Source organism: Erythrolamprus reginae, chromosome 3, assembly GCF_031021105.1.
Source record: "Erythrolamprus reginae isolate rEryReg1 chromosome 3, rEryReg1.hap1, whole genome shotgun sequence".
Taxonomy (NCBI): Eukaryota; Metazoa; Chordata; class Lepidosauria; order Squamata; family Dipsadidae; genus Erythrolamprus; species Erythrolamprus reginae.
In genome coordinates this window covers 9,803,879-9,875,967 of record NC_091952.1, presented here as the reverse complement: position 1 = coordinate 9,875,967, position 72,089 = coordinate 9,803,879, and the positions used below count along the sequence as shown (strand labels likewise).

At 41.8% G+C, this 72,089-nt stretch overlaps 2 protein-coding genes across 4 annotated transcripts; one reads left to right on the top strand and one right to left on the bottom strand.

The window, feature by feature from the left end:
* Nucleotides 1–13,013: 13,013 nt before the first annotated feature.
* Nucleotides 13,014–32,499, bottom strand: YTHDF1 (YTH N6-methyladenosine RNA binding protein F1). Of its 2 annotated transcripts, XM_070744455.1 has the most exons (5): nt 31,709–32,499; nt 29,085–29,109; nt 25,847–25,926; nt 20,058–21,602; nt 13,014–14,652 (listed from the first exon to the last, which is right to left on the bottom strand). In XM_070744455.1, the coding sequence occupies exons 1-5, from the start codon at nt 31,733–31,735 to the stop codon at nt 14,626–14,628; spliced, it is 1,704 nt and encodes a 567-aa protein (XP_070600556.1). In that variant the 5' UTR covers nt 31,736–32,499; the 3' UTR covers nt 13,014–14,625. The 2 variants fall into 2 exon arrangements, with proteins under 2 accessions (XP_070600556.1, XP_070600555.1); XM_070744454.1 differs by lacking the exons at nt 29,085–29,109; nt 31,709–32,499 and having other exon boundaries at nt 25,847–26,020.
* Nucleotides 32,500–36,343: 3,844 nt separating this feature from the next.
* BIRC7 (baculoviral IAP repeat containing 7) lies at nt 36,344–70,763 on the top strand. Of its 2 annotated transcripts, none has more exons than XM_070744452.1 (8): nt 36,344–36,470; nt 40,767–41,587; nt 44,301–44,400; nt 46,197–46,302; nt 55,060–55,105; nt 63,448–63,519; nt 67,919–68,127; nt 70,187–70,763. In XM_070744452.1, the coding sequence occupies exons 2-7, from the start codon at nt 40,948–40,950 to the stop codon at nt 68,116–68,118; spliced, it is 1,164 nt and encodes a 387-aa protein (XP_070600553.1). In that variant the 5' UTR covers nt 36,344–36,470; nt 40,767–40,947; the 3' UTR covers nt 68,119–68,127; nt 70,187–70,763. The 2 variants fall into 2 exon arrangements, with proteins under 2 accessions (XP_070600553.1, XP_070600554.1); XM_070744453.1 differs by having other exon boundaries at nt 36,357–36,470; nt 46,233–46,302.
* Nucleotides 70,764–72,089: the final 1,326 nt, after the last annotated feature.

Sequence of the window (72,089 nt, the reverse complement as noted above, 5' to 3'; positions counted from 1 at the left end):
GATTAGGCAAGTAGCTCCATTTTCTTTCATTGCTATAAAAGGCCAGTTCTAGAGAACTATTAAAATGATTAAAGTGTTTATGGGTTAAAAAAACATACTATTTAATTATTTCCTATTTTAAAAGTAATTAAGGATCATACTACGATACTAGAGAAGGAAGGACAATGTAAAAATTATTAAGTATTCAATAAATAGTGCATAAACGTACTACCCTCACTGTGTTCCCCTCCCCTGTGGGGGTAGCAGCCATTGCTGTCTCAAATTCTCTTCCACAAAAACAGGGCCCATACAAATCCATGCAGGAATTTGATAAATGTTGTTTTTCAGCACTAAGGCTGCATTAAGCACAACGAAGGAGGAGGACGAGGACGAGGATGAGGACGAGGAAGAAGAACCACCACAAATGAAGTACTGATTACTGCAAAATAATTTTGATGTTGCAAAAAGAATTCAAACTAGGAAACTCAATCTGCATAGTCTGGAGGACAGAAGGAAAAGGGGGGACATGATCGAAACATTTAAATATATTAAAGGGTTAAATAAGGTTCAGGAGGGAAGTGTTTTTAATAGGAAAGTGAACACAAGAAGAAGGGGACACAATCTGAAGTTAGTTGGGGGAAAGATCAAAAGCAACATGAGAAAATATTATTTTACTGAAAGAGTAGTAGATCCTTGGAACAAACTTCCAGCAGACGTGGTTGGTAAATCCACAGTAACTGAATTTAAACATGCCTGGGATAAACATATATCCATCCTAAGATAAAATACAGAAAATAGTATAAGGGCAGACTAGATGGACCATGAGGTCTTTTTCTGCCGTCAGATTTCTATGTTTCTATGTTTCTATGAAACCATGCTCCGGTTAGGTTTCCTGTACTAACATCGCCCCCATGTGGTAGAAAGTAATTTCAATTTACAAACTACTTATGCTGGGTTTTTCCCCCCAATACATTTATTTTTTATTAGATTTATAGGCCTTCCTTCTACTCACTGATTCAGGACAGCTTTTCATTTGCATGGATAAGGTGATTTTTCTTTGTGATTCAAAATTTTATTGGCTGATCCAAATAAAATATAAAGTACAAAAATTGTGGAAGAAAAGACTGGGAAAATAAGGGAGGGAACAGGGGAAGGGGAAAGAGTAAAGGGAAAAAATAAAAAGGAAGCAATCGACTCCCTACTCCTGTGGGGGAAGTAGAATAAGGTAATAACATCAAACCTCAACTTTTTATTTTTGTATAAGAAATAGCTATTTCGACATTGAAACTCTGGAGAAGTTGCAGAAAAGAGCAACCAAAATGATCAGGGGTCTAGAAACCAAGACTTACGAAGAGAGACTGAGGGAACTGGGCATGGATAGCCTAGAGAAAAGGAGGGCCAGAGCGGACATGATAGCAGTCTACAGGTATACGAGGGGTTGCCACAGAGAGGAGGGGATCACTTTATTCTCCAGGGCACCGGAGGGCTGGAAGCTGACCAAGGAGAGATTCAACCTGGAAATAAGGAAGAACTTCCTGATGGTCAGAACGATCAACCAGTGGAACAATCTGCCAGCGGACATTGTGAACTCCAATACTTTGGACATTTTAAAGAAGAAATTGGACTGCCATTTGGCTGGGATGCTATAGGGTTCCTGCTTAGGCAGGGGGTTGGACTTGATGACTCGCATGGTCCCTTCCAACTCTAACAATAAATAAATAAATAATGAATAAATAAATAGATAACAACAAACCTATCTAATTGACAAAACCCCAAATCAAGTTTTTTTCCCCCTGTCTCAAGTACAAAATCTCAAAAGTAGCGGATTGCTACCGGTATGGTTGAGGCAGGTATGGGCCACGCCCGCGAATGGGGGGAATGCGCAACCAGCGCAATTCCAGTAAAAATTACTGGGTTTTTTGCTTCTGTGCATGCGGAAATCAGCAATTTTTGTCCACATTTATTTATTTATTTTATTTTATTCGATTTTTATGCCGCCCTTTTCTTTAGACTCAGGGCAGCTTACAACATGTTAGCAATAGCACTTTTTAACAGAGCCAGCCTATTGCCCCCACAATCCGGCTCCTCATTTTACCCACCTCGGAAGGATGGAAGGCTGAGTCAACCTTCAGCTGGTGATGAGATTTGAACCTCTGACCTGTAGATCTAGCAGTCAGCTTCAGTGGCCTGCAGTACAGCACTCTACCTGCTGCGCCCCCCTGCCGGAAGGATGTCTGTGCGAGATTTCAGCTGCTGCACATAGGCAGCAGCCGAATCTTGCTGCAGTGCCTAGAGCAGCAACTAAGGCCAGCAGCACCAACGGCCTCCCAAAGCTCTGGCCACATGGCCTGCTGGGCTCCTACAGGTATGGTCAGGTAAGCAGAACCAGTAGAAAAATTTTGATTTTTTTTCTTTTTTTTCCCTTCTGGGCTCTGGGTATGTTTTTCCTATCGCAGTAAAGTGTATAATTTTAGAAGAGCTGTGCGTGTATGGGTGTGCGTGTGCATACACCTTATATAGTAGATAATGTATATTTTTTGTGCTTGTGTGTAATATATATGTACACATATGGCGTATATACGTAGAATTAAATAGTATATTTTGGATGTTCAGTAATAGTAAATAGATGGGGAAATTGTATCTCTTTGAGGCGAGGAGAGGCCAGGCACCCTCACCCAAACCCTTTATGTGAGTGATGTCAAGTTGGCCACCTTTAAGTTAGTCACATGACCTTTAAGCCACACACCCACCCGGATGCATGATCGTCAAGTCACTCCATCTGGTCACATGGCCTGCAAGCCATACCCACAAAATAAGCCATGCCCACAGTGTGGTAGTTAAAAATTTTGTAGCCCTTCACTGACATTTAAAAAGGGAGCTGTTTCTGTTTTTCTGTTTATAAAAACTTTTGGGTTTTCCTTTAATCTTGTGGTGTGTGTCTTCCTGGACTAATTACCCTGTAATTACGGGTGGTTGAGACACACCGGCAGAACATCTGCACACGCATATTTCACACTTTTCTTTTGGGATTAACAGAGAAAGCTTTGGGGAAGGAAATTTGGAACTCCGTTCTTATATATGTCGACAGCAACAAGACTTTTTTGTATGTATACAAAATGGAAGGACATTTCAATCCCCACCATGGACGAATGGCTACAGACATTGATGGAACTGGCGGAGATGGCTGAATTGACAGTTTTGATCAAAGAAAATAATATGTCGTATTTTTTGGATTATAGATGTTCTGTCCGATGATGAGTCTCCAATAGGTCCAAACACATGGAAGTCACAAGTTTTAAGCATATAATGTCTAATATTTTACTAGCAAAAATGATAACTGTATATAACATCTCAGCAAAAGCAAGAATCAGTCAGTTCACGTATCGGCTATTAATTAAAGTCTCGGGCAGAAAGCCAAGAACTCCCCAAATAGTTTTCTTTGATTCATTCTCTAATTCACAATGACTCACACTGAATTGGCAGGCAGGCTGAAGACACAGTTTTCAGTTTCTTAATGTGTAAATCACAGAAATGATCATGATCCAATCGTCCAGGTCTCATATTGAACGTTGACGTCCTCAACCACTTGTCACGAGACTCCCCCTTATATAGTCAGAAGGCGTGGCTAATTTTTCTAGAGAGCTGTTTGAGCATAGACCACTTCCTGTTCAGCCATTCCTGTCTCCTGACACTCCTATGCACCCTTGCGTCCAGAAGAGACTCTTGCTCTTCTCCTGAGTAACTCATGGGCCCCTCCTCGTCCTTATCCTATTGCCTCCCTGTCCCCTTCTTCTTTTCTCCTCCTCCTGCTTCGCCTCCTCCTCTTACTTGTACTTCTCCTCCACCCTCTCTGTTCCCATCTTCCTTTCTCCTCCTCCTCCTCTTCTTCCTCCTGCTCCTCCACCTACTACTACTTGTTGTACCCTTCCTCTCTCTCTGTTCCCATCTTCTTTTCTTCTCCTCCTTTTTTCCTCCTGCTCCTCCGCCTACTACTCCTTGTATTCATACTCCTCCTTCTCTGTCCGCATTTTCCTTTCTTCTCCTCCTCCTTTTCTTCTTCCACATCCTCCGCCTACTACTTGTACTGCTACCGTGTTTCCCCGATAGTAAGACACCCCCGATTGTAAGACGTATCGGGGGTTTCAGGGGGGTCGGCTAATATAAGCCGTACCCCGAAAGTAAGACATATGTCTTACTTTCGGGGAAACACGGGGGTACAGTAGAACCTCGACATACGTCCCCCCCGCCATCGTCCCCCCCGCCGCCGCCTGCAAGCGCTCTGCCAGGCGGCTCTCCCCACTCTGCGCCTCCTTTATCTCTGGGTCTGCGGAGGGGGGGAGGGTTCCGGCCTTCCGAAGCAGCGCTGGGCGAAAGGGGGCGGGCAGGCAGCAGCAGAAGGCGAGAGGTGTCTCCTTCTCTGGCTCTCCGGCAGATCGAGCGCGCGAAGAGGCACCTCTCACCTTCCGCCGCTGCTGGCCGCCCTCTTTCGCCCAGCGTCGCTTCGGAAGCCACCGAACGCCATCAGGGGGGCACTTGGCGCCCTCCTTCACCCGCCTCCTTTCCGGCAGGCGTCAGCCTTGACACGTGTCCGCCCACCCGGCATCTCCGAAGCTTACCGGTCTCTGGCGGGCGCCTTTCGGCAGGAGAAGCCTTCGCCGGGATGCTTCGCTGCTTGTTCCCCGATGACGGACAACGTCCGGCCGGCTTAGCTGCGACGGGCAACACGGCATCCGCTTGAGACGCCGGCGGGAGCAGCGGGAGCAGCAGGAACAGCAACATTTGGATCAGACGGAGGCGGCGGTGACGTATGGAGGGGGGGCGGTGGGGAACAAGCAGCGAAGCAGCCCGGCAAAGGCTTCTCCTGCCGAAAGGCGCCCGCCAGAGACTGGTAAGCTTCGGAGACGCCGGGTGGGCGAACACGTGTCAAGGCCGACGTGTGCACTGGACGCGGCTGCCACGTCATGGTGGGGCCTGGACGGGGCGGGCAGGCGGGGATGCGGATGTGTCTCCGTGTGTTTGTGTGTGGGGGGGAGGGTGCTTCGGGCTCTTTGTCCCCCCCGGTGGGTAAAAATGAAGACCCAGATTTTTCAAGAAGATTTTTTAAAATAGTACTTTTTACCGGACACGGGTGTTGCGGGTTTGGGTAGGTGGGTTGGCCGGGTGGGTCTTATTTTTTCCAATATAAGACATACCCCGAAAGTAAGACATAGTGGTGCTTTTGGGGGTAAAAAGAAAGTAAGACACTGTCTTACTTTCGGGGAAACACGGTACTCCTCCCACTTTGTCTCCATCTTCCTTCCTTCTGTTCTGCCGGGCTCTCTGATAGGAGCCTCCCGAAAATTCAAGGGTACAAATTTCAGACACATACACGTTTGAAAATTCAAAACAATGTTCTTTATCACAAAATTCAAAATAAACAAAGCACTCTTTTTGTATTGCAAAGAGCACTCTTCCCAAAACAACCGGGTAGTCTGTACAATTTCCCTTAAGCAGTCATTAAGTACTTAGCTACCAACTGTGAAGAAACTTCACATCCCTTCTTCTTCCAATGAAGTGACATACACACATACACACGTTGCTCTGCTTTGGTTTCAAAGGCATGAAAAAGCAACAAAGTCCAGCAACCACAAGATTTCTGACGAACTCCGATCAGATATTCTTCTACAACGGCCAAACCCACATGCTGCTATTTATAGCAGCAGCCCTAATTACTGGAGCCCCACCCAAACACAGGTGGCCTCCCTTATTTCCTGTAATATGTTCTTACTTGGTCTCTTCTACGCATAATTCTGCTCTTGCGTGGATCCAAAATGTCATCATCTGAAACTATAGAAGATAAGGAAGATTGACTGCCTGGGCTGTGTGCCAAGCCCCCCTCTGCTGAGTCACTCCCACCTTCTTCTTCATCCGAGAAAACTAAACTCTGAACTGATTCTGTCGGCAATAACACAGGCCTGTGACATGTTGAAGTTTCCCCTGCATCCACCTCCCCATTCCCTGGGGCAGGAGCTGGGCCAGAGCCAACCACAACACCTTCCTTCCTTCCTCTCTTCCCCTCGTTTCCTTTCCCTTCCTTCCTTCTTTCCTCCCTCCCTCCTCCCTCTCTTCCTTCCTTCCTTCCTTCCCACCTCCTCCTCCTCCTGTCTGTCATCTGGTAGTTGTCATCTTGACATTTTTTTGTCTGGAGACCTTCTTGTCTGTTTCCATCATCCGGATAAGAAGAACAATATTACAGATTCCCAAGACGTCCGTCTTCTCTTGATTAAACTGCTCAGGTGAACTTTGCAAAGTCTTAGCTACAAATGAAAATTAATAGGCATAAAACAAAATTCCGAGAGTTTTTAGTCCTTTCAGGGAATAAAAATCTATATATCGATGGGATGGCGTTGAGCTGAGCTGCTGGTATGCAGGATGAAGAAACGAGCAAGGAACTCATCAAAATGACAGAACGGTGCAAAAGGAAGGGACCTGAAGATTTTTAGAAATGCACGCAGGGACTGAACTGGAATTTATTGGTATAAATTCCATTTTAGTGGAATTTAACATTTTGTTCCCTTAAGGGCCATTTTCAAATTAAGCTTTCTGCCATGGAGGTCAGCAAGGAATATGGTGATAAAGGGGTGGATGGGTGTTTTTATTAACAAAATGACTCCATATTTGGTTCACTTTCTCAGCTTTTTGAGATAATTAAAAACAAAATGGACCAAAGAAAGAAATCCTTTGATAGTACAGGGGGTGGACAAAAAAATGGAAACACCTTGCAGCTCTTCCGTGGAATCCAGATTTGTGAAGCTCCCTCTGAAGTTTTTGTGGAAATTGGGTTCTGTACGTGTCTATGGAGCTCTGCAGTGATTTTAGGAGCTGTGGTCTTGCGATCCGCTCTAACAATTCACTTTAGAGTCCGACGGTCTCTCTCAGACAACTTCGACTTTCGACCAGACCTGTGCTTGGCTAAGGACGTTTTCCCTTCTCTTTCAAAAGCAGTCATGACTTTTGAGACATGACCTCTTGAAATGACAAACATTCAGGCACTTTCTGTTAAACTAGCGCCTGCCATTCGAGCACCAACAATTTGGCCTCTTTGAAAATCTGAGAGGTCTGCCATTCCTAGAAGGTTATAACCAATTTCCTTAAATTTCTGTTAAAAAAAAAGGTAGTTTAAAAAAAAACATATCAAATAACAGAAATTAAAAAAAACATTAAAATATGTCAAGTTTTGCTGGCTCTGTTAAAAAGTGCTATTGCTAACTTGTTGTAAGCCGTCCTGAGTCTAAGGAGAAGGGCGGCATAAAAATTGAATAAATAGATAGATAGATAGATAGATAGATAGATAGATAGATAGATAGATAGATAGATAGATAGATAAGTTTTGATTGATTTGAACATGTTCAAACATTATCATGCCAAAATGTCAAGTGTTTCTATTGTTTTGTCCAACCCCATATTTAAATCAATAAGTCGCAAATTAGCGGTCAGCAATATGGTTGACAAACTAGCTGTATATGTGGAAGGTTAGGGTTAGGGTGAAATGAGGACCCGGATTATGGGGGCAATATGCTGGCTCTGTTTTTAAAAAGTGCTATTGCTAACATGTAAGTCGCCCTGAGTCTAGGGAGAAGGGCGGCATTAAAAAAATAAAATAAAATAAAATAAAATAAAATAAAATAAAATAAAATAAAATAAAATAAAATAAAATAAAATAAAATAAAATAAAATAAAATAAAATAAAATATAAAATATAAAATATAAAATAAAATAAAATAAAATAAATAAAAAATTAAAAAATTAAAAAATAAAATAAATAAAATAAATAAAATAAATAAAATAAATAAAATAAATAAAATAAATAAAATAAATAAAATAAATAAAATAAATAAAATAAATAAAATAAATAAAATAAATAAAATAAATAAAATAAATAAAATAAATAAAATAAATAAAATAAATAAAATAAATAAAATAAATAAAATAAATAAAATAAATAAAATAAATAAAATAAATAAAATAAATAAAATAAATAAAATAAATAAAATAAATAAAATAAATAAAATAAAATAAAATAAAATAAAATAAAATAAAATAAATAAATTTTCGTCTTCCAGAGGGCCTTGGGGAGGCGGGGGGCAGAGGCGGCCTGAATTGGCCTCCTAAGGCTCCAAGAAAGCCTCTGCAGCCTGGAGTGGGTGAAAAGCGGGCCCACCAGAAGCCAGGAAACAGTGGGATGAGGGAGGCTTTCTTGGAGCCTGAGGAGGCCAATTTAGGCTTCCTCTGCCCCCCCCCAGGCCCTCCAGAAGACGAAAATCCTGGTAGCGAAATGGAGCTGCGCACACTGACTGGCAGCCCGGTGCGAGATTCTGGTTCTGCGCATGCACTGAAGCTAAGTCCTGTGTGAGGACGCCCCAGCGAGTGAGATTTTGGTGATTTTCGCCGATATTTTGGTTCCACGCAAGCACGGAAGCAAAAATATCAGTGAAAATCCCTGAAATCTCACGCGTGTTTCCTCACACAAGATTTGGCTTTGAGCACATGCGCAGAAGTTGAATGTGCGCCCGTCGGATGCGTGCACACCTGAGCTGGTCACTGGAAGCGCTCCGGTAGTGCCAGCAAAGAGGAATCCCCACCTGGTTGTATGCATATGTGGGAAGCGGGGCGCATGGGGAGCATTGGATTATGAGTGTGGGTACACACATACACACAATAGCACACATGTGCGCACTTTTGGCGCCTGAGGAAAAAATAGGTTCACCCTCACTGGCATTACCACAGATCCAAACTTGTAAACACTGCCATCTACTGGCTGAATACTACTGTAGTTTTTGCACAGAAATACATTCCAATAATGAATTACAAAAGTCACTTTTGGCAGTGATATTGTAACTTCAAACTTATCCTTGATTTATGTCCAGCCGCTTAGTGACCATTTGAAGTTCCCTGTCAAGCCAGTGCAGACGTTGGGGATAAATCAACGGCTTGCTACACTATCTATAGAAAGCCTGATGTTTATGGGAACTTATTATTATTATTAGATTTGTATTTGTATAAGTATATAAATATACTTATTTATATCCATCCTAAAATAAAATTCAGGAAATAGTACAAGGGCAGACTAGATGGACCATGAGGTCTTTTTCTGCCATCAATCTTCTATGTTTCTATGTAACTTGGGAGGAGTGGTTTTTACAAGGTAACAGATGCAGCCGCAAAGCATTCTTTCGACTGGTTCAAGGACATCCTATGCCCACCCACCTGGGCGGAAGCAGGAGGAGGACTAGCTATGCTGGCACAACCTGAGTGGGCAATGTGGCAAGTTTGTGAGTGGGGGACAAGGGATGTGAATTTTCAACTGGGTGGGAAACTCAGACTTAGGTTTCCCAGTGTGGGTGTCAGGACGGCTCCGGAAATAAATTGGAACTTTAAGGAGTAGTACTTTGACGTGGACTCTGATTTAGTTTGGATGCTACCTGGAACCTTGGCATTCCAATGGACCTCAAAAAGGGGACTTATGACCAGATGCCAAATTGTAAGTCAGTCCCCCCCCATGATTACATGACCATATACATTAGCCACTCGGCAATACACCCCATTTCCAGAGTCTAATGATCATATGACTGTCATTTTTTATACTCTTGTTGAAAACTAGCTGTTATTTTTGGTTTTTGGTGAAACTACATCCAGAACAAAACCTTGGTTTGCTTAACAACCATGGTGTTTGCTTAATTACTTAATTATTGCTTAACTACCATGGATTCACTTAACCGGTGATTTGTTTAATGGCCACCAAAAAAAAAAGTAATAAAAATGCTCACATGACCCACCTGTTTTACGACCATTATGACTTACGACCGTAATGGGCAGTTAGTAACACCTTTGAGGGAGAAGTTTAATTTACTTGGAGTTGTGTTATTTAAGTGTTCCCTTTATTTTTTTGAGCAGTACATATGTGTATTGGAGCTGGTAATCCTTCAATGTAGTCTGCAGTGGTTGCCGATCAATTTCCGGTCACAATTCAAAGTGTTGGCTATGACCTATAAAGCCCTTCATGGCATCGGACCAGAATATCTCCGGGACCGCCTTCTGCTGCATGAATCCCAGCAACCGATTAGGTCCCACAGAGTGGGCCTTCTCCGAGTCCCGTCGACTAAACAGTGTCATTTGGTGGGACCCAGGAGAAGAGCCTTCTTTGTGGCGGCCCCGACCCTCTGGAACCAGCTCTCCTCGGAGATCAGAACTGCCCCCACCCTCCTTGCCTTTCGTAAAGTTCTTAAGACCCATCTTTGCCTTCAGGCATGGGGGAACTGAGACATCTCCCCTGGGCCTATACAGTTATGGTATGTTCGTGCGTATGCTTGCTTTTAATAATGGGATTTTTAGTGTTTTTTAAATTATTAGATTTGTTCTTACATTGTCTTTGTTATTGTTGTGAGCCGCCCCGAGTCTACGGAGAGGGGCGGCATACAAATCTAAATAATAATAATAATAATAATAATAATAATAATAATAATAATAATAAAAGTTCAAAGTGACAATAAAGGTCTAAGAATTTTCCAAAAGCAAATCCTGACCCACTAATATGGGAAAAACATACAAATTTCAAACAAGCTGCCTGAATGATAGGTCAGCTAACCATCAGTTCAGGTCAAAGTTGATGTCAAAGACCAGCATGAAGAAAAACAATTAACAAACTGAAGTAACCACATTTTTTCCCCTTGTCCCCCATTCCTGATAAAACTTGCGCAGCAAAATATGAATGGAGGGGCAAGTTTAGCTGTCTGGTGAACAGAATGATAAGAGGGCCACCCAGAAAGTAATGCTTCACTTTTTTTTTCTCAGCCTACAGTAATGGTGCCAATGCGAAACTTTAGATATACATTATTTGAATTGTCAGGAGTGCATGCGTAAATTTTGCATTTCTTCAGATAGCGTAGTTGTAGCAGTGTTTTGAAATGGCATTTGTAAGTGATGTATGTTACAAGCAGTGGGTCGTCATTGAATTTCTCACTGCGGAGAAAGAAACTGTTGGGAGCTGCGAGAGCAGTCATGGGCTTCCCCAGGTATGCCCATGTTACACCAACACTCCGCAGTCTGCATTGGTTGCCGATCAATTTCCGGTCACAATTCAAAGTGTTGGTTATGACCTATAAAGCCCTTCATGGCACCAGACCAGAATATCTCCGAGACCGCTGTCGCACGAATCCCAGTGACCGATTAGGTCCCACAGAGTGAGCCTTCTCCGGGTCCCATCAACTAAACAATGTCGGTTGGCGGGCCCCAGGGGAAGAGCCTTCTCTGTGGCGGCCCCGACTCTCTGGAACCAGCTCCCCCAAGAGATTAGAACTGCCCCTACCCTCCTTGCCTTTCGTAAACTCCTCAAAACTCACCTTTGTCGTCAGGCATGGGGGAACTGAGATATCTCTCCCGGGCCTATACAATTTATGTATGGTATGTTTGTATGTATGTCTGCTTAATAATGGGGTTTTTAAAAAATATTTTTAAATTGTAAATTATTAGATTTGTCATGCACTGTTTTTATTGTATTGTGAGCCGCCCCGAGTCTACGGAGAGGGGCGGCATACAAATCTAATAAATAATAATAATAATAATACCATATTATACTCAACTTTCTCTCTTATTTACTTATAAGGTAATTTTTAGTTATAACGGAATATAGAGAATCTTCACAGCACTTTTAATATAGATCTGCCATTCACTCACCCCATTTTTATTATGTTTTGTTATTACTATAAATTGTTCATTGTTATTTGTATGTTGTTATGTTTATTGTATATATTCTTGTAAATAAAATTTAAAAATTTATTTAAAAAAAGAAAAAAATTGTTGGGAACATTCACAAACGTTTGTGTAGTTTATGGAGAATCTGCAGTCAACAAAAGTAGACTTAGTCACTGGGCACAGAGGGTGAGACCATTAGAAGACGGTTCAACAGAGCCCCAAGGCTACAGTAATGGTACGAATGCGATTCGATATACATTATTTGAATTGTCAGAAGTGCGTGTATGAATTTTGCGTTTCTTCAGATAGCATAGTTGCAGCAGTGTTTCAAAATGGTGTGTGTTAGTAATGTATGTTACAAGCAGCGTGTCATTGAATTTCTCAATGAGGAGAAAGAAATTGTTGGGAACATTCACAAATGTTTGTGCAGAGTTTATGAAGAATCTGCAATCAACAGAAGTACGGTTAGTCGCTGGGCACAGAGGGTGAGGCCATTAGAAGATGGTTCGGCAGAGCAGAAATGGCTTCATGACCAGAACAAGGAGTGGTACCGACAGGGCATACACGCCCTTGTGTCTCGCTGAAGGAAGGCCACAGAACGGGACGGAGATTACATGGGAAAAATAGGAAGTGTAGAAGAAACATCACTCTTTCTTGTGTGTAAGTTTCATTGTGTTCAATAAATGTTAAGAAAAAAAAAGTGGTGTATTACGTTCTGGGCGACCCTCGTAAATGCCTAAACAGGTGGTACTTTGACTTAAGATCACGATTTGAGCCCAAAATTTCTATTGTTAAAGTTTTACAACTTATCTTGCCAGTTTTTCGAGTGCATCACTGTAGCTGATCAGTTAGTAACCTGTTAAAAGTGAATCTGGCTTCCCCAATGACTTTGCTTGTGATGTGGTCACAAAAGTTGATCATGTGACCCCAGGACGTAGCAACAGTCATAAATGTGAACCAATTCCCAAGCGTCTGAATTTTGACGACACTATATGCAAAGGTCATGAACTGTGAACAAAATATAAATTATAAAAGGAAGTCTGGATTTTGCTGCACAAAAGACAGGTGATTTACCTGACACCCATCATCTTATTCATGTGTGCTTAGAACCGCCCTCTTTTCTTACAGCAGGACACCTAGGAGAGCATAACCAAACCACGTTTTGAGTCCTAGAAGCTGTCTACCCCACGACCAGCCTCTTAGTGAAGGTCTCTGTCATCTCTTTAACCCATTTTAGTGAAGGAGGAAAGTGGTGAAGGCTAAATAAAGGAAGAGGGAGGAAAATGAAAGAACGTCACACTTGCTAAGTAGGTATTATTTATTAAGGCTTGTATTCTCCTAGAGGAAAAAAGTTAATCTGATGCTGTTCCATTACTCCTTACATCAGAAGCAACAGACAAAGCTATATGTTCTAAATACAAGTCTAAATGATACAGCTTAAAACTTTCATTTAAATTGGAGGTCCTCTTGCGTAAATATTGTTTTTCAGAAGATATCTGCTTTCTAATATAAGTAAAAGATCCTCTACAATTAAACACGTGCAGATTCAATGTGCTAGAGCAACAGGCATGAGCACCAAGAATTCATGCTAAATTTTTTGAAAACTCCGGTTGGTGGCCACTTCTTCCGACAGCTTCCTCATTCCACAAAAACATAACAGAAGGTTCATTTCTTAAAACAGTTTTTTTTTACTCATCCAACAGAAAAAATAGGCACACGCACACACAATCAATTTTAAACATCTGAAGCATAATCCGTCGTATGAGTCTGAGATTAAAGCTCACCATTATTAGTATAAAAATCTTAAGTGACTTCCTGAAGGGAGTGAGTGGGGGGAAAAAAGGGGGCGGGAGATTAAAAGAAATGAATTTAATAATATTAAAAAGCAGGGGGGAAATTAAAAGCCACATTTTGCCCAAGCCCCTGCAATGTCAAACACATATTTAAATGATTAAAAGCTACAGATAAAGCAAAAAAAAAAATTATTATGGTAGGAAACTTGTCAGCTTTTTCTTGCAAGGTATGATACAACGCAGATGTTCATTAATGTTCACCAATTATAGACAAAATAATTTAAGACATAAAGTACAATCCATGAGGAATATTTCTCATGCAATATCCACAAAAGAATAACTGCAAGTGATGAAAATGTACAATTGTGTTTGTGTGAAATCCCATTTATACTTCTTGCATGCGAAATTACCCCAGTGAATTACGCCTTTTTGATTTTGTGTTAAGGAAGGCAGACGTATACTTTTAAAATATTTCAAAAATAACGAACGTGACAGATAAAGCTGAACTTCATAGAATAACCCGAGCTTGCTAAATTAAATGCCAATATTTTTGACACAGGTTATTTCTAAAAATATATATATAAAACAAACTGGTATTTTTGTTTCTACTTGCCATAAGAATCAAACTGACTGTGGGAATGGCGAGACAAGGGAGTTCTATGGAACCTAAATATAAAAGCAATGACTTTTCAGATTGGAAACATAATTTGTGCCACAATTATAGGTCTTTGGAAAAGGGCTAATATTTTTCAAAATCTTCAATTGTAGATGAACTTGTTTAACCAACTTTAAAAAATAAAAAAAAACAAGAAACATCTTTATTAATGGATTCTACAGCATTTTACACAGAAAAGATTACAACTTAATGCATATTCAGCTGGGCAAACAAAAACAAACCCAAACCCTCCCACTACAGTGTACTTAAAAGATGCAAGATTTGAATTTCCCCTGCAAAAGAGATATTGGAGCTCAAAGCTTTATAATCTCCTGATGCCAGAATACACAGCACCAAGGCATTTTTTAAAAAAAGATTCAATTTTTCATAATCAAATTTAATATCAGTTCTAGTATATATATATATATGTATATGTATATATATATAGCAAACCATATATGCTTATTCTTATTGTTTATTTTGATTCTGACGTTCCTGCAAAGAGAAAAACAGGAAATTAGAATGTGAAAACCCAATAAAAACTCTTTTACCCGTGTTAATATTTTTTACAAGCTGCATCACCCTAAAACAATGGGGCACCTAATCTTTTAAAATTTCTATTTTGTTGCACGTACACTGTGGCTGCATATGATGTAACAATATTTTCTTATAATAAAACACAAGGAAATTGCTTTCATGCCATGCTATATACTTTAAACATACCACAATATAGCTTTTTCATGATAATTTTAACTCCTAGGGCTAAACTAGGATACCTAAAGGCAGTGTTTTCTGTAAAACTAAGAAATACTCCAAATATAGAGAAGTACATTTCTTTGTAAAATTACAAGTAACACTTTAAAACCAGGCTTAGAGCAGTATATTTTGCAGTTTCTAGGACTCTATGGAATGGAAAGTGACTCTGCTGATGTAAAGTGATGTAATCCATGGTACATATATCTTTGTCTTTGCTGGGGAAATATTCATGGCACACCAGAAAATAGATATGAATGGATTATATAAAGTGAAAACATTTCAAGAGTGTGTATAAGGAACTTTAATCTTCAATGTAGCCTTCTTCACATCAGAAATAGGTATCATAAAGTACATAGTTTCAGCGCAGACCCACAAACCTGTTACTTTAAGGGCAGGGAAAAATGTTACGGTTTGACCCAAGGTGCTTTTTCAAAAGGAAACATGACTCCCCCCCCCCCCCCCCCTTGAAGATGTTTTGTCTTCTCCAAGAAGCTTCTTCAGTTCCCTGCTAAGTTCAACTGAAGAAGTTTCTGGGATGAGAAATGAAAAATTATCAAGGAAAAATAAATAAAAAGTCCAATTGCCTTTTGAAAAAGCATCTTTAGGGCAACGCTGACTTTGATGACTGAAAATCTCCATAGACATTTGTGATTTAGGACTTTTTTCAGTGAAAACTTTCTGAGTCAATTTTAAAAACGGTAGCTCCAATATCCTGAACAAGTGATGGCTTCTGTTCCCCATTCAACATCCTCTCATCATTCTTATAAATTTCATGTTTCAAAGGATTTAGATTAATAAATAGTTTGGCTCCTTAACTCCATTTTTTTAAATGTTTAAAGGCCTTAAAACCTTTGTCAGCAAAAACCCTTTGGCTGATCAACGGGATAAAAACTATGCAGTGATACCTCGTCTTACAAACGCCTCATCATACAAACTTTTCGAGATACAAACCCGGGGTTTAAGATTTTTTCCCCTCTTGTTACAAACTATTTTCACCTTACAAACCCACCACAGCCGCTGGGATGCTCTGCCTCCGGACTTCTGTTGCCAGCGAAGCACCCATTTTTGCACCGCTGGGATTCCCCTGATGCTCCCCTCCATGGGAAACCCCAACTCTGGACTTCCATGTTTTTGTGATGCTGCAGGGGAATCCCAGCAGGGGAGTCCCAGAAGTGCAAAAACGGGCGCTTTGCTGGCAACGAAAGTCCAGAGGTGGGGTTTCCCAGTGAGGGGAGCCTCAGTGAAATCACAGCATTGCAAAAACACAGAAGTCTGGAGGTGGGGTTTCCCAAGGAGGGGAGCCTCAGGGCAATCCCAGCAGCACAAAAATGGGTGCTTCGGCTGGCAAAAGGGGTGAATTTAGGACTTGCACGCATTAATCGCTTTTCCATTGATTTCTATGGGAAACATTGTTTCGTCTTACAAACTTTTCACCTTAAGAACCTTGTCCCGGAACCAATTAAGTTTGTAAGACAAGGTATCACTGTATATCCTAAACGGGGTAAACCATGCAAATTATTTTGAATACTTTAGACCTGCATGTCTTCAAGGATACTCTCTGGCATTTGCAGGTTCTGCATCACTTCTGAAACTGAATAGGACCTTAAAAAGAGGGAAATATAGTACTCGAAACACATGATCTTCCAAGATTGCTCAGGCTCACCACTCCTTAGAAATAAAACTGCTGCAGCCACACACTTCACTGCCTAAAGCATGTTCATGCTTTAAAAAAGACTACACAGAAGCTTTTACATTACAGTAACTCCAAAGCCACAATCCATGGTGGTATTTTAAGGTGAAAGAAGCATAAAATGCTATCCAGAAGGCAAGTTTATTTTGCACCAAGAAACCTGCTTCTTTTCCCCCCTGTAGGTATCAGTTATATGCATTAATTTATGTGTCAGTCTAAATCTAATTGCTCTGTTGTGTTCTGTAAATTGTTTGCAAATATTTGATAGACAGTGGTGTAGCTAAAATATCATTTCTGTAACGTAAATAATGGCATTGAAATACAATAACCTGTCACACTGTTATTGCAATGCAAGGTGAGATCATTTTGTTCTGTGCTTCAGTGTAAACAATTAAAGCTGGTGCAAGCAGACTGAAATTCTACAAGCAAATAAATATTCAGCTGAAGACATTTGTTTCTGTTCCTAAGGGGATCTTGTGAAGTAAAGGTAGCACCTGAAATTTCAGGTAATTCAACTAAGCTTACAAAAAGGACAGAAATACTTCCGCCTGATTTATCTACAGCTCACAAACTAACAAGTCATCTTCAACTGGACTCCTTATGACGTATACTGCCATATTGCTGTCACTTTCTCAGGGTGATGTGAAACTACAGGTAGTCTTTGATTTACAAGAGTTTGCTTGGTGACCATTTGAAGTTACAATAGCACTAAAAAAAAGATTTAAGACTGTTGCAGCATGCCCATGATTACACCAAGATCCTTGGTGGTGCAGTGGTTGGAGTGCAGTACTGCAAGCTACTTCTAGTTCTCACTGGCTGCCAGCAGTTGGCAGATCGAATCTCAGTAGGCTCAACGTTGACTCAGCCTTCCATCCTTCCAAGGTGGGTAAAACGAGGACCCAGATTGTTGGGGGCAATATGCTTACTCTCTGTAAGCCGCTTAGAGAGGGCTGTACAACACTCTGAAGTGGTATATAAGGCTAAACTAGGTCAATTTGACAATGTCATTTGGTGGGACCTAGGGGAAGAGCCTTCTCTGTGGGAGCCCCAGCCTTCTGGAATCAGTTCCCCCAGAGAAGTACTGCCCCCACCCTCCTCACCTTCCGTACGAGTTTAAAGACTCATCTATGCTGCCAGGCTAGGGGCCATTAGACTCTAGCCCCCTGGCCAAGGAATGATATGTATGCTACTGTTGAATGGGTAAGATTGATTTTTAATATAATGGGGATTTTAGATGAGATAAGTAGATTTCATATTAATTGGATTTAGGATTTGTATTGCATTGTTCTTTTTATATGTTGTGAGCCGCCCCAAGTCCTTGGAGAGGGGCGGCATATAAATCCAATAAACAAACAAATGCTACACGATCAAAAATTGGATGCTCGGCCACTAGTTCAAATTTATGACGGTTGCAGGGCCCAGGGTCACGTGACCACTATTTTGCCACTCCCTGACAAGCAAAATCACTAACTTAAGAGCTGCAGTGATTGACTTAACATCTGTGGCAAGAAAGGTGTTAAAATCGGGCAAAATTCACTATCTTGATTAGCAACGTAAATTTTGGGCTCAACTGTGGTCGTAAATCAAGGAGTATCTGTAGTTTGCCTTCCCCTTTTATCTATATTTGCCAGTCAGCAAGCATCCTCAACTTTCTAGTTAATGTCCTATTCAAATAAGAAGCAAAGTCAGCCATACTTGATTAGATGTTGTAATCTACCTGGGCAAGGTGTAAACCAAAGAGCTCTTAAAACCAGTAACTATAAGCCTGACACCAGTGCAGCTGAGATACAATATAGTGCAGTAGAACCAACCATTGTAGCAGCAGCTAATAAAAACAAATTAATACTGTAAGCCTAATAGGCACCTAAATGTAGCTGTTTAATATAAATATACAGACACATTCCCCAGATCTCATTTTTAACAATGAACTCAATGTCACAGTAACTCACACTTCTGACTTTTGTGCTTATTTTACCTTCCATTTTTATTTATGCCAAGTTCCTGAGAAAACCCATGAGTTCTACCATACTGTAGATTTGCAATTATCTTTTTAATAAGGATAAATTCTTACATTGCAGCATTTTGGAGAAACTAAACAGTCTATGCTTCTATTTTGTGCTATGGCTTTGTTGTTAATGCCATTAAGAGACATTGGATGAATCTCATTTATAGGTGAATTCTATAGTCTTTATAGTCTTTTCCTTTTAAAACCCCATGGTCCTTTTGCTTTTTGGTTAAATCTGTCATTGCCACAATGCTTGAGAATGTACTATCATATTGTATTAATAATGTTACAATCAATCAATTTTACATATATGAAAATAGTTCCTGTCGTTGAATACACTAATTTCTTTTCTAAATAGGACTGTTGTACAAAATTTCAAATTCAAAATACTACATGTCAAGGTTGAATCCATTGTTCTGTGTTTGAAACAGGCTTGCTCAATCATTCTGAAAGCATAATGAGCTTGAAACACCTCAAAACAAGGTTGAAAACAGACCACTTTGAACATCAAATAATTCCTTTTAAGACAAAATGTGGCATTCTGGGTTTGTAATGTTTTGCATGCCTGTGCTAAGGAGATACCAACATCCAATTTGTGTAAAAAGGCTTTCATTTCCACATGGATACTTTTTAAACCCTTCCCCTTCAATTAGCAGCCAGAATATCCCATAGAAGGTACAACCCCCCCCCCCCCCCCCGTTAATTGTGGATTTCTTTCATACACGTTTCTTTAAAGCATAAACATATGTTGCTCGTGTGCATGGGTGAGCGATTTATATTTTACTTACAGGTAGTCCTCGACTTATAACCATTCATTTAGTGACTGTTCTAAGTTACAACGGTACTGAAAAACAGGGACTTCTGACCATTTTTCACACTTACGACCGTTACATCCCTAGGATCACATGATCAAAATTCAGTCCCTTGGTGACTGACTCCTATGTTACGATGGTTGTGATCTCCTTTTGTGAAATCATAATCAATGGAAGAGCCAGATTAATTTAACACCCACGTTGCCAATTTAACAACGGCAGTGATTCACTTTAACAACCGCAACAAGAAAGGTCGTAAGATGGGGCAAAACAAATGCCTTACTCAGCCACAGAGGTTTTGGGCTTGGTTGTGGTCGTTAAGTAGAGGACTACCTGCACATTCCAAGTCCTGTACCATCCATTACAGCACTGAAAACTAAGCCGCATTTAACATAGCAGACACATCTCAACTTTTTGGCCTATTAGAATAAAGCAGGTTTTAAAAAAGAAAGCCGTAGGGTTGAAGCCTTGTGGGTTAAATCTGAAGAACGCGTAATATCTATCTTCGAAATAAGTGTGTTTTTTTTCCTTTAAAAACAAACAAACACAGTCCCTTTGCAAACCACTGAACTCCCATTTACCTCCAGGGTGGACTTCTTTCCCCCAACTGAATTAAAATGTTCTAAAGCCAGTTTACCTTTCGTACCACTTCTTCCTCCTCCTGGCGCTTTTCGTAATGGGAAAAGTCATCGAAGATGGAGGTTGTGTGCTTGTACATAGCAATAATTTTAAGCACTTGCTTCGCTTTTTCTAAGGGCACCTCCTGAGTGTCACGGGAGTTTGTCACTGGCTTGTTGTCATTGTTCTCCAGCCTGATGTGTCGAAGCTGGTTGTTGGGAACATCTTTCACAAAGATCCACTTGACGTCAAACTTCCCCTTCCATTTGTCCTGGGACCACACGCCGGCACTGGTGCCGTAGTCCACCGACGACTTCATTTCCGCTACGCCACAAAAATGCCCACTGCCATTGACGCTGAAGAGCAAATAGACCGGGCCTTTACTATTCATAGAGCGGAAGGCGCTGTCCAAACGTTTGTTGCCGTGTTCTGTGCTACACCAAATGGAGTATTTGATGGAACGGTGGATATCGTCCTCAGAGTAACTCTTGATGATGAACACGCGTCCGTTTTTGAGGTTCCACTCGAAATCCTTGGGGTTGTAACTGTGGGCGGCTTTCAGTTTTTCGAGAACAGGGTGGGACTCGCCGCCGCCACCTCCTCCGCCGCCGGGGATGGCGTTCGCCGGGGTGTTCCCGGGCGGGTTGCTTTCATTACCGGTTCCTACGCTTTGGCCAAAAGCTGCATTGCGGTTGCGAGGTGCCACCCATCGGTTCTGAGGGGGCGGCGGCTGAGGGTTCTGGTAGGGCAGCTGGGTCAGCGGGGGTGGCTGGGCGGGTATTGGATGAATGATCTGTGGCTGTGGGATAGACTGAGGAGAAGGGATGGGCTGCTGAGGAGTTGGGATTTTGGGCATGGGACCTTTATTGTCCCAAGTACCTATGTCCATGTTATGTTTGATAGGCGGCGGAGGCAAAGCCCCTCCTATTACAGGCCCGCTTTTGGCTTTCATTTTGGGCTGGGGCTTGGCAGGTTTGCTAGCAATAGCGGCCCAAGAGGTTGGCTTCGATACCGGCAGGTTGAGGTTCGATCCGCCATTGCCAGACAACGCGTTCGTCATCCCGGCACTGTTTACCACCGAGCCTACGGTTTTCACAGCGGAAGTCGTGACGTCCCCGCCGATCTTCAGTCCAACCATCCCTTGTTCAATGCTATTCATCCCGGGCGCTTTATTCAAAGTATCGTTATGAAATCCTGTCTGCCCGTCCACAATGGTACCCCCGAGGGAGCTGGGTGGGTAATTGTAGCTGCTTCCGTAAGCCGAGTTCTGGGTCTGCTGCCCCTGAGAGCCGCTCGTTCCCCATGCTGAGAAAGGGGGGTTTTCGGGGAAAAAATTAAACCGGTGTGGATAAATGTTGTTTCCCAATCCGCCTGGCTGTCCAAACACAGCATCGTGCATGAAGTGGTGATCGCCGTTACTCAGCTGTCCATAGGTTGTAAGGTATGGGATAGGAGGGTCTCCTCCAGTTGACCAGGGTGCTTCACTCAGTGAGTAGGGAAAGCTAATAGAAGGTGGATAATAACTGGACAAGTAGGGATCGGTCATTGATGGATAGCTGTTGCTCTGTTAAACGACAAAGCCACAATTTCAAATTCAGTTGTTTATCACATTATTTAAACTAGAAAAAATATTCAGGAAAGTTCAAATCTACGCTACAATATAAAAGACTGTGAGGTTCTTGGGTTCTTTCTGAGCTTGATAGTTTTCTTCTGGATGTTTCATTACCCAACTAGATAACATCATCAGTGCTAGAAGGAAGTGGAGTTTGCACTGACGATATTATCTAGATTGATAAGGAAATGTCCACAAGAAAACCACCAAGCTGAGACAGCACCAACGACCACACAATTCAATGCTGAATTTCAAATACAGTATTCTCTTTTATTGAAGAAATACTGTAAATGCCTTAAATCTGAAAACATGTCTCTTGCTTCTTAACTCTCAAAATTAAGGCAGGACAATTCTTTCACATGGTTTCTCACTGACGACTTCAAGGATTAATCACAGGACACAAAGCAATTTGAGTAGACATGTTTTGTTCGGAAATCTGCAGTTTGGATAAGTGAGAAGTTATTTTTAAACTTCCTTCACAGTACATTAATATTATGTTAGAGCTAATTTAATCTGACTGCTTTTGAACTGTTCTCAAACAATATAACATCATGCAGTTATATTAAATCTTAGTAAAATCAAATATTTGTAGATTCTTTGACTAAAGCATGTACTGATCTGAAACAAAGGGGATTCCTTTGTGCAAATTAAGAATTTCAAGAAGAAGAAAAAAACCAACCCTGAAGACTAAATGCGGACTCCAGAGTGTTCTCGCCTACCCCAATTAAGGAATATAATAAAACTTCCACATTTGATTCATCAATCTGCCGTGTTACGTATTTCCCATAACGACATAAATTCTGGCCTTTTAAAATCATTGTTATAGTAGAAACATAGAAGTCTGACGGCAGAAAAAGACCTCCTGGTCCATCTAGTCTGCCCTTACACTATTTTCTGTATTTTATCTTAGGATGGATATGTGTTTATCCCAGGCATGTTTAAATTCAGTTACTGTGGATTTATCTACCACGTCTGCTGGAAGTTTGTTCCAAGCATCTACTACTCTTTCAGTAAAATATTTTCTCATGTTGCTTTTGATCTTTCCCCCAACTAACTTCAGATTGTGTCCCCTTGTTCTTGTGTTCACTTTCCTATTAAAAACACTTCCCTCCTGGACTTTATTTAACCCTTTAATATATTTAAATGTTTCGATCATGTCCCCCCTTTTCCTTCTGTCCTCCAGACTATATAGATTGAGTTCATTAAGTCTTTCTTGATACGTTTAGTCTCTGTTTCATGTTTTGTTTGCTCACATAATCACTAATTTTCTTTGCATTCCACATTCTTGATTCAATTTACCAATTTAAAATGCCACTCCTTAACTGTCCATTTTGCTAGCTATTTTTGAAACCGCCCTTCCACTTGAGTGATTCCAGTTCTGCTCACCTCTAGCCTGATCCCAACAGCGTCATTCTTTCTCCTCAATATTTAGAAACATAGAAAAATAGAAGACTGACGGCAGAAAAAGACCTCATGGTCCATCTAGTCTGCCCTTATACTATTTCCTGTATTTTATCTTACAATGGATATATGTTTATCCCAGGCATGTTTAAATTCAGTGACTGTGGATTTACCAACCACGTCTGCTGGAAGTTTGTTCCAAGGATCTACTACTCTTTCAGTCAAATAATATTTTCTCACGTTGCTTTTGATCTTTCCCCCAACTAACTTCAGATTGCGTCCCCTTGTTCTTGTGTTCACTTTCCTATTAAAAACACTTCCCTCCTGAACCTTATTTAACCCTTTAACATATTTAAGTGTTTCGATCATGTCCCCCCTTTTCCTTCTGTCCTCCAGACTATACAGATTGAGTTCATGAAGTCTTTCCTGATACGTTTTGTGCTTAAGACCTTCCACCATTCTTGTAACCCGTCTTTGGACCCGTTCAATTTTGTCAATATCTATATAAGGGGATCACAATCTCCCTCTTCCTGCTTGTTAGACCTCTAGCTATGCAGCCAAGCATCCTACTTGTTTTTCCTACTGCCCGACCACACTGCTCACCCATTTTGAGACTGTCAGAAATCACTACCCCTAAATCCTTCTCTTCTGAAGTTTTTGCTAACACAGAACTGCCAATGCAATACTCACATTTTCTACAAATCTATCTTCTTTGCAAGCTACATTGGCTCATTTTCTGTCAACTCATCGAACTCTCCCATTGCTTTTACACCCTGCACCACATGAATCAGGAGTCTTCATATCATGTAGCCAGTGCCATCTTCATTCAATCTCTCCAAAAGCCTATCCCTTCGGTTTTACCTTTTTCTACAGCTTGAATAGCTCCCTTTCTACAATGCCCTGGTATATGCTTTAGAGCAGCGTCCCCCAATGTTTCATGCTTTGCGGACCAGCAGGGAAAGGGTGGATGATTCCATGTATGCAGATGGCAAGCTCGTGTACAACTCCATTTGCACATATAGCATCCACGTGCACCTGCCGCTCACACAAATGGAACTTGCACATCAGCAGTGGGTTGCTCCAGGTTTGGCCAACCAGTAGCAGAAGCAGCAAAAGGCTCTGCCCACCCTCCTAGGACACTTCTGCACATGTGCAGCAGTGTTGCGTGCATGAACCGGTAGCAACAGGTTTTAGAACCCAGTACAGGTGCACACGCTGCTCGTGCAAATGAGGATGTACGTGTACATGTGTGCTCACCAGTTGTTCCATGGCCCACTAGTGGGCCATGGACAACAGGTTGGGGGACCCCTGCTTTAGAGGATTGGCCTAACCTTCAAGGTAGACTTGAGCAGTGCATGAAATGAGAAATTTATTCTGTGAGCGGATGCTACCCTATCACTATTGTCTACACATTAGTTTTTAGAAGACTGGTTTATCCTTTGAACTGGCATACGCACTCAAATCTTTCAAAATTATTTAATTGACAGTAACCCATTCTGTGAAACTGAAGCCCATTTTAGTCATTTACTGACTATAGTAAATATAGAAGCTAGCCATAAGACAAGATACACAGAGATATAAATACAGAGTACTTATCAATAAAAAAACCCTATCGTATCTGGCAGAAGAAGGATGCTAGGGTGCCATCTGCTGAAGAGCTACATTTGGTGGAACCCAAGAGGTGGGCCTTTTCTGCAACGGTGCCCTCCTTATGGAACATCTTGGTTCCATGCCATAATCTTGGTTGTGCCATCAGCCATGGGGCCTGCGGCCTCAAGGGACTGGTGAGGTGTTGAATTTGGGTGTGTTTGGGTTTTTTTTGGGGGGGAGGGATCTTTACAGTGGCAAGGGGCCAAAGAAAAAAAGGGGGGGGGCGTATTCGTGAGCAACGTTTGTTTGTGCCGATTTTGTCCCAAATGAGCTTCTTCTCTTAAACAAAAGTTTGTAGGTTAAGCTTTGGGGCAACGGAGACGGGATAGCGAAATATGAGTCGTCAGATAGTAGCAATAGCAATAGCATTTATACTCAGAAGCAACGTGAGAAAATATTATTTTACTGAAAGAGTAGTTAGAGGCTTGGAACAAACTTCCAGTAGACATGATTGGTAAACCCACAGTAACTGAATTTAAACATGCCTGGGATAAACATATAGCCATCCTAAGATAAAATACAGGAAAGAGTATAAGGGCAGACTTAGATGGACCATGAGGTCTTTTTCTGCCATCAATTTTCTGTGTTTATGCAACTCCATTGTTGATAATAACTGATATTTTTTTTGTCTTTTAATAGCAATTTTTAATTTTGTGCATTTGTGTCACTGCTTTATGGTTTTTATTGTCAAGTTTTTCATAAGGCGAGTGGCCATATAAATATGATCAATAAGTAAGCCAATGAAATTTGAAATAGCAAATCGTAAAGCTTGATTAGAGTAGAAAGATACCTCATAATTTAATAAAAACTGGAAATATCAACTTAAGCCCGATTCAGTCCATCCTATTTAATATTCTAAAATGATAACAGTTTCAACTTTAATCCACGAGAAAAAGTTTTACTTTGGAAATGAGTACTGTATAAAGTCATCATAATGTTCAGGGCTAATGTGGATTTACTTAAACCAGTATTATTATTATTATAAATTCAATGAAAATAATATGTATTCAAGAATAATATAAACTGTAAGTGGCCTTTGATTGTGTGTGTTCTAGGGAAAAAAACCCTTTAAACAAATTTCACTGCTTCAAACTGTTTAAAATCCCTTAAAAAAATTAAATCACTTTTCAGGCAAATAGACTAACCTGATTTGACTGTCCAGAAAGATAAGGCTCAAAATCATTGTCATGCACTGTATCCTTCTGATGAAGAGAACCATTTTGCACTGAAACAGAAGAGCTGCAATTATAACACGCACACTTTGAAGTTTCAATAAAGATCTGTTTTCTAAAGCATGGCAGCATACACAAATAGAACTGTGTTTATTCCACAGCATTATCTATTTAGAGAAGGGGAAAAGGTCAGATTTCAAACAGGATGAAAAACACTTCCACATGCCCTCAAGATACCATTGTTCTTTATAAAAACTATCTAAATGCCAGTTACTGAATTCCCCACAAACAGGTTTTTCAACAACCAGCAACACAGTTTTGTTAAGATGAAGAGTAAGACTCATAGAATGAATTAAAATATATTTGTCCAAGAAAGGAAAGCTGAAGCATTTAGTATAAGCAGGAAGTCAAAGCTGAGAGGACTCCAAGTCAGCTAGCATGCCAGGGAAAAGATCAATAAAATGCTGAATGAATAGCCCTTATAAAGCTCAAGCCTTGAAGGTATGACATGGATTCTGTATAGCACTTATTAGTGGCAAGTTAGATCCATCTAAATATTCTGGTTTAGATAATATGCACATCCCTAATAGTATTTAGCAACTTATAGTGGTTTCTGCAATCTTTTGAATTTCACTCTAATAACCTTTTAACATGTTCCTCAGTATGATAAATCATTAGCAGAGGTTTTTGGTTTTCATCCTGGACTACATTCTGTCATAACAAATAAAGTCCTCGGAGAGGGGCAGCATACAAATCCAATTAAATAAATAAATGTTTGATATGTTCTAAGCTAAGGCATGCTTTTATTTCACCCAAGACCCCAATGTGATTTTTTTAAAAAATTGCGATTTCATCTTTTAATTTTGATTTGGTTGTTTTAATTGTTTTTATGTATTTTTACTGCTTTATTATGAATGCCACCTAGTGCCATCACTTGAAATGGGCAGTTAAATAGATTTATGTATGTTACAGAAACATATACAGAAATTCCATAATAAATGATTTTCACGGGTATATGTATGTAGATTGTTCTGAGTTCGGGTTTTGCCCCGTGTAATATTTTGAGTGTCTATGCGACGTTTCGGTGAAATCACATTCACCATCATCAGGCTGAAGTTTTAAGCTTCGTGTTGCTGTAAATATGCTGTACATATCCATATTTACAGCAACACGAAGCTTAAAACTTCAGCCTGATGATGGTGAATGTGATTTCACCGAAACGTCGCATAGACACTCAAAATATTACACGGGGCAAAACCCGAACTCAGAACAATCTACACACACACACACACACACATATATATATTTACATTTACATACAGGTGGTCCTTGACTTATAACCATTCAGTGACTACTGAAAGTGACTTATGATCACTTTCACACTTATGACTGTTGAAGCACGCCTGTGGTTACTTGATCAAAATTCATATTTATGACCATTCCAGTGTCCCGGGACCATGAAATCCCCCCTTGCAAACTTCTGATAAGCGAAGTCAATGGGGAAGCCAGATTCACTTAGCTATTAACTTCACAACTGCAGTGATTCACTTAACAACTTTGGCAAGAAAGCTCATAAAATGGAGCAAACTCATTGTCTTGCTTAACAACAGAAAGGTTCGGCTCAATTGTTACATTGATAACTATCTTTACATATACTGTATATATGTATATGTGTGTGTGTGTGTGTGTTTGAGTATTGTGTCCAGTTGAGTTTATTGTGCTAATTAAACTTTAGCTTATGGAATTTAATTCGCCCTATTGCTATTGCACTGAGGAATAATTTGATTTTAATTGTATATCTTATTTCATTTTGCATATGTAGTTTATACTGCATATTGTTAAAGAAAAGCTTACTTAACAATATGAAAAAACAATTAAACTATACTAGAAACAGAACCAGCAGATGCTTTATTTTTTTATATGTGCACATATACAGGCAATCCTTGACTCATAAGAGTTGGTTGAGTGAGTTAGAAGTTACAAACAGCAATGAAAAAATTGACTTATGAGTGTTTTTCATCTTTACAACCATTGCAGTATCCCTGTAGTCATGTGACCAAAGTTCAGACACTTTGCAACTCACTCATATTTATGACTGTTGCAGTGCCCTGGGGTCACGTGATCACCTTTTAATCTTCGACAAGCTAAGTCAATGGGAAAGCCAGATTGTCTTAACAACTGTTACTAAACTTGACAACTATAGTGATTCACTTAATAACTGTGGCAAGAAATGTTGTAAAATGAAGCAAAACTCACTTAACAACTGTTTCACTCAGCAAAGAAGTATTGGGCTCCATTGTGGTTGTATGTCAAGGACTATTTGTATATATATATGCTACAAATACATGAGGTTATTTTTTTTTTGAAAAAAATTAAAATTCCATGTTATCTATCAATGTAAACGTAATAGATGCTCTTTCATAATAAGGAGCATTTCTTTGAACATGTAAATGCAGTCTTACATTTGCATTTTGATGCTAAAATGTCAGGACTAGTTTGCTATTACTAAGATGTGCTAATTATATTCAAATTCACAGCAGGTTGAACAGGATTGGTGATTTTGCCATTGATCTACTGTCTTTCAGCAACTCCCCCATCAAATACTGTTATTTCTGATATAATCTCTACATTTTGCACTCCCAAACATGTTCAACTTTTTGGAAGAAGTGCTCCAAAAATAGCTTCAGTGGAAAAAGAGGGATGATGTGTCAAGTCTCATGATTTATAATCTCATAATGTTCCAATGACAGAAAAAGGAGCTGTACTTGCAGTAAAAAAAAATTACCATCTTGGAAATTTATTATTTTTTACTTTTGATTTTTCTTAAGGGGAAAAAACCCACTCAAATAGAATGTTCTGACTTTTAAAAAGTAAAAGGGTGTAAGAAACAAGTGCTTGCAGAGAACATTGTTGTAATTGTTTTTAAGATTTAAGTTTCTTATCATTTGTGGTTTTTTACTCTGGAAAGTATAGATATTAATTTTAAGATTTAAGAGGAAAACGTAGATAAACATCCAATGAGCTGCACAAACACTTATAGGACTGAATTTATATACAGTATAGGAATAAATCTCACTGAGCATTATAAAGAAATAACAAAACAGAGGCTTTTCATTTTTTAATGAATCACTTACAGCCAAACATTTGCTTGAATACATTCATATAAATCTGCTATCAGAAGAACTATCTTTAAGATTAGAACTTTTCTTACCTTTATTATCCTGACCTTTCGCTCTCTGTCATCCCATAGCACAGGGTACAATAAAAGAGACAAAACAAATATTTGTCATTTATTGAGACCTCAGAATGTAGCAAACTATCATCTATTGAAAATGTATCATAGTGATACAACATTGTGTTATATATTGAAGACAGATGAGTCTGTTTAGATATTTAAAACTAGATAATTCTCAACCACAAGATTTTCTCTGGCTTCAATTTTAATTTCTAAAAGCATTATGTCTTTGATTAAATATAGCATGATTTCAAAAATATTTACATTTATTATATCCACTTACAAATTGTTAAGAGGGTATACTGTAATGGCCTTTCAGGAGATTGAAAAAAAAACAACAATAGCCACATGGTGATAATATAATGCAATAATGAATATTAAGGATTCAGTATTTGTCTTAAAGAGGAAATAAAAGGAATGGAGAATAAAAAATTCAGTTACAGACTGCAAAGAAATATTGATACACATTATATATTTTGAATCTGAAATGCCTATCAAATCTGTTTTGCATCTGAAGTGGGCATTGCCTACCACTCTGAAGTCTTTTGAGCTCAAAATACTTTTTCAACAGTTGTTTTGACCATGAAACACTTCCAAAAAGGTTTTAATTCAAAACTTTTCACAAACCCTTGATATGTATTTTAAGTTATCAGATTAAAGAAAAAGGAATGGCTTCTTGAAGGACCTAGCAAAGGCAGTAAACCCTCCAAGCCACAAAATATTATCTGATGTGCAAGAAATTGAATTCCAACAAGAATATGCACATAGACATATGTATTTGTTCTCCCAGTATATCAAGAGAAAAGGGGGGGGGGGATAAAAATATCAAGAAAAAAGTCCTGAGAAATGTCTCTCTTGACACAATGAAAGGGCAGCAATGTAAAGAACCAAGAAAATGATTGAGAAACAAACTTAAGTATCACCTATGTTGCCTTTGGCAAGTCATTATGTCTTGAGACTCAGATCCCATAACGTGTGAATTATACTTTTCATTTTACATACAGTACCAGGAAAATTACAAGAAATAATATTAAGCTATTTAAATACTACAAAGCAATTATAAGGGCAAAGATACACTTTTGGAAGTTCTTTTTAAAAAAAAATTCTTGGGATACAAAATTAGATGGGAATTCCCATCTAAAAGTAAACCCGTAGAATAAGACCAGTCTTTACAACTGAAAGTGGGAGGGCCCAGGTCATTGAACACTGGAACAGCTGACATAAGAAGGAACCATTATAGAAAAATGACTAAAACGTCTGCATAAAGGATTGATGCTCAAACAGAAAAACGAAGGCTCTCGCTGACATCAAGTACAGTAAAGAAAAAAAAAATACGGCCTAGGAGAGAAACCTGAAGCTAGCAAGAACATTCCTGCGGAAATGGTAGTTTAAAGCTACTCAGGATACAGAAACTTAATATCCAGAAAAGGGGGGGGGGGGGTGTCTGGTCTTCAGTAACTATCTAAAAATGGATTTTGGGTGGCTTGCTCCGACCTAACGATCAGAAGCAATGTGAGAAAATATTACTTTACTGAAAGAGTAGTAGATGCTTGGAACAAACTTCCAGATGTGGTTGGTAAGTCCACAGTAACTGAATTTAAACATGCCTGGGATAAACATATATCCATCCTGAGATAAAATACAGGAAATAGTATAAGGGCAGACTAGATGGACCATGAGATCTTTTTCTGCCATCAATCTATGTTGCTATGTTTCTAACCCAAGAGTCCAAATTTAGATCCGCCATCCAAGGGGGAGGTTGAAAGATGTGCCCCATCAGGGTTTCTCTCTTGGACTCAGGAGGAGGGGTCGCCTCCCGTTTTTTATACTCTGACATTAAGCGGGCACTCAAAGCCACCAGGCCCAGTCCTCCAAAGCCGTCCTGAAAAGAGGGGTGAAGAGTCAAGCAACCCCAAATCGAAGATAGGATTGGATAATATACACTGCTCCAAAAAAAAATGGGAACACTTAAACAACACAATATAACTCCAAGTAAATCAAACTTCTGTGAAATCAAACTGTCCACTTAGGAAGCAACCCTGATTGACATTCAATTTCACCTGATGTTGTGCACATTCAACTTTGTACAGAACAAAGTATTCAATGAGAATATTTCATTCATTCAGATCTAGGGTGTGTTCTTTGAGGGTTCCCTTTATTTTTTTTTTAGCAGTATATCTTAGGAGCCCAAGGAGGCTGGTACTTAACAAAGGCCTGCAAGAAGAGAGAGAAGGAAGGAAGGAGAGACGGGAAAGCCGTTCGCCCACAGAGAAGAAAGGGGCTTTCTTCTTCCTTTGAACCTCGCTGACTGGGCTGCTTATCCCCCCTCCCCCCGGCCACGCAAAGGGGTTGGACTACATCTCCCATCGTGCCCCCTGGCCAAGGCTGGCTTCGATCAAGGCGGGGGGGGCGAGAAAGGGAAGCAGAGCGCCATCCCCGCATTCATGGGGGGGGGGGGGGGGAAGCGCGTTATGGCCAAGGATTGGTCGAGAGCCAAGGAAGGCAGAGGGGGGAGTTGTGGGGGGTGAAAGGGAAGAGGAAGGAGAGGAAGGGGGGGGGAAAGGATGCGGCCGGGCCCTCCTCATCCCCCATCGACTTACCTGGGGGTCAACGCTAGTGGCAGACATCTCTCATGCGCCCTGAAATAAAGGGGAGGGGGGCTGGGGAGGGGGGAAAGGGAAGAGGAGTGGAGGGGCGGGGCCAGGCAGGAGCGCGCGCGCTCTCTTTCCCTCCCTCGCTGCTACCGCTCCTCCTCCTCCCCTCCACGAGAAAGGCGCCTATGCGCACGCGCGGGGATGCGTGGGAAGGCGGGGGGAGTGAGTGAGAAAGGGGAGCGGGAGCGTTAGGTCAAAAGAAGAGAGGGAGGGAGGGGGAAAAGAGGGCCGCGCGCACGCGCGCTGGCTCGTCCGTGCGCGCGCTCGTTTCTTCCCTCACATCCTTCGCCTCCCACACGCACGCACGCACGCACACAAGGAGATGAGGGGAGGGAAGGGGGAGGGGGAAAAAAGAGACAAGGCCAGTTGCTGATGCGCGCTTGCCGGTGCTTGCTCTCGCTTTTCCCGGATCTTTGGATTCTTGCCGCCGCCGGCTCCTTCTCCCTCGCCTTTCCTTGAAAAAAACCAAACGAAACGGACAGGCCGGAAGGCAAAGGAGACTCCCCAGGCAGCCGGAGGAGCCTTCGAACTCCAATGGCGGCGGAGACCGGGCTCCGGTGACGTCAACGCCTCGGATGCGCGGAGCATGCCGGGATGTGGAGGGGAGGGGGGGGAAAGCAAAAGGCCACCGCGCGCTCGTTGACGAAAGGGGGGAGGGAGGAGGGTATCACCTGCCGGGCATGCGCAGGAGCGACATGGCCGTTAGGCCGAGCGATCTCTTAACTCGGGCCCGCCCCGTTTTTTAAGTTCCCGCCCAATCCTCCATGGAGGTCGGGTAATTGGCAGGCCGGCGGGTGGGCTCAGGGAAGAGTTGGAGCCAATCGGAATGAGAGAAAAGGCTGAGGGGGGCTATCATGGCCGATCTCTGTCTCCCAAAATCCCACCCTCAGCACAGTTTAACCCCGCACTCATTTTGAAGATGGGCGTGAAGAATGGCTGCTTTCCTACATGAGGCTGCTTCGTGTTTAATAGTCGCGGGACAGGTAGAAGTTCAACAGGTGTGGCCCGACCATGCGGCCAAATGCTACCTGTTGAACTTTGGTGCCTCAATAATCCCGAGGAGCGAAATAAAGGTTGCCTTTTTCTGGCCTTATTAAGGAGATGGTTGAGTTCACACAAAGCACAAAACATGGTTTGTAACTCTGGGTTATTAGGATCTTGTTTTAACGTCCTCTTCTGAAGTACATTAATGAATTCCCTGATGAACGTAATTTTGTTTTGCATCCCGTTGAGTATGATAAGCAGGAGAGTACATTGCCCTAAACTATGGTTTGCTTAATCATGGTTCATAATCAACTACGTACAAATTGTGTTAAAAGCTACAATTCATCCTGCAACACATGGACAGCTGGATTCAGCCAGTCAAATCCAAATTCAGAACCTGCAAGGCTCAGCACATTGGACTTAAAACACATGAAGCAAAACCATGATTTGTTTCTTTTATTTTGTCAAGTACATATTGGTAGTATACAAAGATATAACACTGTTTAGATACATGATCTTGGTACTAATAAAAGGGAAACATTAGGACAGGCACGCTGGTGCACTTATGCACGCCCCGTATTGAAAGGGGTTATTGAAAAGGGTTCACTGAATTTGCTATGCCAATATATGTTGCAATAACCACAAGGCACAAAATAGGTATAGTTTCGATTTAATCCTAACTCGGTCCTAAATTTTGGTTGCTGTGTGAGACACATCTGGATTCCTTCATGGACTTCGCTTGTTAAAGCTAGTTGGGAAAATTACAAATGTTTATCACTTCATCCTGGGAGGCTGCAACCTATGCCACGCATGCTGGAAGTGGCACGCATAGGCTTCTCCCCGGACACAAGAGCCGTCATCCGTTGCTTTTTGGGTCTTCACACACACATGGACACCGGAAACAGGAAGACTAGGGGGCCGGTGTGCATGCCGGAAACCGGAAGATCAACTTCCCGATGCGTGCTGGGTGGCTAATCTTCCAGTTTTGGGCGCATGCTCCCATTTCAGCAGTCAGTGCCGAAAAGGCTCACTAACATTGCCCTAACTCCAAAGGGGCCTTTAGCAATAGTTTGAAAAACCCTGGTTCACTTAGTTAACCTTACAAACCAAATCTGCATAACATTAACCAATGGATCACACTTCACTAGTCTAAATTGTACAAGCCAAGAGTTACTGATTCCAAGGCATCACGGAGCATCAAGTTATTTTATGCAGAAGGGCTGATAATACATCTGGGAATATCCTCCTGCAAAAGGTTCAGCCTTAAAACATTGTTTTAATATATGCTGGAAATGACAAGAAAATGGAAGGTAGTTTGGATTTATAGTTCAATAGTGAGTTGCTGTTGAAGCCAAAGTGTTAGCCAAGAAGAATTGTACACTTCAGTAATAGGTTGGACTTACCTTTGCTACCATCTTTGGAAACAGGAGCATGCGGGAGTGCTTTGTACATGCACAATGCTTCTGAGCATGCACAGAGCATTTTTGATGATGTCCAGATGGGTGGGCGGAGCCTTCCCCTTCTGCCGCTACCAGTTCGTTGAACCAGTGTGAACTAGTAGTTATCCACTCATGGCACAATTCATTTCAGCCAAAGAAGCGTATGGCTTCTCCAAACATACAAATAATTAATAAAAAGGCTTATTACATTCTGGTGGGTTAAAAGGTCTTCTCATATCAGGCTCCAAAGATCCAGAATACTATTTAACTGATAATAAAAAGCTTAAAAAGCTTATATCTCATTGCTATCATTTCTTTGTCTGGATTCTTGTAGCCCAGATATAGTAATCCTATATTACATGAAACTCTTTCCCCCCAATAGAGTACAGATAGTCCTCAACTACGAACCATTCATTAAGTGACTGTTCAAAGTTATAATTGCACTAAAGCCAGTAACTTATAATAGTTTTTCCTATGACTGTTTCAGCATCCCTGTGGTCACATGATCAAAATGTGGACGCCTAGCAAATGGCAAGTACTGTATTTATGATGGTTGGAGCATCCTGGGGTCATGTGACCACCTTCTCAACCTGACAAAATCAATGGGGAAGCCAGATTCACTTTATAATCATGTTACTAACTTAAAAACTGCAGTGATTCACTTAACCCTGGCAAGAAAGGTCATAAAATGGGGTAAAACTCACCTGTCTTGCTTAGCAATGGAAATTTTGGGGTCAACTTTGGTTGTAAGTCGAAGACTTCCTGTATTACTTTATTACAACCTGGCTTTCTCTTATCAATGTGTGACCTGAGCAAATCAGCCAGTGTAGAAAAACATCAGCAAATATTTAAGGAAGCATTCTAATAGGAGAAAAAAAATCCTTGACATTTTTGTACTTAACCCATACTTATGGAAAGAAAGTTATGAACAGCTGCCAATGTTCTGAGATTTGAGCCAGATAGACTTTTCAGTCAAAGGCAAGGCATAGCTGTAGTCTTCTTTTTAATATTATTTAATAGGCAAATACTAGTGATGTAGTTTATAAAAGGGTCCTGAAAATAATTATTTTGTACTCTCTCCTTTGGGTCAAAATCAATTTTATGCTGCAAAACACTAGCCTCTTGGACCAAGTAGCACTTGGACAAAATGCTTTAATTATGCACAAATACCCAGGACAAAGATAAATGTCTATTATTATTATTATTATTATTATTATTATTATTATTATTATTATTATTATTATTAATTAGATTTGTATGCCGCCCCCTCCGCAGACTTGGGGAGGCTCACAACAGTGATAAAAACAGTATACAATGACAAATCTAATATTAAAAGTCTATAATAATAAATCTAACGTTAAAAGTCTAAAAAAACCCATTGTTTAAAAATCATACATACAACATACCATACATAAAACTGCATAGGCAAGGGGAGATATCTCAGTTCCCCCATGCCTGACGGCAGAGGTGGGTTTTAAGGAGTTTACAAAAGGAAAGGAGGGTGGGGGCAATCCTAATCTCTGGGGGCAGCTGGTTCCAGAGGGTTGAGGCCACCACAGAGAAGGCTCTTCCCCTGGGTCCCGCCAAACGACATTGTTTAGTCGACGGGACCCAGAGAAGGCCAACTCTGTGGGACCTAATAGTCTCCAGTCCCCTAATTCAGTGTTTCCCAACCTTGGCAACCCGAACACATATAACAATATGTTTGGCCCCTGACTTGATATCATGAATTATTTGGCCAAAGGATAACAAAATGCTCCTTGAGTTTGTCAGTCTTTAGTGGCTGAGATCCCCTGTCCTTTACTGTCATTTTGTTGCTATTCCCTCACTTATATTGAGTGTTGGCATTTGACTGGAAAATGGAACTGAATTCAACATTTTGCAAATGAAAGATCAATTTTTGGAGTAATAATTCAGCTATAGAAATAATGGGGATGATTTAACATGACGTTTTAATCTGTTTCCCCTTCCCACTAGGACCATTTCAGAGCCACTACATTGAGATAAGCAAGATTAAAACAGCATAGCCAACCCACTAAATTTCCATGGCAGAATTAAGGTAGATATGTGATTACTCTAACCTCTAAACCACACCATGAAAGTTTATATCCATAAATCAGGCTGAAAAGTGGTTGCAGCTTTAAATGGCTCATTGGTTACACAAGTTAAGTAATTACCAGGGTGGGGTTAGGAATTTTAAGTCAGCCCAGAAGGCAGCGTTCTAGTTGAATCTCTAGTTTGTGGCAGAAGGAGGGGATTTTTTTTGTATGCTCAGTTCCACTTAGGTAAGTGCAAGAATAATAACTGTGTTCCGAATGTATTTGTGTTGTTGGTTTTAAGATTGAGGTGTAGCTGGGCTTGTTCCATAGGCTGCTACATAGTTAGCTTCCACATGGCTTTTTCCTGGATGTAATTTACAGCTTGTGCTACAATGCAGTTTGTCTCACAAGACAAAATTGGCTGGCTTTGTACAATGAGCTTAACTTTGGTTCATAAGACGAGCAAACTTTTAAGCCAAAGCACGCTAGACTTGAGAGTTCAGTGAAATAAGCATACATTACAATTCCTCTACTGTAAATTGTGGTTTTCCTGATAAACCACAAGCTATGGCTTGTTGCAGCACATGTGGCAGCCTGCTGTGTTTTGAGTAGGTGGTGGAAAGAATATTCCAGGTTCTATTTTTTAAAGGGTTTTCAGATTTATTTATCTATTGGTACTAACTGATATTTGTGCTTCACTATGAAACTATCATGGGGTTTGATAAATTGAAAATAAAAGCTTGAAAATTAATCAGTACAGTGATACCTCGTCTTACAAACGCCTCGTCATACAAACTTTTCAAGATACAAACCCGGGGTTTAAGTTTTTTTGCCTCTTCTTACAAACTATTTTCACCTTACAAACCCACCGCCGCTGCTGGGATGCCCCGCCTCCGGACTTCTGTTGCCAGCAAAGCACCCGTTTTTGTACTGCTGGGATTTCCCAGAGGCTCCCCTCCATGGGAAACCCCACCTCCGGACTTCTGTGTTTTTGTGTTGCTGCAGGGGAATCCCAACAGGGGAATCCCAGCAGCACAAAAACAGGCGCTTCTCTGGCAACGGAAGTCCAGAGGGGGTGCTTCCCAGCGAGGGGAGCCTCAGTGAAATCGCAGCATTGCAAAAACAAAGAGGTCCAGAGATGGGGTTTCGAGGACTTTGGTGTTTTTGTGATGCTGCGATTTCACTGATGCTCCCGTCGCTGGGAAACCCCACCTCCAGACTTCCATTGCCAGTGAAGCACCCATTTTTGCGATGCTGGGATTCCCCTGCAGCATCACAAAAACACAGAAGTCCAGAGGTGGGGTTTCCCATGGAGGGGAGCCTCAGGGGAATCCCAGCAGTGCAAAAACGGGCGCTTCGGCTGGCAAAAGGGGTGAATTTTGGGCTTGCACGCATTAATCGCTTTTCCATTGATTCCTATGGGAAACATTGTTTCGTCTTACAAACTTTTCACCTTAAGAACCTCGTCCCGGAACCAATTAAGTTTGTAAGACAAGGTATCACTGTACTTGAAAAAGGGACCGTATTATTTCCATTAGAGATGGTAAGCTAAGTTTCTGTTATAGGTGAAGTCATTATTTGCGTAGCATAAACCCTTGTTGGTGAACCTATGGCATGCGTGCCATATTGGAGGGCATGTGAGACTTTTCCATGTTTCAGCTCCAGCACACATGCGCACACTGGGCAGCTGGTTTTTGGTCTTGGGAAAGCCATTTCATTCCCTGGATGTTTCAAAGAAGATTCCTTGAAGCCCCAGAGACAAAAAAAAAATTTCCCCCAATGAAAAACTGGAAGTTTGGAAAACGCACTTCTGGTTTGCCCATTTGGGCCTTTTTTTTTCAACTACCAGCAGTGGTGGGTTCATACCACTGCTGGTAGTAGTGGTGGTCTGGAGCAGTGATGGGCTCCTACGAGTACAGTCAGGTACACAGAACCGGTAAAAAAAAATTGATTTTTTTCCCCCATTCTGGGCTCTGGGTGTGTTTTTCCTATCACAGTAAATGAGGTTGAATGGGTATAATTTTAGTAGAGCTGTGTGTGCATGTGTGTACATGCACACACCTTATATAGTAGATAATGTATATTTTTGTGTGCCTGTGTGTAATATGTATGTACACATATGGCATTTAATCAATCAATTAATTAATTGATTGAATTTATATGCCACCCCTCTATGAAGACTCTCTATATACATATAATTAAATACAGTGATACCTCGTCTTACGAACTTAATTCGTTCCATGACCAGGTTCGTAAGGTGAAAAGTTCATAAGATGAAACAATGTTTCCCATAGGAATCAATGTAAAAGCGAATAATGCGTGAAAACCAATTAGGAAAACCCAAAACTTTAAGGCTTTAAAAAAAGAAAGGGGCGACCGGAGGAAGTGAAAGGCAAGAGGTTACTTTGGAAGCGAGATCAGGCACAGAACGTAGCAGCAGGCAAGGGGCATATTGAAGAGAGTTCAGGCACAGAACGTAGCAGGAATCCAGGGGCATATTGAAGAGAGTTCGGGCACAGAACGTAGCAGGAATCCAGGGGCATATTGAAGAGAGTTCGGGCACAGAACGTAGCAGGAATCCAGGGGCATATTGAAGAGAGTTCGGGCACAGAACGTAGCAGGAATCCAGGGGCATATTGAAGAGAGTTCAGGCACAGAACGTAGCAGGAATCCAGGGGCATGTTGAAGAGAGTTCGGGCACAGAACATAGCAGGAATCCAGGGGCATATTGAAGAGACTTCAGGCACAGAACATAGCAGGAATCCAGGGGCATATTGAAGAGAGTTTGGGCACAGAACATAGCAGGAATCCAGGGGCATATTGAAGAGACTTCAGGCTCAGAACATAGCAGGAATCCAGGGGCATATTGAAGAGAGTTTGGGCACAAAACATAGCAGGAATCCAGGGGCATATTGAAGAGAATTCGGGCACAGAACGTAGCAGGAATCCAGGGGCATATTGAAGAGACTTCGGGCACAGAACATAGCAGCAAGCTAAGTCTTCAATATGCCCTGAACTCTCTTCAATATGCCGCTGGCTTTCTGCTACGTTCTGTGCCCCAACCTTTTTTGGTATGGAATTGGAGCTGAAATATTCAATGAAAATACTTTCTAAACCAGTGATGGCAAACCTATGGCATGGGTGCCACAGATGGCACGTGGAGTCATATCTGCTGCTGCAAGCTGTTGCCCTAGCTCAGCTCCAACGTTCATATGTCTGCTGGCCACCTGATTTTTGGGTCACGCAGAGGCTCTGGAAGGGCGTTTTTGGCTTCCAGAGAGCCTCTGGGGGGTGGGGGAAGCGTTTTTACCCACCCCTGACTCCAGGGAAGCCTTAGGAGCTTGAGCAGGTCTCAGGGACCGCCTTCTGCTGCACGAATCCCAGCGACCAGTTAGGTCCCACAGAGTGGGTCTTCTCCGGGTCCCGTCAACTAAACAATGTCGCTTGGCAGGACCTAGGGGAAGAGCCTTCTCTGTGGTGGCCCCGACCCCCTGGAACCAAGTCCCCCCAGAGATTAGAATTGCTCCCACCCTCCTTGCCTTTCGTAAGCTTCTTAAAACCCACCTCTGCCACCAGGCATGGGGGAATTGAGATACTCTTTCCCCCTAGGCCTTTACAATTTTATGCATGGTATGTCTGTGTGTATGTTGGTTTTACAATAGGGGTTTTTTAACTGTTTATATTGGATTGTCATATTTATTTATTCATTCATTCATTCATTCATTTATTTATTAATTATTTAGATTTGTATGCCGCCCCTCTCCGCAGACTCGGGGTGGCTCACGGCAGAATACAACAATTCATGACAAATCTAAATTGTAATTTAAAATATTTAAAAAAACCCATTTACTAAGCAAACATACATACAAACATACCATGCATACATTGTATATGCCCGGGGGAGATGTCTCAGTTCCCCCATGCCTGACGACAAAGGTGGGTTTTAAGGAGCTTACGAAAGGCAAGGAGAGTAGGGGCAGTTCTAATCTCTGGGGGGAGTTGGTTCCAGAGAGTCGAGGCCGCCACAGAGAAGGCTCTTCCCCATATGCTGTTTACTACTGTTGTTAGCTGCCCCGAGTCTACGGAGAGGGGTGGCATACAAATCCAATAAAACCAAAAACATGAGCCTACTGGGCCCACCAGAAGTTGGGAAACAGACCATTTCCAGGCTCCAGAGGGCCTCCGGCAGGTGGGGAAAACTGTTTTCGCCTTCCCCAGGAAGGCTGTTTTGGCACCCCAAGAATAAAAAGGTTTGCCATCACTGTTCTAAACTGTTCTGTGTATTTCATGCTTTTGTAAATGGAATACCCACTAAGCATGATTACTCAGAAAATGAGTCACCAAGTAACTGTCCTTACCCCCCCGCCTAGCAGTACACAAAGAATATAAAAGTTAAAAACATGTCCTTTTTGAATGGTCGTCCTGCAAGTTTTGGAGACGACGATTGTCTCCAAATAAAGCCCACCCAGAAAACTGGTTTTAGGCTTGAAACTCTTTTGAGTTTTATTTCAAAGCTTCACTTTTTATTCCTTCCCTCTCCAGACCCAAGAAGAACTGGACAGAAAGGCAATCATTGTCCCAACCCCAACAAATCGGCACACTCTAGAAAACCCAGCATCCTTTTTTTTTTCCTCCCCTCCACCTGCTGTTCAGGAGTCTGTTTGGCCTCTGAGTTCAGAGTTTTCCAGAATTTACAGTCAGTAGCGTCGGGGAGGGTTTAGAAATGCAGGCTGCTGCGGTGTCAAATCATTTGAGCGCGTTGGATGACCAGCTTGTTACCGATGTTTTGACTAATCTCCTGTCCAGAAGCTGGGAAATGAGAGATAGCTTTTCTCCAGAGGAAACCCAGGATGAGGGAAGCAGCTCATCTTCAGAGGAGAGTCAGTGGACCCCTATGCCAAGGTACTTCATGAAGTCAGAGGTGAAGCGTCTCCAGAGCTTTCGCCACTGGCCAGAGGGCGTCCCTGTGTCCCCAACAGATTTGGCAGCTGCCGGTTTCTATTTCGTCGGTCCTGCTGACACCGTCCAGTGTTTCTGCTGTGGTGGGCTGTTGTACAGTTGGGAAGCTGGAGAGGATCCTCTGGTAGAGCACAAGAAATTCTTCCCGTCGTGTCTGTATGTCCGGTACAAAATTGTAAGAGATTGCCCGGAGATGCCTTGGAGCGAAGGACACCAGGATTGTGTAGATGGCCAATTTCTCGGCATGCTTCAAAGTTTAAATGTGGAGGAGAACCCTGCAGGTGGTCAGCCGGAATACCCCTATATGGAGACGGAAGGAGATCGGTTGGTGTCGTTTGTGAATTGGCCACCTGATTCTCCAGTGTCACCCGAGTTGTTGGCCAGAGCTGGCTTCTTCTATGCAGGTATGTGAGAATTTCATTTTGCTGGGTATGACCCAAGTTCCATCTACGTTCATCTACAGCAGTGTTTCCCAACCTTGGCAATTTGAAGATATTTGGACTTCAACTCCCAGAATTCCCCAGCCAGCTAATGCTGGCTGGGGAATTCTGGGAGTTGAAGTCCAAATATCTTCAAGTTGCCAAGGTTGGGAAACACTGATCTACAGCTTATGTTATTTCTGAAAGCCTGGGAGCAGCTCTTGAAACTGGTGGTATATATATTTCATTTTGTATTTATTTCTGTTTTAAACATATGTTTAAATTTGTACCCCATCTTTATAAATACGAGGGTCGCCCATAAAGTAATGCACCCCATTTTTTTCCTTCAACAATTATTTATTGAATACAATGAAACTTACACACAAGAAAGAATTATGTTTCTTCTACATTCCATATTTTTACATGTAATCTCCATCGCATTCTATGGCCTTCCTCCAGCGAGACACAAGGGCGTGTATGCCCTGTCGGTACCACTCCATGTTCTGGTCACGAAGCCTTGGAGCTCTGCTGAACCGTCTCCTAATGGCCTCTGTGCCCAGCGACTAACCGTACTTCTGTCGACTGCAGATTCTCCATAAACTGTACACAAAGGCTTGTGAATGTGCCCAACAGTTTCTTTCTCCGCAGTGAGAAATTCAATGATGACACGCTGCTTGTAACCTATGTCACTTACAGACACCATTTCGAAACAATGCTGCAGCTACGCTATCTCCGTGGCTTGCATTGGCTGCCGATCAGTTTCCGGTCACAATTCAAAGTTTTGGTCATGACTTTTAAAGCCCTACATGGCTTTGGACCAGACTACCTCCAGAACCGCCTGCTACCGCACGAATCCCAGCGACCGATAAGGTCCCACAGAGTTGGCCTTCTCCGGGTCCTGTCGACTAAACAATGTTGTTTGGCGGGCCCCAGGGGAAGAGCCTTCTCTGTGGCGGCCCCGGCCCTCTGGAACCAACTCCCCCCGGAGATTAGAATTGCCCCCACCCTCCCTGTCTTTCGTAAACTACTTAAGACTCATTTATACCGCCAGGCATGGGGGAGTTGAGACATTCCTTCCCCCTAGGCCATTACAAGTTATGCATGGTATGTCTGTGTCTATGTTTGGTTTTATAATAAGGGGTTTTAGTTGTTTTATTATTGGATTGTCATATGCTGTTTTTATCATTGTTGTTAGCCGCCCCGAGTCTACGGAGAGGGGCGGCATACAAATCCAATAAATAAAATAATAAAATAATAAATCTGTCTGAAGAAACACAAAATTTACACACACACACACTCCTGACAAATCAAATAATATATATCTAAAGTTTTGCATTCGTACCATTACTGTAGGCTGAGGAAAAAAATGTGGTGCATTACTTTCTGGGTGACCCTTGTACCTCAAGGTGGTGAATATATCCTAAAACAAGTTTCTCCTCTTTTCGCCACAACAACAACCCAGTGAGGTGGGTTGGGTTGAAAGAGGGACTGGCCAAAAGTCACCCAGCTGGGCTTTCGTGACTACTTAGGAAGTTGAAACACCCTTGGAAGTTCCAATGGAGACTTAAAGTAAAGATGTTCCATTAAAAAGCCTGATGCCTTAATCGCCAAATTTTGTATAACTCAGAGAGGCAGAGCTAATGTTCCTGTCTCCTATTTTCCCCGCAACAATCCTGTGAAGTTTGATTGGGTTAAGAATAATTCGTACAAAGTCACCTGGTTGGCTTTCATGCCTAAAAGAGGCTAAGGACTCACATTATTTTATCAATGTGTTGTTCTTCTCTTTTTATTTAACTGAGACATTAACTACCCATTATGAAAGAGGCTTAATGCAAAAGTATATACAGTGGTACCTCTACATAAGAATGCCTCTACTTAAGAACTTTTCTAGATAAGAACCAGGTGCTCAAGATTTTTTTTGCCTCTACTTAAGAACCATTTTCTACTTAAGAACCCGAGCCTGGAAAAATTTCCCAGGAAATTTGAGAGCGGCATGAAGGCCTGGCCAGTTTCCTGCCATTCCCCCTTTAATCCCGGCCATCTTGGGCTTTTCTGGGCTGCCAGAGGAGCCTTTCGGTGGCACTTAAGGAGGCTTTGGCAGTCCAGAGCGAACAAAGCATTTTCCTTTCTCTGGGTGCTTGGAGAGGGAATAAACCTTTGCCACCGCCCAGAGAAAAAAAATGCTCCCTTCGCTCTGGGCAGCAACTGTCCTTCTCCTCTTCCTCTTCCTCCTCCTCCTCCTCCCACCCAAATTCTGAGTTTTTATTTCTTTCCTAATGAGTTTGCACGCATTATTTGTTTTTACATTGATTCCAATGGGAACAATTGCTTCTACTTAAGAACGTTTCTACTTAAGGACCTGGTCACGGAACGAATTAAGTTCTTAAGTAGAGGTACCACTGTATTTGTATTTGTCCCCATATTCCTCACGTTCAAATTTCTTTTTCGTGATCTGTACATGTAGACACATGTATATGGTGTTATTTTTTGTTTAATGAAGATTTATATTTTTTTTAAAAGGCCAAAAGCTGTAGCAGTGAAGGTAGTAATTGATCCCTGCCATAGTTTTAATTCTGAATGGGGGGGGGGGGGGGGGGTCTGGCATCTTCAAAAATCTGGCAATGATTTTGTGTGTGTGTGTGTGTGTGTTTGTTTGTTTCTCTTGACCAACATGATCTTTTGTCATGGATGCTTTCAGACCAACAAGATTATGTGCGTTGTTTCTACTGTGATGGAGCACTGAGGAACTGGGAACAAGGAGATGATCCCTGGATAGAGCACGCCAGGTGGTTTCCAAGGTGATACATTATGATGTACCTGTCATATTTTTTGGAGTATAAAACACACTGAAGTATAAGACGCAGCTTAGTTTTTGTAGAGGGAAATAGGGGGGGGGGGGATCTACCTACCAGGTATCCATCTGGCTAGCATCCTTAGTCTGTTCAGCTTCAGCACATTATTTTATATATTAAAGAGCTGAAAAAAGCCTTTTTCAAAGCGAGTAGAAATGAAAAGAAGCCTGCAAATACTTAGGGCAGGAAAAACTGCTTCAGAAGGAGTAGGAATAAAAAAAATTGCTGCAAGCCAGGAAGATCATTAGCACCGCACTTAGGGCTGAAAAAACCTTTTTTCAGAGGGAATAGGAATGAAAGCAAGCCTACAAACATAGAAACATAGAAGATTGATGTCAGAAAAAGACCTCATGGTCCATCTAGTCCAGTGTTTCCCAACCTTGGCAACTTTAAGATATTAGGACTTCAACTCCCAGAATTCCTCAGCCAGCGAACGCTGTCTGGGGAATTCTGGGAGTTGAAGTCCAGATATCTTCAAATTGCCAAGGTTGGGAAACACTGATCTAGTCTGCCCTTATACTATTTCCTGTATTTTATCTTAGGATGGATCTATGTTTATCCCAGGCATGTTTTAAATTCAGTGACTGTGGATTTACCAACCACGTCTGCTGGAAGTTTGTTCCAAGCATCTACTACTCTTTCAGTGAAATAATATTTTCTCATGTTGCTTTTGATCTTTCCCCCAACTAACTTCAAAGATTTGAAGCAAAGACTTAGGGATGGGGAAAAAAAAAACTTATTCAGAGGGAGTAGGAAGCTGGAAAGATTGTTAGCACCTAGTTAGGGCTGGGGGGGGGGGGGGAAGCTTCGAAAAAGCTACATTTGGAATATAAGATGCACCCAAATTTTCAGGGTGGAAAAAAGTGTGTCTTATACTCCGAAAAATATGGTATGTTTTTTCCATCCTCCATATCTTGTAGGAACTGGCGTGGACAGACGTTTCCAAACCTGAGGTTTAAATTATCACTTGGATGTAACTGATAATAGGGATAAAAAACATTATCTCCTTGGATTGAAGGATTGTGTCAGCCATGGCCCTTCTGCCCCATTCAGTTAGAACTGAAGAAGCTTCTTAAATGAGAAGCAAAACATTTTTAAGAGAAAAAAAACACCAAAGTCCAATTACCTTTTGGGAAAGCACCTTTGGGACAACCCTGACCTGGACGGCATAGACCAGTGATAGCAAACCTATGACACAGGTGGCACATGGAGCCATATCTGCTGGCAAGCGAGCTGTTGCCCTAGCTCAGCTCCAATATGCATGTGTGCTGGCTAGCTGATTTTTGGCTCACACAGAGGCTCTGGGAGGGTGTTTTTGGCTTCCAGAGAGCCTCCAGGGGGATGAGGGGGCGTTTTTACCTTCCCCTGGCTCCATGGAAGCCTTTGGAGGGCGAAACACGTCTACTGGGCCCACCAGAAGTTGGGAAACAGGCCATTTCCAGCCTCCAGAGGGCCTCCACGGGGTAGGGGAAGCTGTTTTTGCCGTCCCCAGGCATTGAATTATGGGTGTGGGCATGTGTGCATGCGCAATAGCATGTGTGCATGTGCGATAGCATGCGTGCATGTGCGATAGCATGCGTGCATGTGCGATAGCATGCGTGCATGCTCTTTCGGCGCCAGAGGGAAAAAAAGGTTCGCCATCACTGGCCTAGACAGATCCAATGGAAGACAACTTTTTAATATCCTTCTGTTGCAATTTGATACCTAGTAACAAGCAATATTTACAACAAACCTTGTTTCAGTCTTCCTCCTTACCCATCTTACCCCAATTTCCACAGATGTTCATTTCTGCTCCAGTCCAGAGGGAGAGATTTCATAAACCACATTCAACAATCGAACGTAATGTTGGTGAGTACGCATGCCTCTGCTGTATGATTCTAGCTTAAGCAGTACCCGATAGAGACCTCACCTACAAAAAGATATTGACAAAATTGAACGGGTCCAAAGACGGGCTACAAGAATGGTGGAAGGTCTTAAGCATAAAACGTATCAGGAAAGACTGAATGAACTCAATCTGTATAGTCTGGAGGACAGAAGAAAAAGGGGGGACATGATCGAAACATTTAAATATGTTAAAGGGTTAAACAAGGTCCAGGAGGGAAGTGTTTTTAAAAGGAAAGTGAACACAAGAACAAGGGGACACAATCTGAGGCTAGTTGGGGGAAAGATCAAAAGCAACATGAGAAAATATTATTTTACTGAAAGAGTAGTAGATCCTTGGAACAAACTTCCAGCAGACGTGGTAGATAAATCCACAGTAACTGAATTTAAACATGCCTGGGATAAACACATATCCATCCTAAGATAAAATACAGAAAATAGTATAAGGGCAGACTAGATGGACCAGGAGGTCTTTTTCTGCTGTCAGACTTCTATGTTTCTATGTTTCTATGCTGTTAAAATGTCTGCATATGTCTAACAGGGGCTCTTTTATCTTATTGTGGGTAAAGTGGCTGTCTTGGCATGTTGTATATCAAACCCTTGTTTGGGCTGATGGCGGGGGGGTTCCTTCCTTTCGGAGATATATTCAAACTGGGTTTTGAGTTTGGCACCAGGGCTGGGGTGGCAGTTTGTCCTCTAGGACAGTGTTTCCCAACCTTGGCAACTTGAAGATATTTGGACTTCAACTCCCAGAATTCCCCAGCCAGCGAATGCTGGCTGGGGAATTCTGGGAGTTGAAGTCCAGATCTCTTCAAGTTGCCAAGGTTGGGAAACACTGCACTAGGAAGTTTTGGAAACTTTACAGTGCAGCTAACTGGGTGTAGGGTTAAACTTGCATTCCAGGGAACAAGTCGGTGAGTGGCTGCTGTTATGTCCTCTTTTCTGCACTGCTTGAATCCATCAGTTATCTGACAGTGGAATTCCCTAAGACTGATAGTACTGGGTACAGTGGTACCTCTACTTACAAACTTAATTCGTTCCGAGACCAGGTTCGTAAGTAGAAAAGTTCGTAAGAAGAAACAATTTTCCCCATAGGAATCATAGAAACATAGAAACATAGACGTCTGACGGCAGAAAAAGACCTCATGGTCCATCTAGTCTGCCCTTATACTATTTTCTGTATTTTATCTTAGGATGGATCTATGTTTATCCCAAGCATGTTTAAATTCAGTTACTGTGGATTTATCTACCACGTCTGCTGGAAGTTTGTTCCAAGGATCTACTACTCTTTCAGTAAAATAATATTTTCTCATGTTGCTTTTGATCTTTCCCTCAATTAACTTCAGATTGTGTCCCCTTGTTCTTGTGTTCACTTTCCTATTAAAAACACTTCCCTCCTGGACCTTATTTAACCCTTTAACATATTTAAATGTTTCGATCATGTCCCCCCTTTTCCTTCTGTCCTCCAGACTATACAGATTGAGTTCATTCAGTCTTTCCTGATACGTTTTATGCTTAAGACCTTCCACCATTCTTGTAGCCCGTCTTTGGACCCGTTCAATTTTGTCAATATCTTTTTGTAGGTGAGGTCTCCAGAACTGAACACAGTATTCCAAATGTGGTCTCACCAGCACTCTATATAGCGGGATCATAATCTCCCTCTTCCTGCTTGTTATACCTCTAGCTATGCAGCCAAGCATCCTACTTGCTTTCCCTACTGCCTGACTGCCCATTTTGAGACTGTCAGAAATATATGTAAAAGCAAATAATGCATGCAAATCCATCCCCAAAAGTCACCCCTTTTGCCTTGCGCCACTCGGAATTCCCACCTCTGGACTTCGTTGCCAGCCGAAGTGCCTGTTATTTTGCTGCTGGGATTTCCCCGAGCCTCCCCTCGCTGGGAATCCCCATCTCCCAACTTCCATTGCCACCCAAAGCACCCATTCTTGCACTGCTGGGATTCTCCTGAGCCTCCCCTTGCTGGGGTTCCCTTCATTTTTGCCGGCACCGCTTTGAATCCCAGCGAGGGGAATCCCTGCAGCAAAAGAACAGGGGCTTCGGTTGGCATCGGAAGTCTGGAGGTGGGGATTTCCAGAGAGGGGAGGCTCAGGAAAATCCCAGCAGCGCAAGGACAGGCGCTCTGGCTGGCAAGAGAAGTCTGGAGGCAGGGCATCCCAGCAGCGGTGGCTCGGGTTCTTAAGGTGAAAATGGTTCATAAGTAGAGGTAAAAAAAAATCTTAAACACCGGGTTCGTATCTCGAAAAGTTCATCAGTAGAGGCGTTCGTAAGTAGAGGTACCACTGTGCTACAGTGGTTCTCAGCCTGGGGGTCGGGACCCCTTTGTGGGTCAAATGACCATTTCTCAGGGGTTGCCTAAGACAATTTTCCCATGGTGTTAGACAGTGAAAGGCTGCACTTACCTTTGTACGCCAGGACGCCTCTGGGTGGGCAGTGGGCATGAGTGGGTGGTGGTCGCGTTTGCACGGGTGGGGGTCGGGCGCATGATTTGCTTCTTGGGCAGGAAGCAAAACCTCGCACGAGGGTATGTGCAACCATAAGATTTTGCAGAGGCAAAAAAATGCCAAAAACCATCGAAATTTTAGTCGTGCGCATCCTCGTGCGAGATTTCACTTCCTGCACATATGCAGGAAGTAAATCTCACCCCGGCCGCTGGTCAACTGGAGGTACCCGCACAGCTCCATTTCCACTACTCGGACAGCATCCCACCCCCCGTCTGGGCAGCTGCCCTTCACTGCTGTTAGGAACTAAAGCTTCTACTCTGGCGCCTTGGAACATATTTCTACAATCCGACCAATCAGGTGTTTACAGCAGGAGGGTCCCTCCCCCAGTTTAATGCTCTGTTGGGAGAATTGGCACTAGACTTATGGTTGGGGGTCACCACAACATGAGGAACTGTATTAAGGGGTCATGGCATTAGAAAGGTTAAGAACCACTGATGTACTGGATTCATGTCTCATATGATTCAGGGGTTCATGACTTTATGACTTTATGACAGCCATAGACACAATCTGGTCCAATGCTAGGCCTGCTTTATTTATTTATTTTATTTTTTACTCTAAGCAGCTGCAACATTCAGTTCAGTTCTGGAGACCTCACCTACAAAAAAGTATTGACAAAATTGAACGGGTCCAAAGACGGGCTACAAGAATGGTGGAAGGTCTTAAGCATTAAAACATATCAGGAAAGACTTCATGAACTCAATCTGTATAGTCTGGGGGACAGAAGGGGAAAGGGGGGATATGATTGAAACATTTAAATATGTTAAAGGGTTAAATAAGGTTCAGGAGGGAAGTGTTTTTAATAGGAAAGTGAACACAAGAACAAGGGGACACAATCTGAAGTTAGTTGGGGAAAAGATCAGAAGCAACGTGAGAAAATATTATTTGACTGAAAGAGTAGTAGATGCTTGGAACAAACTTCCAGCAGACGTGGTTGGTAAATCCACAGGAACTGAATTTAAACATGCCTGGGATAAACATAGATCCATTGTAAGATAAAATACAGGAAATAGTATAAGGGCAGACTAGATGGACCATGAGGTCTTTTTCTGCAGTCAATTTTCTATGTTTCTAACATGAAGGTGAAAGATATTAGGAACATTAGGAATATTTGTCATGTTCAGATCTCTTCTTAATTGTTATTTGGGTTGCCGAGGCTGCCCTCCCACTTAGGGCATTTCAGACTGGTTGACTAACATTCTGGGCGGGTTCCAGCCTCCCCCCCCACCTTTTTTTTCCATCCTGTGGATGTGGACAGTTTGTTCAAGGCCTTTGTCCCCTGTCTGGCAGGGGGAGGCATGATAAAGATCTCAGACTGGACTGCTCCTATATGACCTTCGGGATTCCCTGGTTGTTGCTTTTTTTTAATGTGTTTCAGGAGATTAAAAAAACACTCTGAGCTCCATTTGAGAAAAATGCGTACTGATCTGATTATATTATTAGAATTAGATATTAGAATTCTTTATTGACCAAGTGTGATTTTTGTCTTTGGTGCATATGCCCTCAGTGTACATAAAAGAAAAGATACATTTGTCAAGAATCATGAGGTTCAATACTTAATGATTGTCATAAGGGTCAAATAAGCAATGAGGAAACAATTAATATTAATAGAAATCTTAAGGATACAAGCATCAACTTAACAGTCATATAGTCATAAGTGGGAGGAGATGGGTGATAGGAATGATGAGAAAAAACTAGTAGCAATAATAGTGCCAACTTAGTAAATAGTTTGACAGCGTTGAGGGAATTATTTGTTTAGCAGAGTGATGGCGTTCGGGGAAAAACTGTTCTTGTGTCTAGTTGTCTTGGTGTGCAGTGCTCTGTAGTGACGTTTTGAGGGTAGGAGTTGAAACAGTTTATGTCCAGGATGCGAGGGGTCAGTAAATATTTTCATAGCCCACAGTATACAGGTCCTCAATGGAAGGCAGGTTGGCAGCAATTGGTTTTTTTCTGCCATTATTATTATTATTATTATTATTATTATTATTATTATTATTATTATTTTATTAAATTTGTATGCCGCCCCTCTCTGTAGACTCAGGGCGGCTCACAACAATAGTGGCAATATAATACAAATCTAATAATTTAAACTAAAAAACCATAGTTTAAAAACATGCACACAACACACCATACATAAACAATATAGGCCTGGGGAAGTTAGTTCAGTTTCCCCATGCCTGACGGCAGAGGTGGGTTTTAAGGAGTTTACGAAAGGCAAGGAGAGTGGGGGCAATTCTAATCTCAGGGGGGAGCTGGTTCCAGAGGGTCGGGGACCCCACAGAGAAGGCTCTTCCCCTGGGACCCGCCAGACTATCCTCTGAAGTCTGTGTCAGTCTTGTTAGGTTGCAGAACCAAATCAGGCAGTTATAGAGATGCAGATGACAGACTCAATAAGGCCATACATAGCAGCAATTAGAACAGCAAAATTCCATCCACAGATAATTGTTTAGCAGCTCTGTTGAAAGTGACTTATTCTTTATTTCAGGGACAGAAGGGTCACAAGACTATTGACAGGACTATTGTGACAAATGTTCTAGACATTTGACAAACACTCAGATTCACGCTGAGTTAACTTGTGACTGATCAGGCCCAAAGGGACAGCCGTGTCACTTAGGAAATGATTGACTCTTTGTCAACAGAGTCTGTCAATCCAGGCACTTGTGTTTTAGATCTCTGTCTATCTCTTTGTTGACGGACGCCCATGAAATGTGTGGTTGGATCTGGGCTGCGATGAATTAATTCTTAAGAGAGGAGACAATTGTGCCTGTCTTGTAGGAAGAAGTGGTGAGACCTGCCCTCAGAAAACTTTTGCTGAGTGCAATAGTTCTGGAGAATATTTATTTATTTATTTATTTATTTATTTATTTATTTAGTTAGTTAGTTAGTTAGTTAGTTAGTTAGTTAGTTATTATCATTATCATTATCATTATCATTATCATTATCATTATCATTATTATTATTAATTAGATTTGTATGCCGCTCCTCTCCGCAGACTCGGGGCGGATCACAACAGTGATAAAATCTACAATAACAAATCTAATACAGTGATACCTTGTCTTACAAACTTAATTGGTTCCAGGAGGAGGTTCTTAAGGTGAAAAGTTTGTAAGACGAAAATGTTTTCCATAGGAATCAATGGAAAAGCGAATAATGCGTGCAAGCCCAAAATTCACCCCTTTTGCCAGCCGAAGCGCCCGTTTTTGCGCTGCTGGAATTCCCCTTAGGCTCCCCTCAATGGGAAACCCCACCTCCAGACTTCCGTTGCCAGCAAAGTGCTCATTTTTGCGATGCTGGGATTCCCCTGCTGGGATTCCCCTGCAGCATCACAAAAACATGGAAGTCCGGAGGTGGTTTTTCCCATGGAGGGGAGCCTCAGGGAAATCCCAGCAGCGCAAAAACGGGTGCTTCGCTGGCAACGGAAGTCCGGAGGCGGGGCATCCCAGCGGCGGTGGTGGGTTTGTAAGGTGAAAATAGTTTGTAAGAAGAGGCAAAAAAATCTTAAACCCCGGGTTTGTATCTCGAAAAGTTTGTATGACGAGGTATCACTGTATTAGAAGTCTAAAATAATAATTTGACATTAAAAACCTAAACCCCCCATTATTTAAAAAGGCATACAAACAAACATACCATACCTAAAACTACATGGGCAAGGGGGAGATGTCTCAGTTCCCCCATGCCTGATGGCAGAGGTGGGTTTTAAGAAGTTTACGAAAGGCAAGGAGGGTGGGGGCAATTCTAACCTCTGGGGGGAGCTGGTTCCAGAGGGTCGGGGCCACCAAAGAGAAGGCTCTTCCCTTGGGTCCCGCCAGCCAACATTGTTTAGTCAACGGGACCCAGAGAAGGCCAACTCTGTGGGACCTAACTGGCTGTTGGGATTCGTGCGGCAGAAGGTGGTCTCACAGAAATTTATTTATTCATTTATTCGACTTCTCGGCCGCCCAATCTCGAAGGACTCAGGGCAGCTTACAAAATAATATAATACAAATACAAAAAGATACAAAGCAATAAGAAGAAGTCATATATAATATCTAAAACTAAAAACACCATAATAAAAACCATTTTATTTTATTTATTTATTGGTTTTTTAATGCCACCCTTCTCCTTAGACTCAAGGCAGCTTACAACATGTTAGCAAGAGCACTTTTTAACAGAGCCAGCCTATTGCCCCCACACTCCGGGGCCTCATTTTATCCACCTCGGAAGGATGGAAGGCTGAGTCAACCTTGAGCCGGTGATGAGATTTGAACCGCTGACCTACAGATCTACAGTCAGCTTCAGTGGCCTGCAGTACAGCACTTTACCTACTGTGTCACCCCGTCTCATGGTTACATGATCAAAATTTGGAGGCTCGGCAATTGGCTCATATTTTTGATGGTCACGGTGCCCCGGGGTCAGGTGATTGCCTTTTGTGACCTGACAAGCAAAATCAGTAGGAAAACCAACATTTTCTTAACAGTTGTACTTCTAAGTGATCCCGTCAACCAAACAATGTTGTTTGGTGGGGCCTAGGGGAAGAGCCTTCTCTGTGGGGGCCCCAGCCCTCTGGAATCAGCTTTCCCCAGAGATTCATACTGCCCCCGCTCTCCTCACCTTCTGCAAGAGTCTTAAGACTCACCTATATCACCAAGCCTAGGGCAATTAGACCTTGCCCCTCTGACCAATAAATGTGATACACGGTGTGATTGGATTGTCTGACTATGTATTATATAGGGTTTTTGTTGTACTTTTTAAATATATTAGATTTGTCCTGTATGCTGTGTTTTTATATTTATAGGGAAAGTTTTTATACTTATAGGGAAAGCAAGTAGAATGCTTGGCTGCATAGCTAGATGTATAACAAGCAGGAAGAGGGAGATTGTGATCCTAATGTATAGAGCGCTGGTGAGACCACATTTGGAATACTGTGTTCAGTTCTGGAGACCTCACCTACAAAAATATATTGATAAAATTGAACGGGTTCAAAGACGGGCTACAAGAATGGTGGAAGGTCTTAAGCATAAAACTTATCAGGAAAGACTGAATGAACTCAATCTGTATAGTTTGGAGGACAGAAGCGAAAGTGGGCACATATCAAAACATTTAAATACAGTATGTTAAAGGGTTAAATAAAGTTGAGGAGGGAAGGGTTTTTAATAGGAAAGTAAACACAAGAACAAGGGGACACAATCTGAGGTTAGTTGGTGGAAAGATTAGAAGTAACGTGAGAAAATATTATTTTACTGAAAAAGTAGTAGATGCTTGGAACAAACTTCCAGCAGACGTTGGTAAATCCACAGTTATTGAATCTAAACATGTCTAGGGTAAACATAGATCCATCCTAAGATAAAATACAGGAAATAGTATAAGGGCAGACTAGATGGACCAGGAGGTCTTTCCTGCCATCAATCTTCTATGTTTCTATGTTATTCTGTGAGCCGCCCCGGGTTTTCGGAAAAGGGTGGCATACAAATCTAATAAATTGAATTGAATTGAATTTTAGCTTAACAAGAAAGTGTGGGAAGAACGCCTATAAAATCGAGCAAAACTCACTTCACAACTGTCTGTCTTAGTAGTGGAAATGTTGGGCTCACTAGTCGTGATCCTAGGTTAAGGACTCCCTGTATGTCTGTACTCCTGTTTTATACTTTTGCTGTTACAATTACCTTTGTTTTGTTTTTAATATTTGCTTTTCATCTCCATGCCATTCAGAACCTCTAAGTTCCGTGGCTGTGTATACCTTAGTATACACAGCGACCGATAAGGTCGCACAGAGTTGGCCTTCTCCGGGTCCCGTCGACTAAAAATGTCATTTGGCGGGCCCCAGGGGAAGAGCCTTCTCTGTGGCGGCCTCGGCCCTCTGGAATCAACTCCCCCCGGAGATTAATATTGCCCCCACCCTCCCTGTCTTTCGTAAACTACTCAAGACTCACTTATACCGCCAGGCATGGGGGAGTTGAGACACCTTTCCCCCAGGCTCTTTTATACTTTGTTTTACATTTGGTATGAATGTGTTGTTTGGTTTTTTAAATAATGATAGGGTTTTATATGTTTTTTAATATTAGATTTGTTCTACTATAATATTGTTTTTATTATTGTTGTGAGCCGCCCCGAGTCTTTGGAGAGGGGCGGCATACAAATCTAATAAATTATTATTATTATTATTATTAATTATTAGTAATTAGTACCGTCGTCTTCTTGGTGACACCTGTCTTGTCTTGGTTTTCAGGAAGAAAGCTTCAATTGGTCCGAAGACTATTCCGAAAGCTCTCGTGGTAGGTGCTCATATAGAAAAGAGGTTTAAGTCTTGCTTAATTTTGCTAACATTATTGTTAGGGCTAGGGTTAGAGTCCACCAGGTTCTGACAGGTTCTGGAGAACCGATAGTTCAGAGAACTGGCAAATACGACCTCAGGCTGGCCCCAGGGATGGGATGGGAATGGGGATTTTGCAATACCCTTCCCCTGCCATGCCGACCAAGCATAATAATAATAATAATAATAATAATAATTATTATTATTATTATTATTATTATTATTATTATTATTATTATTATTTCAATACAATATAGTTTTTAACTATTAGATTTGTATACATATTGTTTTTGTATTGTATTCTGTGAGCTGCCCCGTGTTTTCGGAGAAGGGCGGCATACAAGTCTAATAAATAACAATAACAATAACAATAATTATTATGTCAATACAACACAGCAAATAAGATCACTATGCTGGATTTCGGATTTCATCACCAGTCAGGCGCTTCCCAAGCACCTAGGACTGCGTGATGTAGCGGCGAATTATGTGTGCCGATCCCAGTAAAGTGGCCTTTTGCAATTGACAGATGGATATTTTGTCAATTCCGATGGTTTTCAAATGTCCACTGAGATCCGTTGGCACTGCGCCCAGCGTGCCAAGAACCACTGGGACCACTTTCACTGGCTTATGCCAGAGTCGTTGCAGTTCGATTTTTAGATCTTCATATTTCACTAGTTTCTCTAGCTGCTTCTCCTCAATTCTCCTCAATTCAACTCATCATCATTATTATTGTTGTTGTTGTTATTATTATTATTATTATTATTATTATTATTATTATTATTATTAATTAGATTTGTATGCCACCCTTCTCCGAAGACTCGGGGCAGCTCACAAGACACAATATAAACAATACAACAACAAATCTAATTAATGTAAAAATTACAAACTCAAATCTCAATATATTAAAATCAGTCAGCCAAAATTGGATTTCAACATTGGTTAAAGTTAGGGTTAAAGCAGTGATGGTGAACCGAAAGAGCATAGGTGTGCACTGTCGCACATGTGTGAGTGCCCACACCCATAATTCAATGCGTGGGGAGGGCGAAAATAGTTTTCCCTGCCCCCCGGAGGCCCTTTGCAGGCCAGAAACTCCTATTTCCCAACTTCTTATGGGCCCAGTAGGCTCGTGTTTCACCCTCTCCAGACTCCAAATACTTCCCTGGAGCCGGGGGTGGGTAAAAATGCCCTCCTCCCCTGGAGGCTCTCTGGAAGCCAAAAATGCCTTCCCAGAGCCTCTGTGTGAGCCAAAAATCAGCTGGCCGGCACACACGCGCACATTGGAGCTGAGCTAGAGCAACAGCTTCCCCGTGCCATAGGTTTACCATCATTGGGTTAAAGCAGTGGTCCCCAAACTATGGCCCGCGGGCCACATGCGGCCCACTGAGGCCATTTATCCGGCCCGCCAGTGAGTGACAAGAGCACAGGGAAAAGAGAGAGAGAAAGAAAGAAAATGGAAAGAGAGGGAGGGAAGGAGAAGTGGAGAGGAATGAAGGAGGGAAGGAAGGAAGGAAAGAAGGAGAAATGGATGGGACAAGGAAGAGAGGAAGGAAGGAAGGAAGGAAGAATGAAATGGAGGGACAGAGGAAGGAAGGACTGGGGTTTTTTTTTGGGGGGGGTATTTTTTATTTTTTTTCCTCTCAACATACATTCAAACAACACAGTATACCATCTAATTTTCCATGAATAAAATGTGGTATTTTGTTAGTAACTAATATCAATCATCAAAAAAGTTGCAAAAGGTTTTTTCCCTAATTTTGTCATCCAGTTACATTCATTTTCTTTTAATTAAATTCCCTCCTTAATGTTCCTTCAAAAAGTGCAACACCAATTATATTTCTAACTTATTAACCATTATGCCAAAGTGATTCCTTCTTTCTTTATACATTTTTCATAAGCCAAGAAAACCTTGTATAGCCAATCAGATGTCAACAAAAGAAAATTAAAAACAAAACATAAACATATATGAATTTCAGATCTTCTTCTCCCTCTAAATAGTACGTTCCCATTTTGTTTTTTACTTTAAAACAAGGTATGTGCAGTGTGCATAGGGATTTGTTCATAGTTTTTTTTATAGTCCAGCCCTTCAACAGTCCGAGGTACAGTGAACTGGCCCCCTGTGTAAAAGGTTTGGGGAGCCCTGGGTTAAAGCATTAAAGATTGCTTATTGAGATAAAGATCAGGGCAATTGTGGGACAGCTTAGTAAAATGAGATGCTGAAGTTTGGAGAAATCAGTTTTAAAGCCATCATTTGGAGTATCTCTTCATTTTTGTCCCTTTCTTTAAGCCACATGCATGTACAATCTTGCTCCTTAGGGCCGCATTAAGTACACGTCAGTGTAATTGTGTTTTCTGTGATTCCCATGGAGATCGTTGCCCCACAATTTTTGAACGCTGAATCACCTCTGGTTTAAACGTAGTTGTTGACCTGACCCCTTGTCCTTTTTTTTAACAAAAAATAAATAAAAATCCTGGCTGCAATCATGTGAGGTGATTGTAACACTTGACATGCTGTTGAAAGCCTCTCCAAAGATGAGCAACGAGTGATTTCCAGAGCATGTTTGTTACGTAAAAAGTAGAAGTAGAATGACAGCATGGGGTCTCTCTAACAACAGTATATACTTCCATTATCCATCAGACTGGTTCCAAAAAAAACCTTGCATGGACAAAGAGGTGTAATTCTCCTCTTAATAAGTCAGTATTCTCTGCAGGTAAAAACGTTTTCACCATGGACACCACTGAACTCCATTCTTTCCATCTGCATTATGTCATTTAACTTATCTCTGAGCAAAATCTGGAAAATGCTCTCTTTACCAGAGAAATGAAACAAAGCTTCCCATTTCTGTTTGATGCCAAATAAAAGTGTAGATATCTCAAAGATGCCTTTAAAGACTCTAAAGTGTGCAATAGAGTTGATATTCCTGGAGGCGTCTGTAATATGGTAAATGATTTAGCTTTACTAGAGAAATGGTCAAAGCAATGGAAACTGCAGTTTAATGTTTCCGAATGTAAAATAATGCACTTGGGGAAAAGGAATCCTCAATCTGAGTATTGCATTGGCAGTTCTGTGTTAGCAAAAACTTCAGAAGAGAAGGATTTAGGGGTAGTGATTTCTGACAGTCTCAAAATGGGTGAACAGTGCAGTCAGGCGGTAGGGAAAGCAAGTAGGATGCTTGGCTGCATAGCTAGAGGTATAACAAGCAGGAAGAGGGAGATTATGATCCCACTATATAGAGCGTTGGTGAGACCACATTTGGAATACAGTAATACCCCGGTTATTGCGTCCCCGACCATTGCGAACAGGGTAATTTGCGATTTTTCAACCCGGAAGTCAAAACACCATCTGCGCATGTGTGCCCTTTTTTTCTATGGGCACGCATGCGTAGATGGCGCCCGGCAGATCAGCTGCTGGGCGGCTTCCCTGGGTCTTCCCCCTCTTGCTGGCGGGAGGGCGAGCAGCGGGCATCAGCAAGGAGTTTCCCCACCGCCCACGCAAACTCCTCGCTGCCGCCCGCCCTTCGCCCGCCCACGCCGTTCATTCTTGCCACTTTCGAGCTGAGTCCTGAAGCGAATTCGCTCCGGGACTCAGCTCGAAAGCGGCGACAGCCAGCGCGGAGAAGCCGTTCGCTGGCGCTGGCTGTCGGCGCTTTGGAGCTGAGTCCCGGAGCGAATTCGCTCCGGGACTCAGCTTTAAAGCGCCGACAGCCAGCGCGGAGAAGCCGTTCGCTGGCGCTGGCTGTCGGCGCTTTGGAGCTGAGTCCCGGAGCGAATTCGCTCCGGGACTCAGCTCGAAAGCGCCGACAGCCAGCGCGGAGAAGCCGTTCGCTGGCGCTGGCTGTCGGCGCTTTGGAGCTGAGTCCCGGAGCGAATTCGCTCCGGGACTCAGCTCGAAAGCGCCGACAGCCAGCGCGGAGAAGCCGTTCACTGGCGCTGGCTGTCGGCGCTTTTGAGCTGAGTCCCGGAGCGAATTCGCTCCGGGACTCAGCTCGAAAGCGCCGACAGCCAGCGCCAGCGAACGGCTTGTCCGCCGCCTGCCTGCCCGCTAGCGAGGAGCCGAAGATTGGGGGCGGCGCGGCTGTTTTAAAATGTCGCCGCCGGCATGGGGGCCTTGCCAGCACCCCCCGGACCCCCAACCCGGGTTTGGGGGGCTGCTAGGAAGCCCCCCATGCCGGCGGCGACATTTTAAAACAGCCGCGCCGCCCCCAATCTTCGGCTCCTCGCTAGCGCTGCGGGAGTAAAAACACCATCTGCACATGCGCAGATGGTGTTTTTACTTCCGCAGCGCTACTTCGCGAAAACCCGCTCGTTGCGGGGGGTCCTGGAACGGAACCCTCGCAACGAGCGGGGGATCACTGTACTGTGTTCAGTTCTGGAGACCTCACCTACAAAAAGATATTGACAAAATTGAACGGGTCCAAAGACGGGCTACAAGAATGGTGGAAGGTCTTAAGCATAAAACGTATCAGGAAAGACTTAATGAACTCAATCTGTATAGTCTGGAGGACAGAAGGAAAAGGGGGGACAGGATCGAAACATTTAAATATATTAAAGGGTTAAATAAGGTCCAGGAGGGAAGTGTTTTTAATAGGAAAGTGAACACAAGGACAAGGGGACACAATCTGAAGTTAGTTGGGGGAAAGATCAAAGGCAACATGAGAAAATATTATTTTACTGAAAGAGTAGTAGATCCTTGGAACAAACTTCCAGCAGACGTGGTAGATAAATCCACAGTAACTGAATTTAAACATGCCTGGGATAAACATATATCCATCCTAAGATAAAATACAGAAAATAGTATAAGAGCAGACTAGATGGACCATGAGGTCTTTTTCTGCCGTCAGTCTTCTATGTTTCTATGTTTCTATGTTTCTAAAGAAAGAAAACAAAGACAACTGGACTGCTGTTTGAGGAAGAAGATGTATGAGAAGCGGATAAGAAGCGAAACACCTACTTTTTTCCTAAAAAACCCATTCAGTTGCCTTTTTCTTAAAGCATCTTTGAGACAACTATGACCTGCATGACTAACAATCTCCATAGATAAAAGTATAAGTAGATTTCTCCCATCTTGAAAGTTGTATTGCTATTCCAACTTGCAGTTCACAGAATATTATTTTTATTTGTTAGATTTATAAGATGCCCATTGTCCATCTAAATTAGATTATTCATGTGTGTTTACATTTATATGGAGTGGTATGGACTAGGTCAGCCCACTCTTCCTCTTTTTCCCCCCAAAAGTTTTTTTTTTCAAAACATACATAAATCCATATACCTTCAAGTATTACATTGATACCTTGTCTTACCAACTTAATTGGTTCCAGGACGAGGTTCGTAAGGTGAAAAGTTCGTAAGATGAAACAATGTTTCCCATAGGAATCAATGGAAAAGTGATTAATGCATGCAAGCCCAAAATTCAACCCTTTTGCCAGCTGAAACGCCTGTTTTCGCGCTGCTGGGATTCCCCTGAGGCTCCCCTCCATGGCAAACCCCACCTCTGGACTTCTGCATTTTTGCGATGCTGCAGGGGAATCCCAGCATCGCAAAAACGGGCGCTTCACTGGCAACAGAAGTCCGGAGGTGGGGTTTCCCAGCGAGGGAAGCCTCAGTGAAATCGCAGCATTTGTGATGCTGCAATTTTGCTGAGATTTCCCTTGCTGGGAAAACCCACCTCCGGACTTCCATTGCCAGCCGAAGCACCTGTTTGTGCACTGGTGGGATTGCCCTGTTGGGACTCCCCTGCAGCATCACAAAATCCGGAGGTGGGGTTTCCCATTGAGGGGAGCCTCAGGGGAATCCCACCAGTGCGAAAATGGCAACGGAAGTCCGGAGACGTGGCATCCCGGTGCCGGCGGCGGGTTCGTAAGGTGAAAATAGTTTGGAAGAAAAGGCAAAAAAATCTTAAACCCCAGGTTCGTATCTTGAAAAGTTTGTATGACGAGGGGTTTGTAAAATGAGGTATCACTGTATAACTTTACAGTAAATGCATAATTGTACACTTTAATCAATCATAAGTTCTTGATATATGTAACCCTTTTTTCCCAGGTATATATTTCCCAAATCGTGCTTGTAAAAAAAAAAGAAAAAAGTACCAATTTTGGAGTACCAAGTAATTTCCATTTTCTTCCCTCCAAACCTCTTAATAGGAGAAAACAGAGAGAATAATTGCATTGAAATACTTGATTGGCAGAAACTCGAAACTTCCACATAAGGCAGTTTAAGAAATCATATTTAGTCAAGGTCAAATACGTATAGAAAATAGGTATTTTATTTATTTATTTATTTATTTATTTGTTTCTTTGTTTGTTTGTTTGTTTATTGGATTTGTATGCCGCCCCTCTCCGTGGACTCGGGGCGGTTAACAACAGTGATAAAAACAATATGTAGTAATCCAATAATAAAACAACTAAAAAACCCTTATTATAAAAACCAGACATACATACTGACATACCATGCATAAACTGTAGAGGCCCAGGGGGAAAGAATATCTCAGTTCCCCCATGCCTGATGGCAGAGGTGGGTTTTAAGGAGCTTACGAAAGGTGAGGAGGGTGGGGGCAATTCTAATCTCTGGGGAGAGCTGGTTCTAGAAGGCCGGGGCCACCACAGAGAAGGCTCTTCCCCTGGGTCCCGCCAAACGACATTGTTTAATTGACGGGACCCGGAGAAGGCCCACTCTGTGGGACCTAATCGGTCGCTGGGATTCGTGCGGCAGAAGGCGGTCCCGGAGATAATCTGGAATACTGGAAACCTGTAATTTATACAGCTGTATGGTTGTTATTTTTTAAAAGTTGAATCTGTTTAATACACCAGCGTAACCTGTGAATTGAGTACTGTGTCTATGCCTCATGTGGATTCTTCCCTGAGCTCCCATTCTTGGAGCTTTAATTCTAATCACAAATAGAGAAACTTCTAAAGAAAACTACAACAATGAATAACTATCCATTATGTGCCCCACCTCCACTCAGGCCATTGTTTCCAAGAAGTCACCGTGTACTCTGCACCACTTGCCTCTGGCAGAAATGAACATCACTGTTGATAGAAGCATAGTGTAGTCTTATGCAGAGAATTCAAAATCGAGGGAAGGATCTTGTTACTTCCAACATAAAGTACATACAGTAATACCTCTAGATACGAGCTGCTCCACATGCGAGTATTCCAAGTTACAAGCCCTGACGCGAGCGAAATTTCTGTTCGACACCCGAGCTCAAATTCGGGATACGAGCCGAGCTTCCACTAGGTGGCGCAAGAATCTCCTTGCTTCCACTTATCTTGGCACGAAAAACAAAGTCTAAAGGCATTCGTTCGAGATGCGAGTTGATCGACTTACGAGCTCGGGTCTGGAATGAATTAAACTCGTATGTCGAGGTACCTCTGTATTAAGTTGTTTTTCTTTCTTTCTGATGGTATCCTTTGAAGATTGAACTGTGTAGGGAAATGTCTATGGAGATTTTCAGTCATCCAGGTGATGGTTCTCCCCAAAGGTACTTTTTCAAAAGGCAACTGGACTTTTTTTCCCCCTTGATGACGTTTCGCTCCTCATCCAAAAAGCTTCTTCAGTTCTCATCTATCTTCTTGGATGAGACGTGAAATGCCTTCAAGGCAAAAACTAAGAAAGTCCAGTTGCCTTTTGAAAAAAAGGCCCTTTGGGACAACTATACAGGGGGTTGTGATCCCCTTATATAGAACGCTGGTGAGACCACATTTGGAATGCTGTGTTCAGTTCTGGGGACCTCACCTACAAAAAGATATTGTCAAAATTGAACGGGTCCAAAGACGGGCTACAAGAATGGTGGAAGGTCTTAAGCATAAAGTGTATCAGGAAAGACTTCATGAACTCAATCTGTAGAGTCTGGAGGACAGAAGGAAAAGGGGGGACATGATCGAAACATTTAAATATGTTAAAGGGTTAAATAAGGTTCAGGAGGGAAGTGTTTTTAATAGGAAAGTGAACACAAGAACAAGGGGACACAATCTGAAGTTAGTTGGGGGAAAGATCAAAAGCAACGTGAGAAAATATTATTTCATTGAAAGAGTAGTAGATCCTTGGAACAAACTTCCAGCAGACGTGGTTGGTAAATCCACAGTAACTGAATTGAAACATGCCTGGGATAAACATATATCCATTGTAAGATAAAATACAGGAAATAGTATAAGGGCAGACTAGATGGACCATGAGGTCTTTTTCTGCCGTCAGTCTTCTATGTTTCTATGGGTTATTTGAGACACATCCAATTTTCTTTTGAACTAAGGCAAGTATCCTTCCAAGCACTGTCTTTTAATGCACTCCCTTATTTTCCACCCATCCGTACAGAATCTATGGAAAGAGAACAAGATCCTTGGAGAGTGAGAAGAGAGACCCAAGTAGAACATGCCAACGAGCCAGGTAAAGATTCCTGCAGTTGGGGGAGCAATTGCAAGGAAAGAGTAACAAGCTGTGTTTATTTATTTATTTTATTTATTTGACTTTTTAAAATGCTGCCCTTCTCCTTAGACTCAGGGCGGCTTAAAACATGTTAGCAATAGCACCTTTTTTTAAACAGAGCTAACAACAATGGTAAAGCAACATATAACAATCCAATTTGATAAAACAACTAAAAACCCTTATTATAAAAAACCAAACATACACACAAACATACCATGCATAACTTGTAATGGCCTAGGGGGAAAGAATAACTTAACTCCCCCATGCCTGGCGACAAAGGTGGGTCTTGAGTAGTTTGCGAAAGACAAGGAGGCTGGGGGCCGTTCTAATCTCTGGGGGGAGCTGATTCCAGAAGGCCGGGGCCGCCACAGAGAAGGCTCTTCCCCTGGGGCCCGCCAAACAACATTGTTTGGTTGACGGGACCCGGAAAAGGCCAACTCTGTGGGACCTTATCAGCCGCTGGGATTCGTGCGGTAGACTTGCAGATCTAGCAGTCAATTATTACAAAAATGGGTAGAATTTTGTCTTCGGAAGTTTCCCTTTGGCCATCTTCCTGGATCCTGAATTCTTCGAGTCTTGTAAAAAAAGGGGGGGGGATTAATAGTTTGGTAGCTTTACATTTATTTGGTAACAACTCAAACTCAACCTGGATAAGACGGAGTGGCTGTGGGTTTTGCCTCCCAAGGACAATTCCATCTGTCCGTCCATCACCCTGGGGGGGGGAATCATTAACCCCCTCAGAGAGGGTCTGCAACTTGGGCGTCCTCCTCGATCCACAGCTCACATTAGAGAAACATCTTGCAGCTGTGGCGAGGGGGGGCGTTTGCCCAGGTTCGCCTGGTGCACCAGTTGCAGCCCTATTGGGACCGGGAGTCACTGCTCACAGTCACTCATGCCCTCATCACTTCGAGGCTCGACTACTGTAACACTCTCTACATGGGGCTACCTTTGAAAAGTGTTCGGAAACTTCAGATCGTGCAGAATGCAGCTGCGAGAGCAATCATGGGCTTCCCTAAATATGCCCATGTCACACCAACACTCCGCAGTCTGCATTGGTTGCCGATCAGTTTCCGGTCACAATTCAAAGTGTTGGTTATGACCTATAAAGCCCTTCATGGCACCGGACCAGAATATCTCCGGGACCGCCTTCTGCCGCACGAATCCCAGCGACCAGTTAGGTCCCACAGATTTGGCCTTCTCCGGGTCCCGTCAACTAAACAATGTCGTTTGGCAGGACCCAGGGGAAGAGCCTTCTCTGTGGCGGCCCCGACCCTTTGGAACCAACTCCCCCCAGATATCAGAGTTGCCCCCACCCTCCTAGCCTTTCGTAAGCTCCTTAAAACCCACCTCTGTCGTCAGGCATGGGGGAATCGACATTTTCCCTCCCCCTAGGCTTATAAAATTTATGTATGGTATGCTAGTATGTATGATTGGTTTCTAAATTGGGGTTTTATAAATTAATTAAATATTAGATTTGTTACATTGTATTATTATTGCTGTGAGCCGCCCCGAGTCTGCGGAGAGGGGCGGCATACAAATCTGATAAATAAATAAAATAAATAAATAAATAAACAAATAAACAAAGCCAGAAGGAATAGGAGCAAGTGTTTAAATTGCTTGTTTAAATGCTTGTGTAATTAGAAGATGAATCAAACTAGAGCTGGCAGGGACTTTTGAGGTCTTCTAGTCCAGCCCTCTGCTCAAGCAGGAGATCCTGACCTATATTATTACATATAAGGGGCTGTCCAGTCCCTTCTTAAAGAATCTTCCAGTTCCTCTTCAGCAGGAGAAAATACCTCTTCAAAATACCAGGTTGCTGGGTTTGTTGTTCTTAATTACACTATTATTCAGACTATAAGATGCACCAGGAAATTAAGGTTGAACTCAATTAGAAGAAAATTAGATATCTAGATGACAAAATTAGAGGTCAAGGTTGGGTGGTTTGATGCATACCGAAAATAATTGGGAACTAATTTTTTTGGGGGGGGGAGTAATTATAATTGGCTTACTAACTCGATACTGTTTTTATTATATTATAAAGTTATTTGAAAATGTATTGAAAAGTATGGAGGAAAAAAAAATACACCCCCCCTGCCAAAAAAAAAGATTTTAAAGAGGTTTTTGACCTTCCCGGCCCTCGGGAACACTCTGTAGGCCTCCCAAACCCTTTGCACACCCTATTTTTTTTGCAAAACCAGGCCGGTTTTTCATTCATTTTTGGGAAAACTGGCTGGTTTTTGCCCATTTTTTTTTAAAAAAATGGGGTGTTTTTGCTGTTCCCCAGTCCCAAAAAGCACTGCACAGGCCTCCCAAACCACCCTTCCCAGCCCTCAGGAACATCACATTTTTGCAAAAATGGGGCATAGGGGCAGGGTTTCGGGAGACCAAAAGTGGCTGTACAGTGGTACCTCTACCTGTAAATGCCTCTACTTACGAACCGGGTGTTCAAGATTTTTTTTGCCTCTTAAGAACCATTTTCCACTTACAAACCCAAGCCTCTGAAAGTGTAACTGGAAAAGGCAGGGAGAAACCTCCATGGGGCCTCTCTAGGAATCTCCTGGGAGGAAACATGGCCGGAAAAGGTGGGGAGAAGCCTCCGTTTGGCCTCTCTCGGAATCTCCTGGGAGGAAACATGGCCGGAAAAGGTGGGGAGAAGCCTCCGTGGGGCCTCTCTAGGAATCTCCTGGGAGGAAACAGGGCCGGAAAAGGCGGGGAGAAGCCTCCGTGGGGCCTCTCTAGGAATCTCCTGGGAGGAAACAGGGCCGGAAAAGGTGGGAAGAAGCCTCCGTGGGGCCTCTCTAGGAATCTCCTGGGAGGAAACAGGGCCTCCACCCTCCCTGTGGTTTCTCCAATTGTACACATTATTTGCTTTTACATTGATTCCTATGGGAAAAATTGCTTTTTCTTACAAACTTTTTTACTTAAGAACCTGGTCACGGAACGAATTAAGTTCGTTAGTAGTGGTACCACTGTATTCAGAATATAAGACGCACCAACATTTCCACTCTCTTTTTTGGGGGAAGGGGGAAGTTGTGTCTTATACTCTGAAAAATACGGTACCCTTGTGTGGGATATAGGAGTGAAGGACCAGGACAATGGTATTTGCTCTGTTGAATTGATTTGCAATGTTCTCAGCGTATCCAGTTGGCAAAACAGAGGAGCACTGCAGATTGTTTTCAGACTGCGTAGTGAGTTTGATTTAATGAAATACTTGAAAAATCTGAAAGTGCCCTGAGTCAAATTAAATGTATGAACCTAGAATCATTGCAATGTGTTATCAAGTCAATGTCAGCTTTTAGCAACCATGGAGATATTTTTTCTCCAAAAGGATCTAACCAATTTCATTGTTTCACATGATGTACGGCGACAATAAAAGCTTTGACTTATCCCCAACTGTGTCCTTCAGGACTTTCAACAGAATCATTTTATTTCATTTATTTTTTGTAATTTGAGTCCATCCATTAGGAAGCATGAAACTAAAGAAGAATGCTACTAAAATTTTAAACATGCCTGGGATAAACATAGATCCATCCTAAGATAAAACACAGGAAATAGTCTAAGGGCAGACTAGATGGACCAGGAGGTCTTTTTCTGCCGTCAGTCTTCTATGTTTCTATTCTACTTTATTCTATTCTACTTCTATTCTACTTTAGCTTCATGCCTCCTAATGGCTGGAGAATTGTGGGCGTTGACGTCCACACAACTTAGAAACATAGAAACATAGAAGACTGACGGCAGAAAAAGACCTCATGGTCCATCTAGTCTGCCCTTAGATTATTTCCTGTATTTTATCTTAGGGTGGATATATGTTTATCCCAGGCATGTTTAAAATCAGTTACTGTAGATTTACCAACCACGTCTGCTGGAAGTTTGTTTCAAGGATCTACTACTCTTTCAGTAAAATAATATTTTCTCATGTTGCTTTTGATCTTTCCCCCAACTAACTTCAGATTGTGCCCCCTTGTTCTTGTGTTCACTTTCCTATTAAAAACACTTCTCTCCTGAACCTTATTGAACCCTTTAATATATTTAAATGTTTCGATCATGTTCCCCCTTTTCCTTCTGTCCTTCAGACTATACAGATTGAGTTCATGAAGTCTTTCCTGATACGTTTTGTGCTTGAGACCTTCCACCATTCTTGTAGCCCGTCTTTGGACCCGTTCAATTTTGTCAATTCTTTTTTGTAGGTGAGGTCTCCAGAACTGAACACCGTATGTTTTTCCATTAACATTTTTAAAAAATCCGCGATGCACCGAGTCCGCAAAAGGGCGAGGGAGCACCGTCTATAAGTCCAAGCGCCATTGCTGTTGCTAATCCAACTCCCCACTGCCTTCCTAAGTGATCTCTCCTCTCTTTCCAGAATCGACCACCAGCATGGAAGAAAAACTGCGCCGGCTTCAAGAGGAACGGATGTGCAAAGTGTGCATGGACAAAGACGTGTCCATTGTGCTGATTCCTTGTGGCCACCTGGTGGTGTGCGCCGAATGTGCTCCTAATCTGAGGCGCTGCCCCATCTGCAGAGGGGCCATTCGGGACAGTATGAAGGCCTTTTTGTCCTGACCTACAAAGGTAAGTAAAACATTGAATCCTTAACAGAAGAGAACTCGGCAGCCTCCGAATGAAAGCAAAGCGAGGTTGGGGAGAACTAAATGACCTTTTTATAGGGCTATTTTCAAGTGGAATTTTCAATTTACCTGCACCAGCAGGGGGTTGGACTAGATGACCTGCAAGGTCCCTTCCAACTCTAATAATAAATAAATATTTGTCAAGCTGGTACAGAGGTTGGTGACAAATTAATGGCTTGCCACACTATCTATAGAAGGCCTGATGTTGATGGGAACTTGGGAGGGGTGATTTTCCTGAGGGGACAGATTTTTATTTTATTTTATTTTATTTTATTTTATTTTATTTTATTTTATTTTATTTTATTTTATTTTATTTTATTTTATTTTATTTTATTTTATTTTATTTTATTTTATTTTATTTTATTTTATTTTATTTTATTTTATTTTATTTTATTTTATTTTATTTTATTTTATTTTATTATTTTATTTTATTATTTTTTATTTTATTTTATTTTATTTTATTATTTTATTTTATTATTTTATTTTATTTTATTTTATTTATTTATTTATTTATTTATTTATTTTATTATTTTACTTTATTTTATTTTATTATTTTATTTTATATTATATTACATTACATTACATTACAATTACAATTTATTATATTATATTATATTATATTATATTATATTATATTATATTATATTATATTATTATATCATATCATTATATTATATTATATTATATTATATTATATTATATTATATTATATTATATTATATTATATTATATTATATTATATTATATTATATTATATTATATTATATTATATTATATTATATTATATTATATTATATTATATTATATTATATTATATTATATTATATTATATTATATTTATTTTATTTTATTTTATTTTATCTTGTCCAATACTAAATAATACACAATGAAGGTAGTAGAGGACACCTTCAAGGGAAAAGAAAAATTAGAGAAGGAATAGAAGAGAGAGTATAGGATAAGATAAATCAAAAAGAGAATAGCAGAAAGATAAAGGGATAGAAGAGAAGATATATGGGATATAGGAGAGACAATAGGACAGGGTTCGGAAGGCACTCTAGTGCACTTATGTACGCCCCTTACTGACCTCTTAGGAATCTGGAGAGGTCAACCGTGGACAGTCTAAATGTTAGGGGTTAGGAGATGATACTATGGAGTCCGGTAATGAGTTCCACACTTCAACAACTCTATTACTAAAGTCATATTTTTTACAGTCAAGTTTGGAGCGGTTAATATTGAGCTTGAATCTATTGTGTGCGCTAGTGTTGTTGAGGTTGAAGTAGTCATTGACAGGCAGGACGTTGCAGCATATGATCTTGTAGGCCATACTTAGATCATGTTTAAGGCATCTTAGTTCTAAGCTTTCTAGGCCCAGGATTGTAAGTCTAGTTTCATAGGGTATTCTGTTACGGGGGGAGGAACACAGCCACAAAGCATTCTTTTGAGTGGTTCAAGGCCACCCACCTGGGCGGAAGTGGAAGGAGGACTTGCCCTGCTGGCACAATCTGAGTGGGCAACGTGACAAGTTTGTGGGTGAGGGACAAGGCATGTGAACCTGGAGGACAGAAGGGAAAGGGGGGACATGATCAAAACATTTAAATATATTAAAGGGTTAAATAAGGTTCAGGAGGGAAGTGTTTTTAATAGGAAAGCAAACACAAGAACAAGGGAGCACAATCTGAGGTTAGTTGGGAGAACATGAGAAAATGTTACTTTACTGAAAGAGTAGTAGATGCTTGGAACAAACTTCCACCAGACGTGATTGGTAAATCCACCGGAACTGAATTTAAACATGCCTGGGAGAAACATAGATCCATCCTAAGATAAAATACAGGAAATAGTATAAGGGCAGACTAGATGGACCATGAGGTCTTTTTCTGCGGTCAATCTTCTGTGTTTCTATGTTTCTATGCTTCAACCGGTCATTAAACATAATTATCTGTATATAAGGCAAGGCTGAGGAACGTCAGGCAAATCTCTCACAATGATGTTTCTTGCCTTTTCAGAATGTTCACGGCAATTTTAACCCTTCCTTTGGCCCAGGAAGACTCAGTTCTGCCTGCCTGAAGAGGGAACAGGAACCAAGCAAGGACTCAAATAAATATACTGGGGTGCTTTATTTAATTAATTAATTTATTTATTTGACTCCGCTGGTACGGCTGTCCATTTCCCCCAAAAAGAGACAACTTTCCTCTAAACCCCCCAGAGTCACCCTGTGATCTTGCCGATGTAACTTCTTTGAGACCTCCTTCTTATTTGAGTGATTTCAAAGATGAAAGATGAAAAAAAACCATTTTGAGGTTTTTCTTTCGGAGAGAGGCCGGCAGCTTCACTAGGGAGGCAGAGGGGGAAAGGGGGAGGAATGATATAAAGTGTATTTGAAAACCCTTGTGTTCTCAATTCTTACTTGTATAAGATTTTTAAAGCAGAGAATTTGGAGTGAAAAGTTTGTGTGGGTGTGTTTTGAACTTGCGATGTTTTTTCCTTAAAGAGAATAAAATAACCGACCTTACCGAAACTACTTTTAATCAGTTCTGTGTAACCGCATATTGATCTATTATTGCATTAAATTTATAAACTTAACATGAACTCTGTTATTTCTTTTTTATTATTCTTAAAAAAACAACTCTGGACAGCGAAACTGGGCATGTTGGGAACAAACTTCCAGCAGACGTGGTTGGTAAATCCACAGGAACTGAATTTAAACATGCCGGGGAATAAACATAGATCCATCCTAAGATAAAATACAGGAAATAGTATAAGGGCAGACTAGATGGACCATGAGGTCTTTTTCTGCCGTCAATCTTCTATGTTTCTATGAACGTGTCTTAATATTCTTTCCTCTTCCAATATTCCCCACAAGAACTCTGGGACGTAAGTTCGGTTGAGAGAGAGTGAGAAAGAGAGAGAGAGAGAGATTGGTCCAAATTTACCCAACCAGTTGTTTGTGTGGAGGGGATGATCATGGAAGGAGTAACCCTCAAGAATGCATTACTTATGACAGTGTTTCCCAACCTTGGCAACTTGGAGTATTGTATTGGCAGTTCTGTGTTAGCAAATACTTCAAAAGAAAAGGATTTAGGGGTAGTGATTTCTGACAGTCTCAAAATGGGTGAACAGTGCAGTCAGGCGGTAGGGAAAGCAAGTAGGATGCTTGGCTGCATAGCTAGAGGTATAACAAGCAGGAAGAGGGAGATTATGATCCCGCTATATAGAGCGCTGGTGAGACCACATTTGGAATACTGTGTTCAGTTCTGGAGACCTCACCTACAAAAAGATATTGACAAAATTGAACGGGTCCAAAGACGGGCTACAAGAATGGTGGAAGGTCTTAAGCATAAAACTTATCAGGAAAGACTTAATGAACTCAATCTGTATAGTCTGTAGGACAGAAGGAAAAGGGGGGATATGATCGAAACATTTAAATATATTAAAGGGTTAAATAAGGTCCAGGAGGGAAGTGTTTTTAATAGGAAAGTGAACACAAGAACAAGGGGACACAATCTGAAGTTAGTTGGGGGAAAGATCAAAAGCAACACGAGAAAATATTATTTTACTGAAAGAGTAGTAGATCCTTGGAACAAACTTCCAGCAGACGTGGTAGATAAATCCACAGTAACTGAATTTAAACATGCCTGGGATAAACATATATCCATCCTAAGATAAAATACAGAAAATAGTATAAGGGTAGACTAGATGGACCATGAGGTCTTTTTCTGCCGTCAGACTTCTATGTTTCTATGTTTCTATGAAGATATTTGGACTTCAACTCCCAGAATTCCCCAGCCAGCGAATGCTGGCTGGGGAATTCTGGGAGTTGAAGTCCAGATATCTTCAAGTTGCCAAGGTTGGGAAACACTGACTTATGGCAATGTTATCACCAGCAAAGCCTTCCAACCTACAAGGACC

Excerpts from the sequence above, each read along its gene's own strand:
- YTHDF1 (XM_070744454.1), bottom strand. The coding sequence starts at position 26,005 with ATGCTGCCATGCTTTAGAAAACAGATCTTTATTGAAACTTCAAAGTGT. Across the intron at positions 21,603-25,846 it reads TTTCTGGACAGTCAAATCAG|AGCAACAGCTATCCATCAAT; the intron begins GTTAGTCTATTT and ends GTCGTTTAACAG. Across the intron at positions 14,653-20,057 it reads AGGAAGAAGTGGTACGAAAG|GAACGTCAGAATCAAAATAA; the intron begins GTAAACTGGCTT and ends TTCTCTTTGCAG.
- BIRC7 (XM_070744452.1), top strand. The coding sequence starts at position 40,948 with ATGCAGGCTGCTGCGGTGTCAAATCATTTGAGCGCGTTGGATGACCAG. Across the intron at positions 41,588-44,300 it reads AGCTGGCTTCTTCTATGCAG|ACCAACAAGATTATGTGCGT; the intron begins GTATGTGAGAAT and ends GGATGCTTTCAG. Across the intron at positions 63,520-67,918 it reads AGAACATGCCAACGAGCCAG|AATCGACCACCAGCATGGAA; the intron begins GTAAAGATTCCT and ends CTCTCTTTCCAG.